Source organism: Triticum aestivum, chromosome 4D (assembly GCF_018294505.1).
Source record: "Triticum aestivum cultivar Chinese Spring chromosome 4D, IWGSC CS RefSeq v2.1, whole genome shotgun sequence".
Classification (NCBI taxonomy): Eukaryota; Viridiplantae; Streptophyta; class Magnoliopsida; order Poales; family Poaceae; genus Triticum; species Triticum aestivum.
This window is the reverse complement of record NC_057805.1, coordinates 391405973-391478061: the sequence shown is the minus strand read 5'-3', so window position 1 is coordinate 391478061 and position 72089 is coordinate 391405973. Positions and strand designations below refer to the sequence as shown.

The 72089-nt window shown below is 45.4% G+C and overlaps 1 protein-coding gene and 1 non-coding gene across 2 annotated transcripts; both read right to left on the bottom strand.

Moving 5' to 3' along the window:
- Positions 1-37786: 37786 nt before the first annotated feature.
- TRNAG-ACC (transfer RNA glycine (anticodon ACC)) lies at positions 37787-37860 on the bottom strand. The gene has a single exon. It is a non-coding gene; the product is annotated as a tRNA-Gly (tRNA).
- Positions 37861-60428: 22568 nt separating this feature from the next.
- On the bottom strand, positions 60429-61085 carry LOC123096992 (uncharacterized). The gene has a single exon (XM_044518771.1). It carries the CDS (start codon positions 61083-61085, stop codon positions 60429-60431), a length of 657 nt encoding a protein of 218 aa, XP_044374706.1.
- Between the last annotated feature and the right edge of the window lie 11004 nt (positions 61086-72089).

Sequence of the window (72089 nt, the reverse complement as noted above, 5' to 3'; positions counted from 1 at the left end):
GTTGAAGCTTTTTCACAGAAGCATCGCAGCCCCAAACTTTAAGAAACGACAACTTAGGTTTCTTGCCAAACCACAGTTCATATGGTGTCGTCTCAATGGATTTAGATGGTGCCCTATTTAACGTGAATGCAGCCCTCTCTAAATCATAACCCCAAAACGATAGCGGTAAATCAGTAAGAGACATCATAGATTGCACCATATCTAATAAAGTACGGTTACGATGTTCGGACACACCATTACGTTGTGGTGTTCAAGGTGGCGTTAGTTGCGAAACTATTCCGCATTGTTTCAAATGAAGACCAAACTCATAACTCAAATATTCACCTCCACGATCAGATCGTAGTAACTTTATTTACTTGTTACAATGATTTTCCACTTCACTCTGAAATTCTTTGAACTTTTCAAATGTTTCAGACTTATGTTTCATCAAGTAGATATACCCATATCTGCTCAAATCATCTGTGAAGGTCAGAAAATAACGATACCCGCCGCGAGCCTCAACACTCAATTGTCCGCATACATCAGTATGTATTATTTCCAATAAGTCAGTTGCTTGCTCCATTGTTCCGGAGAACGGAGTCTTAGTCATCTTGCCCATGAGGCATGGTTCGCAAGCATCAAGTGATTCATAATCAAGTGATTCCAAAAGCCCATCAGCATGGAGTTTCTTCATGCGCTTTACACCAATATGACCTAAACGGCAGTGCCACAAATAAGTTGCACTATCATTATTAACCTTATATCTTTTGGCTTCAGTATTATGAATATGTGTGTTACTACAATCGAGATTCAACAGAAATAGACCACTCATCAAGGGTGCATGACCATAAAATATATTACTCATATAAATAGAACAACCATTATTCTCCGATTTAAATGAATAACCGTCTCGCATTAAACAAGATCCAGATATAATGTTCATGCTCAACGCTGGCACCAAATAACAATTATTTATGTCTAAAACTAATCCGGACGGTAGATGTAGAGGTAGCGTGCCAACGGCGATCACATCGACTTTGGAACCATTTCCCACGCGCATCGTCACCTCGTCCTGAGCCAATCTTCGTTTAATCCGTAGCCCATGTTTCGAGTTGCAAATATGAGCAACATAACCAGTATCAAATACCCAGGCGCTACTACGAGCATTAGTAAGGTACACATCAATAACATGTATATCAAATATAACTTTCACTTTGCCATCCTTCTTATCCGCCAAATACTTGGGGCAGGTCCGCTTCCAGTGACCAGTCCCTTTGCAGTAGAAGCACTCAGTCTCAGGCTTAGGTCCAGACTTGGGCTTCTTCACTTGAGCAGCAACTTGCTTGTTGTTCTTCTTGAAGTTCCCCTTCTTCCCTTTGCCCTTTTTTCTTGAAACTAGTGGTCTTGTTAACCATCAACACTTGATGCTCCTTCTTGATTTCTACCTCTGCAGCCTTTAGCATCGCGAAGAGCTCAGGAATTGTCTTTTCCATCCCTTGCATATTATAGTTCATCACGAAGCCTTTATAGCTTGGTGGCAGTGATTGAAGAACTCTGTCAATGATACTATCATCAGGAAGATTAACTCCCAGCTGAGTCAAGTGGTTGTGGTACCCAGACATTCTGAGTATGTGTTCACTGAGAGAACTATTCTCCACCAATTTGCAGCTATAGAACTTGTTGGAGACTTCATATCTCTCAACTCGGGCATTTGCTTGAAATATTAACTTCAACTCTTGGAACATCTCATATGCTCCATGACGTTCAAAACGTCTTTGAAGTCCCGATTCTAAGCCATAAAGCATGGCACACTAAACTATCGAGTAGTCATCAGCTTTGCTCTGCCAGACGTTCATAACGTCTGGAGTTGCTCCTGCAGCGGGTCTTGCACCTAGCGGTGCTTCCAGGACGTAATTCTTCTATGCAGCAATGAGGATAATCCCCAAGTTACGGACCCAGTACATGTAATTGCTACCATCATCTTTCAACTTAGCTTTCTCTGGGAACGCATTAAAATTCAAGGGAACGGTAGCACGGGCCATTGATCTACAACAACATAGACATGCAAAAACTATCAGGTACTAAGTTCATGATAAATTTAAGTTCAATTAATCATATTACATAAGAACTCCTACTTAGATAGACATCCCTCTAGTCATCTAAATGATCACGTGATCCATATCAACTAAACCATGTACGATCATCACGTGACATGGAGTAGTTTTCAATGGTGAACATCTCTATGTTGATCATATCTACTATATGATTCACGTTCGACCTTTCGGTCTCGGTGTTCCGAGGCCATATCTGCATATGCTAGGCTCGTCAAGTTTAACCCGAGTATTCTGCACGTGCAAAACTGGCTTGCACACGCTGTATGTGAACGTAGAGCTTATCACACCCGATCATCACGTGGTGTCTCTGCATGACAAACTATAGCAACTGTGCATACTCAGGGAGAACACTTATACCTTGAAATTTAGTGAGGGGTCATCTTATAACACTGGTGCGCGTCGGTCCTAAACAAACGGTTTAAAACCCCTTTCCGCGACGGCATTTGGAACCGTCGCCAAGTGAGTGTGTGCGATAGGGTGTCCTTCCCACACGACCCAGAAATCGTCGGGGATAGGCCCTCCTGGGACCCAGGCTGGGGCCATGTGCAATCGGGCGAGGCATCGAAACCCAATCATTTCCGTAGGTATGTACATCCCACACGGTGAATCCCAGAAATCATTTCCGTAGGTATGTACATCCTACACGGTGAATCCCAGAAATCATTTCCGTAGGTATGTACATCCCACACGGTGAATCCCAGAAAAACATTTCCGTTCGTATGTATATCACACACGGTCAATCTAAGGAATACGTTTCCGTTCTTATGTACATCCCACACAGTCAATTCAGGGAAAACGTTTCCGTTCTGATGTACATCCCACACGATTTTATGTATACGCTCGTGTGTGAAAGGTGTAACTATCACACACGCTCTGCCTTGGTTAACTGTTTGCTTTCATTAACTACATCACACACGATTTGATGTAGAAAATTGTGTGGCATTGGGCTATCCATCGCAAGCGCTTTTACTGCTAGAACCGTTTGCAAAGGTCCATGACCATCTGTTCTATTTTTATTTTTGCCTGTAATTTATTATTCTAATTGGAAATTTTGAAATACGAAACGTGCAATTCAAATTCTCAGCACAATGGTTCAACAACGAATCCATAAATAAAATTGCCAGTACAATATGTTCAATAACTACAGGATTAGGCAGCAATTAACTATGATGAACCACAGTATTTAAAGGCGGTAAAGGTGAAGAGACAAGTGTAAATCATTTTGACTGCCGACGGTGTTGAAGAAGCGGAATGCCCATAATGTGACTTCCTGCATGCCATAGGCACGAACCACTTTTGTCCAACCCCTTGTGACGATCGCCCGCCCATCCTTCACCGCCTTTAGGAAGACTTCTAGAGCATTATCATGGTAGCATGAATTATATACTTTAACCTTAGTTGCCTCCACTCCGGTCATGTAGTTTGCAAGGTAATCATCAGTAAATAGCTTCGGAAACCACTGAAAAGAGAAAAATATCAGATACTGAGGTCTAATAGAGTAACTTGTTGTGGGCAGGGGGAAAAGGCAACACATTACTTACCATCCTAAAGTTCACTGTTGTCTTCGACAAAGTGTAAATAAAGAGCTTAATTCCAATCACCCGTTTCTTTCGCCTAACAATCTTTCTTAGTTTCCTCACTTGACGCTTGTTCATGAATATCTCATTGCCCCATACGCAAAAGGGATCGAAGCGTGGATCAGTACCCCTCATATATGTACCTACAAGCAACCAGTAAATGTTAGAAGCTAAACTGAGATTGCACAAATGATGTAAAATACAACTACCTATGTTCCTAAGTACAAGTATTTTTTTTGAGATTTCAATATGAACTACATACGGATGTATATAGAATTATAGATATAGTTTAGATTAGAATCTAGATTCACTCATTTTGCTCCTTATGTAGTCTATATTGGAATCTCTAAAAATACTTATATTTAGGAATAGATGGTGTATAAGACATGGGATGCAGCTAACCTCGACGGCAAACAACAGCATCGCCCATTGTAGCCCTGTGTAAGTACATGGAAAGCCAATGTTAACTACAACAGGGTTAACATCCACCAAAAATAGCAAATGGTAATAAAACGGCAGCATCTGTAGTGATATCTTCATTTCGAAAGAGTAGCACGGTAGCAAAGGGACGGATTAAAAAATGGATACAACTGTTAATTGCAACAGGCTTAACAACATCCTAATTCATGTTTTGTAAGTTTGTAGCCATTGAAATACAACTCTTTAAAAATGGATACAACTGTTAATTGCAACAGGCTTAATGGCCATTGAAACCGGTACTGATAAAAATGCAATTGGCAGAGTTAAACATCACAGGGCAGGTGCTGCCAGAGCAGATAATGGCCCAGTTGTCTATAAAAAGGTAGGGAAAATAGCTCAAACATGTTAGGCATGTTTACTACAACATGCTTAATACATCGACAGTACAAAACATAGCCATTAATTGCAACTGGTATTGGTAAGATTGAACTGGTGGGTACATACTTGGTAAGTCCTGAGAGGTAGTTGCTGGGGCACTTCATCTTGGCCAGAGCCCGCCCAAAGTCAGCGGCGGCGGAGGCGAGCTGTTCCTCCGGGTCGAAGCGTGGATCAGTGCCACTGACATGTGTACCTACAGGCAACCAGTAAATGATAGAAGTTAAACTGCAATTGCACAAATGATGTGAAATACTGGAAGACATGGGATGCGGCTAACCTTGATGGCAAACAATAGCATCGGCCGTTATGACCCTGCGTAAGTAGATGGACAAGCATGTTAAGTACAACAGGGTTAGCATCCACCAAAAATAGCAAATGGGGCAGCATCTCTAGTATATCTTCATTGCGGAGAGTAGCATGGTAGCAAATGGACAGATTAAAAAATGGATACAACTGTTAATTGCAACAGGCTTAACAACATCCTAAGTCATGTTTTGTAAGTTTGTAGCCATTGAAATGCAACTATTTAAAAATGGATTCAACTGTTAATTGCAACAGGCTTAATAGACATTGAAACCGGTACTGATAAAAATGCAATTGGCATAGTTAAACATCACAAGGCAGGTGCTGCCAGAGTAGAGAATGGCCCAAATGTCTATAAAAAGGTAGGGATAGTAGCAAAAATGTGTTAGGCATGTTTACTAGAACATGCTTAATTAATACATCGACCGTACAGAACATAGCCATTAATTGCAACTGGTATTGGTAAGATTGAACTAGTGAGTACATACTTGGTAAGTCCTGAGAGGTAGTTGCTGGGGCACTTCATCTTGGCCAGAGCTCGCCCAAAGTCAGCGACGGCGGAGGCGAGCTGTTCCTCCGGGTCGAAGCGTGGATCAGTGCCACTAACATGTGTACCTACAGGCAACCAGTAAATGGGTAGAAGTTAAACTGCAATTGCACAAATTATGTGAAATACTGTAAGACATGGGATGCAGCTCACCTCGACGGCAAAGAAAAGCATCGGTTGTTATGACCCTGCGTAAGTACATGGACATGCATGTTAAGTGCAACAGGGTTAGCATCCACTAAAAATAGCAAATGGGCAGGATCTCTAGTGATATCCTAAGTCATGTATTGTAAGTTTTTTGCTAGTATTGGTGAAATTGAGATGGACACGGTAATATTTGAACATAACACAGTGTGTAGTACTGAAATAAACAAGGCACGAACATGCTTAATACATCAACCGTACAAATCATAGCCGTTGCAAGTGGTATTGGTAAGATTTAGCTGGTCAGATCTTACCTGTTAAGTCCTGGGGGGGTAGTCGTTGGGGGACTTCATCTGGGCCAGAGCCTGCACCATGTCGGCGGCGGCGGCGGAGGCGAGGTGTTCCTCCGGGTCAACACGCACAGCGGCCATCGTGCCATGGACCGCCATCAGCTCCTGGCGGGGGGTATTTGGAGGCATGAGGATGTTTCGCAGGCACCATTTAAGCAATCAGGCTGGGGACGTGATAGAGATCGGTGGGTTACCTGACTGGATCCGAGCAGAAGGTAGATGTGGTTGAAGCTGTGGTTGCAGCGGCGGCAGTTTGAGATGCCGGTAGGGGGAGGCACGAGGGAGGGGGATACTGAGGGGAAGGGGATGTGGTTGGAGGAATAAATTCTGAAATCGCGCGCCTAATGAAAATTTCGGTGCAAAATTTGAAACTTGGGTGGGGGAAACACGCCGCAGACGAAGCGCGTAAAATACTCGTGTGCGAGAAAAAAGAAAGTTGGCAGATCTCGTCTCCAAAAAATGTACACGTGTACTTGATTTTTTCGATCAATGGTACGCCTGGTTTATTAGGAAATATTGCACAGGTAACTGACTTATGGGTCATTAACGCAAAAAAACACAGACATGTACGGCATAGAAACCGTGTGTTTTGTGATCTTCTAATGATTAATGCAAAAAAATGCACACGGGCACACATGCTAATCAACGCTCAAAGCCCTCAAAGGATGCTCTTACCGACATTGTACGTTAATACTACAAACTTAAAGTACTACTGGTAATTTGCTCTAATACTACAAACTTAAACTACTTCTCACATGCTGCCATCAGGGCATGCTGGCCAGACGTTGGCGTTCTCTTTCCCGGCCTTGTAGGCGGCAGCCCACCGTGCTTCGATCAACACCAAGCTCTCCTCACCACGGCGTGCGGCCTCTTTTTTCTTGCGGCGGCGGGACTCTCTTTTCTTGACTGCTTTCTGCCTTTTCCGCTCCTTCTGTGTGGCTTTGGCCGCCCCTAGATCCACCGCCCATTCGGCCATGGCAGCCTCAAAGTTCGCCCATGTAACTGTCTGGGCGCCGGCGGCGATGAACTCGGCGCGGCGAGATGCCATCGTTTCCTTACCATGTGCGCGGTCGCGGGTGGCGAGGAACGCAGCGCGGCGGGATGCCATCGCTTCCTTACTAATTACTGTGCGCCGCGGTGCCATGGACGACGCCTAGAGAGAGCTCTGGGACAGAGGGGCTGGGCAGCCGTACAGTGCGGTGGTATTCAAGAGCTCAACCACAAACGACAACAGAAATTTGGCTTCCCTTACAATTTTGCTCGTTCATTATCGCACACGGTTCATCTCCGTCGCTTCCGGAAACAGTGTGCGCTGAGCCTATTGTGTGTTGTGTTATGATTGGCCGGAACCCCAGCCACGCGGATCGCGCGTGTGCACCGTTGGATGCGCCGCGATCAAACGGCAATCCACGTCCCTCACATCACACCCGTGCACCTGTAGCTGGATTGGATTTATATGCGCTAAATGCCTAGAAAATGCACATAATCCCCTAAATATGGTAAATGAGCCCGGAAAAATGCCAAATTTGAACACGGTGATTTCCAGGGTGTATGTTCATCGTAGAAAAAAAGTCCAGGGCAAAGAACGAAGAAAATTTGGATTCCCCTTCAATCTTGAGGATTTCCCTTTTGAAAGCATGGAACTTCCTCGGTGATGGTTCGATTTATGAAGGGCGTGCATGAAAACATAAGCCAAACCTTCTCAAATTTTTACCAAGGCATGGTGAGGTCATACTATAGCACCATGCCAGGCGTCATGTTTTTTAAGCATTTATTTCATTTTTTATAGTTGAAAATCCAACAAACAGACATCTATGGTTGACTATTGCCACACATTTCATCGAAATATCTGTCCATTCCTTGTAAAAGGCATGAGAATTTACTAAATGGCACAAGCATGGTTTTCTAGGCCCGTTCTTGTGGATCCTTCCATGCATCGATTGTTTGAACTTGAATTATGCGCATTAATGCCTAGGAAATGCACATAATCCCCTAAATATGGCAAATGAACCCGGAAAAGTGCCAAATTTGAACACGGTTATTTGAAGGTTGTATGTTCATCGTAGAAAAAACTCATGGACAAAGAAGAAAGGAAATTTGGACCCCCCCCCCTTCAATCTTGGTGATTTCCCCCTTGAAACCATGAAACTTCCTCGATGATGGTTCGATTTATGAAAGGCGCGCATCACGACATAAGGAAAACATTCTCCAATTTTTACCAAGGCATGGTGAGGCCATACCATGGCACCAAGCCAAGCGTCATGTTTTCCAACCATGTGTTTCATTTTTTGTATAGTTGTTAACCGAGTAAACGACGCATTTATGGTTGACTATTGCCACACATTTCCTTGAAATATCTGCCCATTCCTTGTAAAAGGCATGAGAATGTGCTAAATAACACGTGCATGGTTTTCTAGACCATTCTTGTGCACCTTTTCATGCACCGATTGTTCGAATTCGAATTATGTCCATTAATGCCTAGAAAATGCAAATAATCCCCTAAATATGGTAAATGAGCCCGGAAAAATGCCAAATTTGAACACGGTGATTTGCAGGGTGTATGTTCGTCGTAGAAAAAAACTCCAGGGCAAAGAACGAAGAAAATTTGGATTCCCTTCAATCTTGAGGATTTCCCTTTCGAAAGCATGGAACTTCCTCGGTGATGGTTCGATTTATGAAGGGCGTGCATGACAACATAAGCCAAACCTTCTCAAATTTTTACCAAGGCATGGTGAGGTCACACCATGGCACCATGCTAGGCGTCATGTTTTTTAAGAATTTATTTCATTTTTTATAGTTGAAAACCCAACAAATAGACATTTGTGGTTGACTATTGCCACACATTTCATTGAAATATCTGTCCATTCCTTGTAAAAGGCTTGAGAATTTACTAAATGCACGAGCATGGTTTCCTAGGCTGTTCTTGTGGACCCTTTCATGCATCGATTGTTTGAACTTGAATTATGCGCATTAATGCCTAGGAAATGCACCTAATCCCCTAAATATGGCAAATGAACCCGGAAAAGTGCCAAATTTGAACTCGGTGATTTCAGGTTGTATGTTCATCGTAGAAAAAACTCGTGGACAAAGGACAAAGGAAATTTGGACCCCCCCCCCTTCAATCTTGGTGATTCCCCCCTTGAAACCATGAAACTTCCTCGGTGATGGTTCGATTTATGAAAGGCGCGCATCACGACATAAGGAAAACATTCTCCAATTTTTACCAAGGCATGGTGAGGCCATACCATGGCACCAAGCCAGGCGTCATGTTTTCCAACCATGTGTTTCATTTTTTGTATAGTTGTTAACCGAGTAAACGATGCGTTTATGGTTGACTATTGCCACACATTTCCTTGAAATATCTGCCCATTCCTTGTAAAAGGCATGAGAATGTGCTAAATAACACGAGCATGGTTTTCCAGACCGTTCTTGTGCACCTTTTCATGCACCGATTGTTCGAATTTGAATTAGGTCCATTAATGCCTAGAAAATGCACATAATCCCCTAAATATGGTAAATGAGCCCGGGAAAATGTCAAATTTGAACATGATGCATTTGAGGCGGTATGTTGATCGTTGGAAAAAACTGAATGACAAACTAGGACGGAAATTAGGATTCCCCTTCAATCTTGGGGATTTTCCCTCTCGAAAGCATGGAACTTCCTCGGTGATGGTTCAATTTATGAAGGGTGTGCATGACGACATAAGCCAAACCTTCTCAAATTTTTACCAGGGCATGGTGAGGTCATACCATGGCACCATGCCAAGCGTCATGTTTTTTAAGCATTTATTTCATTTTTTCTATAGTTGAAAACCCAACAAACAAACATTTGTGGTTGACTATTGCCACACATTTCATCGAAATATCTGTCCATTCCTTGTAAAAGGCATGAGAATTTACTAAATGGCACGAGCATGGTTTTCTAGGCCGTTCTTGTGGACCCTTTGATGCATCGATTGTTTGAACTTGAATTATGCGCATTAATGCCTAGGAAATGCACATAATCCCCTAAATATGGCAAATGAACCCAGAAAAGTGCCAAATTTGAACACGGTGATTGCAGGTTGTATGCTCATCGTAGAAAAAAAACTCGTGGACAAAGGACAAAGGAAATTTGGATCCCCCTTCAATCTTGGTGATTTCCCCCTCGAAACCATGAAACTTCCTCGGATGATGGTTCATTTTATGAAAGGCACGCATCACGACATAAGCATAACATGATACATAGCTGAGTGCATGACAAACGACCTATAGCACCTTACTCGTTGTCTGAAAAGTCTGCAACATGATACATTGCAGCCCGAAAACGGGTCAGCACATGGAATACGCTGGCAATATAACACAGTAGAGCAATGAATAGATAAAAGCTATCACTACATGCATATATGGTTGGTGGAGGCTCTATGGTTATATTGTTTTGCGAAAAGCCAATTTTTTCCTACAACAAAGGAATATATTTTATTTAACTATCGTGGTGGTTGAAACATTGAGAATGGTACCCCCATCTCAATCCCAATTAAAAGTAATTATCAACCCAACAAATTAATTTAGAGTGATGAGATCAAATCAAAAATTCAAGTACCAGATACTCAAGATGTCCACAAGCGGGGACACGGCTAACCATGATTAGTTTGCACACTCTGCAGAGGTTTGCGCACTTTTCCCCACAAGACTCGATCTCCTCCGTTTGATTTCTCGCACTACATGGTGTTTGAGAAACAGATGACCGAGACACGGTCTTTCAGAAGCATTAACTCTAACCCCGGGTAGACAGTACCAACCTACATCCCCTACATCTGCTAGCCTACCACTGGAAGAGGTCACGCAACATACTCAACTATGCCAAAGCCCATAATGGCTTGTGGCTGCACACGGAAGTTTCTAGCATGAATAATCTTATGATCCCTTTGAGCCTGGGTGGCGAACCATAGGAGGATCACATGGTATAATCCCGGGATCTCCTAGGACAACACTGGTATAACCCCAGGTGCCCAAAACCAACCATCCACCCAGATGTGTATTAAAGTTGCCACCTTAAATTGAACCATTAATTAACAACTCACATCTGTCATGGATACACTCAAACCCAATCCACGTCTACGAGCATAGCATGGCAATATAAGCATAACATAGAAGTAACTCCCAAGGGTTTGATAATAAAATAGGTAATAGGTTCTACTCATCATCTACTTCCCAATACCCACAAATTAATCACATCCTAATCATGTAGTGTTTGAGGATTGTAACTAATGCATAAAAACTGGGTATGAAAAGAGTATGATCAATGTGTTACTTGCCTTGCTGACGATCCGCAAAACCTAGTGACACGTAGTAGCACGCTTCGCACTCCGGGAATTCTATCGCAAACAAACAATATCATACATAAGCACTCAAGCAAAGATGCACGGTTAAAACTCAAATAAGAAGATCTAACCAGAAAGTTCAACTGAAGAACTCCGGTTTGCAAAAAGAATCAAATCAAACGGAGCAACGAAACTCAAACTGCGAAAGAAACAAGGTCCGATTACTAATCTGGACTAAAGTCAAATTTTACAGTACCAAAATCTTGTTCAAGTTGGTTTAACAGAAAGAGGGTTTCGAGACGAAGAACTAGGCGCTTGTTTCACCTGATTTGGATAAACGAGCGAAAAGTTATACTAGCTCGAAGATTAGGGCAGAAATCGCGATCGAAAATAATCGCGGAAAAACCCTGGAAAAAGAAAAACTGACGAACAGGCTAACGAACGAACGTTCGCTGTCTGTGACTAACGGACGAACAACGTTCGTTAAAAGGAATGTACGGATGAACGTCCGCTATTTAACCGAACCAAGAAAAACCGAAACAAAACCGATCAATTAAACAAAACCGATCAATTTAAAAAAACTAGATCTAGAATTTTTTTTTTAACCGAGCAGTTTTTCTAAGAAAACCGACGAACGGCGGCGGTGGCTACATCCGGCGAGGTTCCGGCGGCGGCGAGGGGCTCCGGCGGCGGGGCGGCGGCGCGAGCGGCGGGGCGGCGCTAGGGTTTCGCGGGCGGGGCTGGCGGCTCGATGGGCCTTGGGGTCACGGGGGCGCGGCTTATAAGGCCGGTCGGGTCAAGTGTCCAGATTGGACACGGCCCGGTAGGTCGGTGCGCACTTTTTTTAAACGGATTTCACCAGAAAAATTGTAGTAAAATAAATAAAAATCTAAAAATACCAAAACAAAATTTCACCTTCTAAATAAAATATTTAGAACAAGATGAACATTTTCTTGGTCCTAAAATGCAATTCTGAAAAATGCACATTTTTTCTAATTCAAATAAAATTGCAATAAAATCCAAATAAAAATTATTTATTTGATTTTAATATATGTCCTCCAATATTTTATTTATTTTGGAGAAGTCATATTATCTCCTCTCGTATATTTTAATTCAAAATATTTTCGGAGAGAAAATTTATTTAAAACCAAAATGATCCTTGTTTCAATATTTGATAAAATTCAAATATGAATAACGTGAAATCCCCAACTCTCTCCGTGGGTCCTTGAGTTGCTTAGAATTTCGAGGATCGTGAAACGAAAAATGCAATAAAATATGATATGCATGAATGGCCGATGTATAACATTCCAAATTGAAAATTTGGGATGTTACAAACCTACCCCCTTAAGATGAATCTCGTCCCCGAGATTCGGGTTGGCTAGAAAATAGGTGTGGGTGGTCCTTAAGTAGATCATCCTCTCGTTTCCAAGTGGCTTCATTCTCGGTATGGTGGCTCCACTGAACTTTGCAAAACTTGATAACCTTGCTGTGAGTAACTCGGCTGGCAAATTCAAGAATCTTGATAGGTTTCTCCTCATATGTCAAATCACTATCCAACTGAATTGCTTCTAGAGGCACTGTATCTCTCAAAGGAATATCAGCCATCTCTGCATGGCACTTCTTTAACTAGGAAACGTGAAACACATCATGAACTCCTGACAGTCCTTCGGGTAACTCCAACTTGTAGGCAACCTCTCCCATGCGTTCCAAAACTCGGTATGGTCCTACAAATCTCGAGGCTAACTTTCCCTTAACTCCAAAACGTTTAACACCTCGTAGTGGTGACACACGGAGGTATGCTCTGTCTCCGATTTCATAGACTACCTCCTTGCGTTTTGAATCTGCATAACTCTTCTGTCTGGACTGAGCTACCTTCAGTCTATCTCGAATCAACTTAACCTTCTCTTCGGACTCCTTAATCAAATCCGGTCCAAACAACTGGTGGTCTCCAACTTCATCCCACATCAACGGTGTTCGACATCTTCTTCCATACAGGGCTTCGAAAGGTGCCATCTTCAAACTGGCCTGGTAACTGTTGTTGTATGAGAACTCCGCGTAGGGCAAGTTGTCATCCCAACTAGATCCATAATCTAATGCACAAGCTCTTAACATGTCCTCCAGAATCTGATTGACTCTCTCGGTCTGTCCATCTGTCTGCGGGTGAAAAGTTGTACTGAACTCCAGCCTGGTACCCAATGTCTGGTGCAGCTGGTGCCAAAACTTTGAAGTAAACGGTGTTCCTCTATCTGATACGATGGTCCTTGGAACTCCGTGCAGACATACGATCCTGGTCATATATATCTTGGCCAACTTCGCACTGGTATAGGTGGTTTTCACTGGGATACAGTGAGCTACTTTGGTCAAACGATCCACTACTACCCATATAGAATCATATCCCGATCGGGTCCTGGGTAATCCGGTGATAAAATCCATGCCAAGCTTGTCCCACTTCCATTCGGGTATCGGCATAGGCTGCAGTAATCCTGCTGGCTTCTGATGTTCTGCCTTCACTCTCTGACATACATCACATACGGCTACATACTCGGCAATATCCTTCTTCATTCCAGTCCACCAGAAACGCTCCTTCAAATCCAAATACATCTTAGTGTTTCCGGGGTGTATCGAGTACGGTGAGTCATGAGCTTCCTGTAGTATCAACTTCCCGATCTCTGCATTATTGGGCACATATACACGGTCCTCAAACCACAAGATGTCGTGCTCATCCTCACGAAAACCTTTGGCTTTTCCTTCCCTCATCTTCTCCTTTATCTCGGCAATTTCTTTGTCATCCTTCTGAGCTTCTCGAATCTTTCCCAATAACGTTGATTGAACCTCCAGTGCTGCAACAAAACCGCTAGGGACTATCTCCAAATGTAGCTCCCTGAGATCTTCTGCTAACTCCTTTGGCATTCCTCCGTTTACGAGGGTATTGGCATAAATCTTCCGACTCAAAGCGTCTGCTATGACATTGGCCTTTCCTGGATGATAGTGCAACTTCATATCATAATCCTTTATGAGCTCCAACCATCTCCTCTGCCTGAGGTTCAGCTCCTTCTGGGTAAAAATGTACTTCAAACTCTTGTGATCCGTGTACACATCACAACGGTTTCCAATAAGATAATGTCTCCAGGTCTTGAGCGCATACACTACGGCTGCTAACTCTAAATCATGTGTGGCATAATTCAACTCATGCGGTCGAAGTTGTCTTGAGGCATAAGAAACAACTCTTCTGTCTTGCATAAGTATTCCTCCAAGTCCTAAGCGAGAGGCGTCGCAATACACTTGGAAATCCTTGCGTATATCCGGCAGAATCAGCACTGGGGCTGTAGTCAAACGTTTTTTCAACTCCTAGAAACTTGCTTCACATTCTTCAGTCCAATGGAACTTGGTGTCCTTCTTCAACAATGCCGTCATAGGCTTCGCAATCTTGGAGAAATTCTCAATGAATCTCCGATAGTATCCCGCGAGTCCAAGAAAACTGCGGATCTCTCCAACTGAGGTGGGTGCCAACCACTCAGTGACTGACTGGACCTTGGTGGGATCCACTGCTATACCTTCTCCTGATATAACATGTCCAAGAAATCCAACTTCCTTCAACCAAAACTCACATTTGCTGAACTTGGCATATAACTGATGTTCCCTAAGCTTCTCGAGAACTAAACGCAAATGCTCCTTGTGTTCCTCTTCATTCTTCGAGTACACCAAGATATCATCAATGAACACCACGACAAACTTATCCAAGAACTCCATGAACACCTTGTTTATCATACTCATGAAATAGGCAGGGGAGTTAGTTAGTCCAAAAGACATAACCGTATACTCATATAACCCATACCTCATGGTGAAAGCTGTTTTAGGTATATCCTTTTCTCGATTCTTCAGCTCGTGATATCCTGATCGCAGATCGATCTTCGAAAACACTTTAGCTCATTGCAGCTAGTCAAACAAATCATTGATCATTGGCAGTGGGTACTTGTTCTTGATCGTCGCTTCATTCAACGCACGATAATCAACAACCATTCTTAATGATCCATCCTTCTTCTCAACCAAAAGCACTGGGGCTCCCCATGGTGATGAACTTCGTCGAATGTAACCTTTCTCCAACAACTCCTTAATCTGCTTCTTAGTCTCCTCCAGATCATTTGCGGGCATCCGGTATGGTCTCTTCGATATCGGTCCAGTGCCTGGCAATAACTCTATCAAAAACTCGATGTCTCGATCCAGCGGCATTCCTGGTAGCTCATCTGGAAATACATCTGGGTAATCCTTCACTATAGGTACTTCCTCCTGAACAACTCCTGTGAGAGAATTTACTTGAGTCCTCCGAGGCGCATGCCTAGATACATACTTGATCCTTTTTCCCTCTAGGGTGGTGAGTAGAATAGACCTACTAGCACAGTCAATGTTTCCTCCATACTTCGATAACCAATCCATTCCCAGTATCACATCCAATCCTTTTGACTCCAGAATTACTATGTCGGAGGGGAAAAAATGACTACCAATGGGGTAACCGATCGCACCATCGGCTGGCCATATACTTTGCACCGGGTGAGCTTACTAGCAAGGGTGTCCTAAGGGCTAAGGTTGGTAACTTAAACTTGTCCACAAAACCCCTTGAAATGTATGAATGCGATGCTCCGGTATCAAAAAGAACGAGAGCGGTAAATGACTTAACCAAAAACTTACCGATAACTGCATCTGGCTGCTCTTCAACCTCCTCCACGCTCACGTGGTTCACTTGTCCCCTATTGAAAGGGTTGGGCTTCTTCCCAGCGCTTCCATTTCCATTTCCGTTCTTCAATTCCGGAGAATCGTTGGCATAGTGCCCAGTCTTCCCGCACTTGAAACAGGTAATGTGACTTTGATCCTTCTTGGCGGGTGTGGCTGGTTTAGAGCGGTTTTGCTGCCTGCTCCATTCCCGTTTCCATTCTTGGGGCCACTGTGGTTATGCGAACTTCCTCCATTGTGAGTGTGGCCTCCATGGTTATGGGTCAATCCTCCCGAGTTCGGGGTGAAACGAGGCTTCTGCTGAGCTCCTGAATTGTACTTCCCTTGTCCATACTTCCTTTTGCGGCTCTCAATCTGCTGCTGCTTCCCTTCCATCATAAGAGCCTTATCTACCAGCTCCTGGTAGTTGTTAAATGTTGCCACCATCAACTGCATGCTCATCTCATCATTCAGCCCTTCCATAAATTTCTCCTGCTTCGCGGCATCTGTGGCCACATCATCAGGGGCATAACGAGATAGCTTACTAAACTCATCTACATACTGAGCCACAGTACGATTTCCCTGGCGCAAGTTGTAAAACTCACGCTTCTTCATGCTCATAGCTCCAGTTGAGACATGGGTTGTGCGGAATGCTTGCTGAAACTGATCCCAAGTGACATTGGCTATAGGGAAAGTGGCTGTGTAATTCTCCCACCAGGAAGTTGCTGGTCCATCAATTGGTGCACGGCAAAACACACCTTCTCAGCATCTGTGCAACCTGCGGTGGTCAACTCCCTTCCAATCTTGCGTAGCCAGTCATCCGCAACTACTGGCTCGGTGCTACTAGAAAACACCGGCGGCTGCAACCTCAGAAAACGGGCTAAGTTGTCAACTGAAGGTGGTGGTGGCGGGTTGTTATTGTTGTTGTTGTTGTTGCCTTGGTTCTGGACTAATATCTGCATCAAGGCATTCTGCTGCTGGATCAACTGGGTGATCTCCGGTGGGAAGACAAATCCGATGTCACATCTCGGAGGCATTTGATGGGTTTAGAGGGGAGAGATTAGAATAGAAATGAGGTCTAGTGAGAAAACACTACCCATATGCACATGAGACAAACACAATCATATCATATCACTCAATCAAGCAAGCAAGGGCATACAATCGGTCTAGAACTAACGTTACAAAAGTGCTCGGACTACTACTATATACATGGGAAAAGACTACTAATCATATGGTGGTCATTCTAGAAATTTTGATCGGTGGAAGACTCCATGATATCCGCTCCAGCTTCGTCTTCATAATCATCATCACTACCATCATGGTCGGAGTCGGCGTCGTTGATGATGATGTAGTCTTCAGAACGTATTTCCTTGGGTTCTTCGTCTTCTCCTCCTGGCGGGGGTCTCCCAGGAATAATCCTATCTTTCTTATCAAGTCATCATTCTTCTCCACGAGTATCGTCATTTCCTCCTCATATCCATCGCGTGTAGACTTGAGTTCCTCTTCTAGCTCGGTGATCCTAGTCATCGCCTTCTTTAAATCTGTCATGCTTGCGCACATCTGGTTCTCCTGGCGTCGAATGTGCTGGTTTAACTCCTGGATGAAAGCTGCAATGGACCTGTCCTTCCTGGCGCTGATCATCTCCCATTGCTCGTCTCGGCACTCACATATTTGGTAGATAGTATCCTTGAGATCCTTGTTGTAGACTTCGCCGATGCGTCCCATGGTGATGTGGGCTGCCATGCTCTTTCCTAGACTCCAGGTGGGTGCATCAAAGGAAAACTCTATAGGCTCCGTAACTGGCGTGAATGTTCTTCCTGGAACTTGAACTCGAATCATCCATCGCTCCTCTTCTGGTAAAGTGGCGGTGTAGGTCCCGGTGAAGCTTGGTATTCCGATGTTCAGGTACCTAGTGACTTCCTTCAAGTGCCGTCCAAAGGGTGTGTCTTCATCTGGTTGTGCAAACTTGTTCCTCGAGTCCGCCATCCTAAAGAGTAGAAAATGGAGAGGAGTAAGAAATGAGTAGAGAAGAGTGACCTATGGTTTTTCTTAGTGGTCGTGTCCTACATTCAGCATGTGCTCTGATACCATCTTTTAGCGATCCGACATCGGACGGTCAAATCTCTGTGTTCAGTGCCATCCCTGGATCGGTAATGCTGACACACACAGTACTCGAAGGATTTATAATAGAGTAGCAATCACACACTTATTACATCAAATTCTCAAAAGAGAACTTATTACAATAAATATGGCTTAAGGCCATCTAAATAAGATAACAGCGGAAGGCTTGGAAGATAAAGTGAGTCCATCAACTCCAACAGCATAGCTGAGTGCATGATAAACAACCTATGGCACCTTACTCGTCGTCTGAAAAGTCTGCAACATGATACGTTGCAGCCCGAAAACGGGTCAGCACATGGAATATGCTGGCAATATAACACAGTAGAGCAATGAACAGATAAAAGCTATCACTACATGCATATATGGTTGGTGGAGGCTCTATGGTTATATTGTTTTGCGAAAAGCCAATTTTTCCCTACAACAAAGGAATATATTTTATTTAACAATCATGGTGGTTGAAACATTGAGAACGGTACCCCCATCTCAATCCCAATTAAAAGTAATTATCAACCCAACAAATTAATTTAGAGTGATGAGATCAAATAAAAAATTCAAGTACCAGATACTCAAGATGTCCATAAGCGGGGACACGGCTAACCATGATTAGTTTGCACACTCTGCAGAGGTTTGCGCACTTTTCCCCACAAGACTCGATCTCCTCCGTTTGATTTCTCGCACTACATGGTGTTTGAGAAACAAATGACTGAGACACAGTCTTTCAGAAGCATTAACTCTAACCCCGGGTAGACAGTACCAACCTACATCCCCTACATCTGCTAGCCTACCACTGGAAGAGGTCACACAACATACTCAACTATGCCAGAGCCCATAATGGCTTGTGGCTGCACACGGAAGTTTCTAGCATGAATAATCTTATGATCCCTTTGAGCCTGGGTGGAGGACCATAGGAGGATCACACGGTATAACCCCGGGATCTCCTAGGACAACACTGGCATAACCCCAGGTGCCCAAAACCAACCATCCACCCAGATATGTATTAAAGTTGCCACCTTAAATTGAACCATTAATTAACAACTCACATCTGTCATGGATACACTCAAACCCAATCCACGTCTACGAGCATAGCATGGCAATATAAGCATAACGTAGAAGTAACTCCCAAGGGTTTGATAATAAAATAGGTAATAGGTTCTACCTCATCATCTACTTCCCAATACCCACAAGTTAATCACATCCTAATCATGCAGTGTTTGAGGATTGTAACTAATTCATAAAAACTGGGCATGTAAAGAGTATGATCAATGTGTTACTTGCCTTGCTGACGATCCGCAAAACCTAGTGACTTGTAGTAGCACGCTTCGCATTTCAGGAATTCTATCGCAAACAAACAATAGCATACATAAGCACTCAAGAAAAGATGCACGGGTAAAACTCAAATAAGAAGATCTAACCAGAAAGTTCAACTGAAGAACTCTGGTTTGCCAAAAGAATCAAATCAAACGGAGCAACGAAACTCAAACTGCGAAAGAAACAAGGTCGGATTACTAATCTGGACTAAAGTCAAATTTCACAGTACCAAAATCTTGTTCAAGTTGGTTTAACAGAAAGAGGGTTTCGAGACAAAGATCTAGGCCTTGTTTCACCTGATTTGGATAAACGAGCGAAAAGTTATACTAGATCGAAGATTAGGGCAGAATCGCGATCGAAAATAATCGCGAAAAAACCCTTGAAAAAGAAAAACTGACGAACAGGCTAATGAACGAACGTTCGCTGTGTGTGACTCACGGACGAACAACGTTCGTTAAAACGACCGTACGCCGTACGGACGAACGTCCGCTATTTAACCGAACCGAGAAAAACCGAAACAAAACCGATCTATTTTTAAAAAAACTAGATCTAGGATTTTTTTTTAAACGAACGGTTTTTCTGAGAAAACCGACGAACGGCGGCGGCGGCTACCTCCGGCGAGGTTCCGGAGGCGGCGAGGGGCGACGGCGCTGGCTCCGGCGTCGGGCGGCGGGGCGGCGCTAGGGTTTCATGGGCGGGGCTGGCGGCTCGATGGGCCTTGGGGTCGCGAGGGCGCGGCTTATAAGGCCGGCCGGGTCAAGTGTCCAGGTCGGACACGGCCCGGTAGGTCGGTGCACACTTTTTTTAAACGGATTTCGCCGGAAAAATCCTAGAAAAATAAATAAAAATCTAAAACTATGAAAACAAATTTTCACCGTCTAAATAAAATATTTAGAACAAGATGAACATTTTCTTGGTCCTAGAATGCAATTTTGAAAAATGCACATTTTTTTCTAATTCAAATAAAATTGCAATAAAATCCAAATAAAATTTATTTATTTGATTTGAATATTTTTCCTCCAATATTTCATTTATTTTGGAGAAGTCATATTATCTCCTCTCATATATTTTAATTCGAAATATTTTCGGAGAGAAAAATTATTTAAAACCAAAATGATCCTTGTTTAAATATTTGATAAAATTCAAATATGAAAAACGTGAAATCCCCAACTCTCTCAGTGGGTCCTTGAGTTGCTTAGAATTTCGAGGATCACGAAACGAAAAATGCAATAAAATATGATATGCATGAATGACCTATGTATAACATTCCAAATTGAAAATTTGGGATGTTACAGTTTCATTTGAGGCGGTATGTTGATCGTTGGAAAAAAACTGAATACAAACTAGGACGGAAATTTGGATTCTCCTTCAATCTTGGTGATTTCCCACTCGAAAGCATTAAACTTTCTCGGTGATGGTTCGATTTATGAAGGGTGTGCATGACAACATAAATCAAACCTTCTCAGCTTTTAACCAGGGCACGGTGAGGCCATACCATGGCACCATGCCAGCCGTCATGTTTTTCAATCACATATTTCATTGTTCTATAGTTGATAACCCAGTAAATGACGCGTTTGTGGTTGACTCCATTGAAATCTCTGCCCATTCCCTGTAAAAGGCTTGAGAAATTACTAAATACCACGAGTATGGTTTTTCCAGACCGTTCTTGTGCACCCTTTCATGCACCAATTGTTTGAATTTGAATTACGTGCATTAATGCCTACAAAATGCACATAATACCCTAAATATTTTAAATGAACCCGGAAAAGTGTCAAATTTGAACACGGTGATTAGCAGGGTTTATGTTCATCGTAGAAAAAACTCATGGATGAAAGACAAAGGAAATTTGGATTCCCATTCAATCTCGGTGATTTACTATCGCACACAGTTCATCTCCGTCGCCTCTGCGAACCGTGTGTGTTCACTCACACATGCAAAAGGAAAAGAAAACCCTCGCCCACTTCGTCCCCACTCACTCGCCGCGGACTCCTCCGCAACTCTGCACCCTAAGCTCGACGGCTGTTGGCGGCGGCCGTAGGTCGCGCTCCAAACGACACCGGATTTCGCCTCCACCGCTTTCCGCCGTCTATCTGCACCAACATTCTAGACTCTGATCGACTGGGGTTTTCTGCGGGATTGGGCAGGGGATTTTTCTCATGGAGAAGGTAATCAACTTAATTAGCGAAATATTCACTCATCTCTTATCGCAGTCCGTCCGTCGCTGTTAATCAACCGGCAGAAATCGCCGTGGAATCATTTTTGTTCTAGCTGATTCGTGGGTGTTCATTCATGTGTGCACAGTGCGAGCACAAATCGGGCAACTGTGGTCATGGCTAGTCGAAAACGAAGTTCTATCTCACCATTCCGGATGACTTCAGGGAGCGCTCGGTATGTTCAATCTCAACCTACCATGGTCGGCATTGCCTAAATTTGTGAATATATACCGTCCGTTGCTACATTATCTATATATTTGCATCAAATCTTTGTTACGTTATCTATTTTTAATTCTATATTTTTGTACTTTGCTTGCATCTATATATGGATATGGTCTACCAGTTACTCCCATATTTGCATCTTGCTTGGTTATTTCAATATATCTAATTTACGATCTTAATTTTCATTTCAAGCAGTACATCCCTTGCTTTGCAAGAACAGGAGTAGAAGGAAATCTTGGGCTTTACTTTGCTGATGACTCCCAGGATGTCATATTGACAACACCACATGGGTTTACAATGACGGTTAGCGTAAAACTTGATAAAGATGGTCACTCCTATTTTAATGCGGACCTTTGGAGAAAAATTTCTAAGTGTTATGAACTGAAAGCTGGCAATAAAATTCTAGTGCGTGCACCACAGCCTGGTCTAATTAACATGGATGCTTACTTCCCCAACGTCATGAGCCGATCAAAGTCTGATCGAGGTTAGTGTCCTTTCAACTTTCTCCATGCTGTCATATTACTATTTAAGCAACCAATTGATCACTATTTAAGCAACCAATTGTGATATCATATTCTGACTCCGTTCCTAGGCAGTAACAAATTATGTTTACCAATTTATGCGCACTATATATTCTTCTGCCATGTTCTGAATAAATAATACCTTTCCACCTTTTAAGCAGGATATGTTGGATGCATAGTGAACGATCTGTACGTTACTAAGCGTACCAAATTTCACTGGAAGGACTTGAAGCATGTCATAAACTTTGTTGACAATCTGACAGAGATAGCACAACGTATGAATGCTGGATTTTGGATGGGATTAATTAGACCTATGGTGCACACACTGAAGAAGACCAATTGTGTGCACAAAGCGCTGCTAAAAAGTCTTATTTTAATGTTGATGCTCATAAACTATATATATCTTCAACGATATGTTACAATTGTTTTTTATTCTACATGTCAACAGAAATTGCCCCTGTAGCCGTTCCTGGATCGATTTCCCGGCGTGGTCATACACTTGTGCCTGCTAAACGCCAAAGTGATTGCAAGGTACTGCATTTCCAGCAAAAATGGAACCATTAAAATTAACAAGTTCTCGCTTCTTGTGGCAATGCATCCATATTGGAAAATTGGAGACATTGTTCTACTCCTGCTCTACCAAGGCACAGGAGGGCTCTTCCTTTTCATTGACGAGATGTCGAGTCGCCGTGATCAAGCTGCTTCCAGTGGATAGTTGTGGTTGTTGGCCCTCGGCCTCTTAAAATGTGCTAGTTGTTACTATATATGTTAAGTATGTAGATATGGACCATATGGTTGTTGGCCCTTAGCCTCTTAAAATGTGATAGTTGTTACTATGTTAAGTATGTAGATATGGACCATATGGTTGTCAAAACCGTGTTACGAAGATCCTCCTTTTGTCGAATAGTGTAACCACTATATATGTGTTACTCAAATGTTGTTACCCAAGTTCATAAATTTTCATGGAAAGTATTAGTATCGTACACAGTTCATTGAGTTTAAGCGTGTGCCCGATGTCCAGAAGGCATTTGCATATTAACCGTCCATATTGCAAATTCACACACATGTTCACATAAGAAAACGTATGTGTAACATACTAATCATCGCACACGAGTACTCGCAGACGCATCGTGTGCGATACTCCTAGCCACCGCAAGCAACTAGTTTGCATTTTTCAAAGTTTTTTGTACACACAGAATCACACATGAAGTAACTGTATTGACCGTCTGTGTTGTAATTTCTCATCACAAACAGTTCATCCGAGTCGGCTGTTTGCCACATATCACACACATCTTGTTTACACGACTCGTTTGTGTTCTTTTGGCTCATCGCAAACAGTTCATCCATGTGAACTGTATGCTGCATATCACACACATCTTGTTAAGTTGAACCGTTTCTGTCGTGTTCCCTAATCGAAAACAGTTCGTCCGAGTTAACCGTATGCCATATATCGCACACACATTGATATGGCTGCCCGTTTCTGTTGTTCTACCTCATCGCGAACAGTTCGAATGGATTAACCGTGTGTCCTGCATCGCACACACATTGTTATGGCTGCCCGTTTCTGTTGTTCTGCCTCATCGCAGACAGTTTGAATGGATTAACCGTATGCCCTTCATCGCACACGCAACTAAAACCTGAACCGTGTTTGATGCATACATCATCGCAAATGTTTTGCACCTTTTTTGACGGGTTTATTACACCACCATTTGCGATTATTGCATCGCACACAGTTTCGGCAAAGGGTCTCTGATCGTAGTGTCGCGTTAACAGTCTCCTGCAGTAGTGTAATGCTACCGCTGTACTAAGCAAAATAAGATGCATAAAAGATAAACATCACATGCAATCAAAATATGTGACATGATATGGCCATCATCATCTTGTGCCTTTGATCTCCATCTCCAAAGCACCGTCATGATCTCCATCGTCGCCGGCTTGACACCTTGATCTCCATCGTAGCATCATTGTCGTCTCGCCAACTATTGCTTCTACGACTATCGCTACCGCTTAGTGATAAAGTAAATCAATTACATGGCGATTGCATTTCATACAATAAAGCAACAACCATAAGGCTCCCGCCAGTTGCCGATAACTTTTACAAAACATGATCATCTCATACAACAATTTATATCTCATCACATCTTGACCATATCACATCACAACATGCCCTGCAAAAACAAGTTAGACGTCCTCTACTTTGTAGTTGCAAGTTTTACGTGGCTGCTACGGGCTTCTAGCAAGAATCGTTCTTACCTACGCATCAAAACCACAACGATTTTTCGTCAAGTGTGCTGTTTTAACCTTCAACAAGGACCGGCCATAGTCAAACTCGATTCAACTAAAGTTGGAGAAACAAACACCCGCTAGCCACATGTGTGCGAAGCACGTTGGTAGAACCAGTCTCATGAACGCGGTCATGTAATGTCGGTCCGGGCCGCTTCATCCAACAATACCGCCGAATCAAAGTAAGACATTGGTGGTAAGAAGTATGACTATTATCGCCCACAACTCTTTTTGTTCTACTCGTGCATATAACATCTACGCATAGACCTGGCTCGGATGCCACTGTTGGGAACGCAGTATTTCAAAAAAATCCTACGATCACGCAAGATCTATCTAGGAGATGCATAGCAATGAGACGGGAGAGTGTGTCCACGTACCCTCGTAGACCGAAAGCGGAAGCGTTTAGTAACACGGTTGATGTAGTCAAACGTCTTCATGATCCAACCGATCCAAGTACCGAACGTATGGCACCTCCGTGTTCAGCACATGTTCGCACGATGACGTCCCTCGAGCTCTTGATCCACTTGAGGATGAGGGAGAGTTTCGTCGGCACGACGGCGTGGCGACGGTGATGATGAAGTTACCGACGCAGGGCTTCGCCTAAGCACTACGATGATATGACCGAGGTGTTAAACTGTGGAGGGGGGCACCGCACACGGCTAAGAGATTGTCTGTTGTGCTTTGGGGTACCCCCCTGCCCACGTATATAAAGGAGGGGGTAAGAGGCAGCCGGCCAAGGGGGAGGCGCACCATGGGTGTGGGAGTCCTACTAGGACTCCAAACCTAGTAGGATTCGGCCCCCCTCCTTCCATCTTACGGAGAGGGGAAAGGGGAAAGGAGGGAGAGGGAGAAGGAAAGGGGGGCCGCGACCCCACCCATTGTCCAATTCGGTTTGGGCAAGGGGGAGGCACGCACCACCTCGTGGCCCTTCTTCCCTCTCTCCACTAAAGCCCAATAAGGCCCATCAAATTCCCGGGGGTTTCCGATAGCCTCCGGGTACTCCGATAAATCCCCAAACCTTATCGGAACCATTCCGATGTCCGTATATAACCTTACAATATATGAATCTTCACCTCTCAACCATTTCGAGACTCTTCGTCATGTCTGTGATCTCATCCGGGACTCCGAACAAACTTCGGTCATCAAATCACATAACTCATAATACAAATCGTCATCGAACGTTAAGCGTGCGGACCCTACGGGTTCGAGAACTATGTAGACATGACCGAGACACATCTTCGGTCAATAACCAATAGCGGAACCTGGATGCTCATATTGGCTCCTGCATATTCTACGAAGATCTTTATTGGTTAAACCGCATAACAACATACGTTGTTCCCTTTGTCATCGGTATGTTACTTGCCCGAGATTCGATCGTCGGTATCATCATACCTAGTTCAATCTCGTTACCGGCAAGCCTCTTTACTTGTTCCGTAATGCATCATCCCGCAACTAACTCATTAGTCACATTGCTTGCAAGGCTTATTATGATGTGCATTACCGAGAGGGACCAGAGATACCTCTCCGATACACAGAGTGACAAATCCTAATCTTGATCTATGCCAACTCAACAAACACCTTCGGAGACACCTGTAGAGCATCTTTATAATCACCCAGTTACGTTGTGACGTTTGATAGCACACAAGGTGTTCCTCCGGTATATGGGAGTTGCATAATCTCATAGTCAGAGGAACATGTATAAGTCATGAAGAAAGCAATAGCAATAAAACTAAACGATCATTATGCTAAGCTAACGGATGGGTCTTGTCCATCACATCATTCTCTAATGATGTGATCCCGTTCATCAAATGACAACACATGTCTATGGTTAGGAAACATAACCATCTTTGACTAACGAACTAGTCAAGTAGAGGGATACTAGGGACACTCTGTTTGTCTATGTATTCACATGTACTAAGTTTCGGTTAATACAATTCTAGCATGAATAATAAACATTTATTATCATATAAGGAAATATAAATAACAACTTTCTTATTGCCTCTAGGGCATATTTCCTTCAGGTTCCACCCTCATCGCCACGCGCGGGCGACCACTTGAGAGGTTCCCTGTCGGCGCGGAGAAGCCACCACATGACTGTGTCCCCAACCACGGCCACGGCCCACCCGTCATGGACCCTCAAGGCAAGCTACCGCTTTCTAGGCAGACCGGACAACACAGTGAGCCCCAAGGTAGTGCCCGCAGCACGCCACCGCGTAATGGACGGCGGAGGCCCTCCTATGCGGGTATGTTAGGGAACGTAGCATGCAATTTCAAAAACTTTGGGGTATGTTAGGGAACGTAGCATCAACTTTGGGGTGCCCCCTGCCCCCGTATATAAAGGAGGGGAGGAGGAGGCCGGCCACCAAGGGGGCGCGCCAAGGGGGGGAGTCCTACTTGGACTCCACTCCTAGTAGGATTCGCCCGCCATTTTCCTTTCTCATCGAAGGAGGAAAAAGAAGGAGAGGGAGAGGGAAAGGGAAAGGGGGCCGCGCCCCCTCTTCCTTGTCCTATTCGGACTCCCTTGGAGGGGGGCGCGCACCACCCCTTGCGGGCTCCCCTCTCTCTCCACTAAGGCCCATGTAGGCCCAATACTTCCCCGGGGGGTTTCGGTAATCCCTCGGTACTCCGAAATATATCCGAACCTTTCCGAAACCATTCCGGTGTCCGAATCATCATCCAATATATCAATCTTTACCTCTCGACCATTTCGAGACTCCTCATCATGTCCGTGATCTCATCCGGGACTCCGAACAAACTTCGGTCACCAAAACACATAACTCATAATACAAATCGTCATCGGACGTTAAGCGTGCTGACCCTACGGATTCGAGAACTATGTAGACATGACCGAGACACCTCTCCGGCCAATAACCAATAGCGGAACCTGCATGCTCATATTGTCTCCCACATATTCTACGAAGATCTTTATCGGTCGAACCATTATGACAACATACGTTATTCCCTTTGTCATCGGCATGTTACTTGCCCGAGATTCGATCGTCTGTATCCTCATACCTAGTTCAATCTCATTACCGACAAGTCTCTTTAATCGTTCCGTAATGCATCATCCCGTAACTAACTCATTAGTCACATTGCTTGCAAGGCTTATTATGATGTGCATTACCGAGAGGGCCCAGAGATACCTCTCCGTTACTCGGAGTGACAAATCTAATCTCGATCTATGCCAACCCAATAAAACACCTTCGGAGGTACCTGTAGAGCATCTTTATAATCACCCTTTTACGTTGTGACGTTTGATAGCACACAAGTTATTCCTCCAGTATTCAGGAGTTGCATAATCTCATAGTCAAAGGAACATGTATAAGTCATGAAGAAAGCAATAGCAATAAAACTTAAAGATCATTATGCTAAGCTAACGGATGGGTCTTGTCCATCACATCATTCTCCTAATGATGTGATCCCATTAATCAAATGAAAACACATGTCTATGGTTAGGAAACTTAACCATCTTTGATTAACGAGCTAGTCTAGTAGAGGCATACTAGGGACACTTTGTTTTGTCTATGTATTCACACATGTATCAAGTTTTTGGTTAATACAATTCTAGCATGAATAATGGATATTTATCATGACATAAGGAAATATAAATAACAACTTTATTATTGCCTCTAGGGCATATTTCCGTCAGTCTCCCACTTGCACTAGAGTCAATAATCTAGTTCGCATCGCCATGTGGTTTACTACCTCTTGAGCATGCATTGGTTTTCCCTTGAAGAGGAAAGGGTGATGCAGCAAAGCAGCGTAAGTATTTCCCTCAGTTTTTGAGAACCAAGGTATCAATCCAGAAGGAGACTACACGCAAATCGCCTAGTACCTGCACAAACAATCAAGAACCTTGCAACCAACGCGATAAAGGGGTTGTCAATCCCTTCACGGCCACTTGCAAAAGTGAGATCTGATAAAGATAATAAGATAAATAATTTTTGTATTTTTTTGTATAGATTGAAAAGTAAAGATTGCAAAATAAATAGTAAACTAGAATTATAGATCAGAAACTTACATGATGTAAAGTAAACCCGGGGGCCATAGGTTTCACTAGTGGCTTCTCTCATGATAGCATATATTACGGTGGGTGAACAAATTACTGTCGAGCAATTCATAGAAAAGCGCATAGTTATGAGAATATCTAGGCATGATCATGAACATAGGCATCACGTCCGTGTCAAGTAGACCGAAACGATTCTGCATCTACTACTATTACTCCACACATCGACCGCTATCCAGAATTCATAGAAGAATCAAATATTGTTCATAGATAATCTTGATCATAAACCCACAATTCATCGGATCTCGGCAAACACACCGCAAAGAGTATTACATCGAATAGATCTCCAAGAACATCGAGGAGAACTTTGTATTGAGAACCAAAGAGAGAGAAGAAGCCATCTAGCTAATGAATATGGACCCGAAGGTCTGTGGTAAACTACTCACACGTCATCAGAGAGGCTATGGTGTTGATGTAGAAGCCCTCCGTGATTGAATCCCCCTCCGGCAGATCGCCGGAAAAGGCCCCAAGATGGGATCTCACGGGTACAGAAGGTTGCGGTGGTGGAAAAGTGGTTTCGTGGCTCCCCTAGATGTTTTCAAGGTATAAGAGTATATATAGGCAAAATAAGTAGGTCGGTGGAGCTACGAGGGGCCCACGAGGGTGGGGGGCGCACCTACCCCCTGGGCGCGCCCTCCTGCCTCGTGGCCGACTCGTTGCGTCTCTGACTTCCACTCCAAGTCTCCTAGATTGCGTTTGTTCCAAGAAAGATCCTCGCGAAGGTTTCGTTCTGTTTGGATCCCGTTTGATATTCCTTTTCTGCGAAACACTGAAATAGGCAAGAAACACAAACTGGCACTGGGCCTCTGGTTAATAGGTTAGTCCCAAAAATAATATAAAAGAGCATATTATAGCCCATTAAACATCCAAAACAGATAATATAATAGCATGGAACAATCAAAAATTATAGATACGTTGGACACGTATCATGATTTAACACCAATAGTTCACATCTTTATGTGATTAACACCCATAGTTCACATCGCCATGTGACCAACACCCAAAGGGTTTACTAGAGTCAATAATCTAGTTCACATCGCTTATGTGATTAACACCGAAAGAGTACTAAGGTGTGATCATGTTTTGCTTGTGAGAGAAGTTTAGTCAACGGGTCTGCCACATTCAGATCTGTATGTATTCTGCAAATTTCTATGTCTTCAATGCTCTGCATGGAGCTACTCTAGCTAATTGCTCCCACGTTTAATACGTATCTACATTGAGGCTTAGAGTCATCTAGATCAGTGTCAAAGCTTGCATCGACGTAACTCTTTACGACGAACTCTTTATCACCTCCATAACCGAGAAATATTTCCTTAGTCCTCTAAGGATAATTTTGACCGCTGTCTAGTGATCTACTCCTGGATCACTATTGTACCCCCTTGCCAAATCCATGGCAAGGTACACAACGGGTTTGTTACACAGCATGACATACTTTGTAGAAGCTATGGTTAAGGCATAGGGAATGACTTTCATTCTCTCTCTATCTTCTGCCGTGGTCGGGTTTTGAGTCTTACTCAACTTCATACCTTACAACTCAGGCAAGAACTCCTTCTTTGACTGATCCATTTTAAACTCCTTCAAAATCTTATCAAGGTATGTACTTATAGAAAGTCTTATCAAGCGTCTTAATCTATCTCTATAGATCTTGATGCCCAATATGTAAGTAGCTTCACCCAGGTCTTTCTTTGAAAAACTCCTTTCAAACACTCCTTTATGCTTTCCAGAAAATTCTACATCATTTCTGATCAACAATATGTCATTCACATATACTTATCAGAAAGGTTGTAGTGCTCCCACTCACTTTCTTGTAAGTACAGGCTTCACCGCAAGTCTGTATAAAACTATATGCTTTGATCAATTCATCAAAGCATATATTCCAACTCTGAGATGCTTGCACCAGTCCATAGATGGATCGCTGGAGCTTGCACATTTTGTTAGCACCTTTAGGATTGACAAAAACTTCTTGTTGCATCATATACAACTCTTATTTAATAAATCCATTAAGGAATGTAGTTTTGATATCCATTTGCCAGATTTCATAAAATGCAGCAATTGCTAACATGATTCAGACAGACTTAAGCATCGATAGGAGTGAGAAAATCTCATCGTAGTCAACACCTTGAACTTGTCGAAAACCTTTTGCAACAATTCGAGCTTTGTAGATAGTAACACTACTATCAGCATCCGTCTTCCTCTCGAAAATCCATTTATTCTCAATGGATTGCCGATCATTGGGCAAGTCAACCAAAGTCCACACTTTGTTCTCATACATGGATCCTATCTTAGATTTCATGGCCTCAAGCCATTTATCAGAATCTGGACTCATCTTCACTTCCTCATAGTTCGTAGGTTCGTCATGGTCTAGTAACATGACTTCCAGAACAAGATTACCGTACCACTCTGGTGCGGAACATGCTCTGGTTGACCTACGAAGTTCGCTAGTAACTTGATCTGAAGTTTCATGATCATCATCATTAGCTTCCTCACTAATTGGTGCAGGCATCACTGGAACTGATTTCTGTGATGAACTACTTTCCAATTCAAGAGTAGGTACAATTACCTCATCAAGTTCTACTTTCCTCCCACTCACTTCTTTTGAGAGAAACTCCTTCTCTAGAAAGGATCCATTCTTAGCAACAAAGATCATGCCTTCGGATCTGTGATAGAAGGTGTACCGAACAGTCTCTTTCGGGTACCCTATGAAGACGCACTTCTCCAATTTGGGTTCGAGCTTATCAGGTTGAAGCTTTTTCACATAAGCATCGCAACCCCAAACTTTAAGAAACGACAGCTTAGGTTTCTTGCCAAACCATAGTTCATACGGTGTCGTCTCAATGGATTTAGATGGTGCCCTATTTAAAGTGAATGCAGCTGTCTCTAATGCATAACCCCAAAACGATAGTGGTAAATCGGTAAGAGACATCATAGATCACACCATATCTAATAAAGTACAATTACGACATTCAGACACACCATTATGCTGTGGGGTTCCAGGTGGCGTGAGTTGTGAAACTATTCCACATTGTTTTAAATGAAGGCCAAACTCGTAACTCAAATATTCGCCTCCGCGATGATATCATAGAAACTTTATTTTCTTGCCACTTCACTCTGAAATTCTTTGTACTTTTCAAATGTTTCAGACTTGTGTTTCATTAAGTAGATATACCCATATCTGCTCAAATCATCTGTGAAGGTCAGAAAATAACGATACCCGCTGCGAGCCTCAATACTCATCGGACCACATACATCGGTATGTATTATTTCCAATAAGTCATTGGCTCGCTCCTATTGTTCCGGAGAACGCAGTTTTAGTCATCTTGCCCATGAGGCATGGTTCGCAAGTATCAAATGATTCATAATCTCAAGTGATCCCAAAAATCCATCCATATGGAGTTTCTTCATGCGCTTTATACCAATATGACCTAAACGGCAGTGCCACAAATATGTTGCACTATCATTATCAACTTTGCATTTTTTGGCATCAATATTATGAATATGTGTATCACTATGATCGAGATTCAATAAACCATTCACATTGGGTGTATGACCATTGAAGGTTTTATTCATGTAAATAGAATAACAATTATTCTCTCACTTAAATAAATAACCGTATTGCAATAAACATGATCCAATCATATTCATGCTCAACGCAAACACCAAATAACATTTATTTAGGTTCAACACTAATCCCGAAGGTAGAGGGAGTGTGCGATGGTGATCTTAGCAACCTTGGAATCACTTCCAACACACATCGTCACCTCGCCCTTAACTAGTCTTTGTTCATTCTGTAACTCCTGTTTCGAGTTACTAATCTTAGCAACTGAGCTAGTATCAAATACCCAGGGGCTACTACGAACACTAGTAAGGTACACAATAATTTGTATATCAAATATACCTTTGTTGACTTTGCCATCCTTCTTATCCGCCAAATGTTTGGGGCAGTTCCACTGCCAGTGAGCATTTCCTTTGCAGTATAAGCACTCAGTCTCAGGCTTGGGTCCAGCTTTGGGCTTCTTCACGGGAGTGGCAACTTGCTTGCCATTCTTCTTGAAGTCCCCTTTTCTTTCCCTTTCCCTTTTACTTGAAACTAGTGGTCTTGTCAACCATCAACACTTGATGCTCTTTCTTGATTTCTACCTTCGCCGATTTCAGCATCGCGAAGAGCTCGGGAATCGTTTTTGTCATCCCCTTGCATATTATAGTTCATCATGAAGTTCTAGTAGCTTGGTGATAGTGACTAGAGAACTCTGTCAATAACTATATTATCTGGAAGATTAACTCCCACTTGATTCAAGTGATTGTACTACCCAGACATTCTGAGTATATGCTCACTGGCTGAGCCATTCTCCTCCATCTTGTAGGCAAAGTACTTGTCGGAGGTCTCATACCTCTTGACATGGGCATGGGTCTGAAATACCAATTTCAACTCTTGGAACATCTCATATGCTCCGTGGCGTTCAAGACGTTTTTGAAGTCCCGGTTCTAAGCCGTAAAGTATGGTGCACTAAACTATCAAGTAGTCATCATACCGAGCTTGTCAAACGTTCATAACGTCTGCATCAGCTCCTGCAACAGGTCTGTCACCTAGTGGTGCATCAAGGACATAATTCTTCTATGCAGCAACGAGGATAATCCTCAGATCACAGACCCAGTCTACATCATTGCTACTATCATCTTTCAACTTTTCTCTAGGAACAAATCAAAAAAAATATAGGAGCTATATCACGATCTATTGATCTACAACATAGATATGCAAATACTATCATGACTAAGTTCATGATAAATTAACTTCAATTAATCATATTACTTAAGAACTCCCACTTAGATAGACATCCCTTGAGTCATCTAAATGATCACGTGATCCAAATCAACTAAACCATTTCCGATCATCACGTGAGATGGAGTAGTTTTCAATGGTGAACATCTCTATGTTGATCATATCTACTATACAATTCACGCTCGACCTTTCGGTCTCTAGTGTTCCGAGGCCATGTCTATACATGCTAGGCTCGTCAAGTTTAACCTGAGTATTCCGCATGTGCAAGACTGTCTTGCACCCGTTGTATGTGAACGTAGAGCTTATCACACCCGATCATCATGTGGTGTCTCGGCACGACGAACTGTCACAACGGTGCATACTCAGGGAAAACACTTATACCTTGAAATTTTAGTAAGGGATCATCTTATAATGCTACCGCCGTACTAAGAAAAATAAGATGCATAAAAGATAAACATCACATGCAATGAAAATATGTGACATGATATGGCCATCATCATCTTGTGCCTTTGATCTCCATCTCCAAAGCACCATCATGATCTCCATCGTCACCGGCTTGACACCTTGATCTCCATCGTAGCGTCGTGGTCGTCTCGTCAACTATTGCTTCTACAACTATCTCTAACGCATAGTGATAAAGTAAAGCAATTACATGGCGTGTGCATCTCATACAATAAAGAGACAACCATAAGGCTCCTGCCAGTTGCCGATAACTTTTACAAAACATGATCATCTCATACAACAACGTATATCACATCATGTCTTGACCATATCACATCACAACATGCCCTGCAAAAACAAGTTAGACATCCTCTACTTTGTTGTTGCAAGTTTTACGTGGCTGCTACGGGCTTCTAGTAAGAACCGTTCTTACCTACGCATCAAAACCACAACGATGTATCGTCAAGTGTGCTGTTTTAACCTTCAACAAGGACCGGCCGTAGTCAAATTCGATTCAACTAAAGTTGGAGAAACAGACACCCGCCAGCCACCTGTGTGCAAAAGCACGTCGGTAGAACCGGTCTCATGAACGCGGTCATGTAAGGTTGGTCGGGCCGCTTCATCCAACAATACCGCCGAATCAAAATAAGATGTTGGTGGTAAGTAGTATGACTATCATCGCCCACAACTCTTTGTGTTCTACTCGTGCATATCATCTACGCATAGACCTGGCTCTGATGCCACTGTTAGGTAACATAGCATGCAATTTCAAAAAAATTCCTACGATCATGCAAGATCTATCTAGGAGATGCATAGCAACGAGAGGGGGAGAGTGTGTCCATGTACCCTCGTAGACCGAAAGCGGAAGCGTTAGTTTAACGCGGTTGATGTAGTCAAACGTCTTCGCGATCCAACCGATCAAGTACCGAACGTACGGCACCTCCGAGTTCAGCACACGTTCAGCTCGATGACGTCCCCGAACTCTTGATCCAGTAGAGGGTCGAGGGAGAGTTTCGTCAGCACGACGGCGTGGTGACGGTGATGGTGATGTGATCCGCGCAGGGCTTCGCCTAAGCACTACGACGCTATAACCGGAGGAGTAAACTGTGGAGGGGGCACCGCACACGGTTAAGAGAACAACTGTTGTGCTTTGGGGTGCCCCCTGCCCCCGTATATAAAGGAGGGGAGGAGGAGGCCGGCCACCAAGGGGGCGCGCCAAGGGGGGAGTCCTACTAGGACTCCACTCCTAGTAGGATTCGCCCCCCTCCCTTTCCTTTCTCATCGGAGGAGGAAAAAGAAGGAGAGGGAGAGGGAGAAGGAAAGAGGGCCGCGCCCCATCCTCCTTGTCCTATTAGGACTCCCTTGGAGGGGGCGCGCGCCACCCCTTGCGGGCTCCCCTCTCTCTCCACTAAGGCCCATGTAGGCCTAATACTTCCCCGGGGGGTTTCGGTAACCCCTCGGTACTCCGAAATATATCTGAACCTTTTCGAAACCATTCTGGTGTCCGAATATCATCATCCAATATATCAATCTTTACCTCTCGACCATTTCGAGACTCCTCGTCATGTACGTGATCTCATCCGGGACTCCGAACAAACTTCGGTCACCAAAACACATAACTCATAATACAAATCGTCAGCGAACGTTAAGCGTGCGGACCCTACGGGTTCGAGAACTATGTAGACATGACCGAGACACCTCTCCGGTCAATAACCAATAGCGGAACCTGGATGCTCATATTGGATCCCACATATTCTACGAAGATCTTTATCGGTCAAACCATTATGACAACATACGTTATTCCCTTTGTCATCGGCATGTTACTTGCCCGAGATTCGATCGTCGGTATCCTCATACCTAGTTCAATCTCGTTATCGTCAAGTCTCTTTACTCGTTTCATAATGCATCATCCTGTAACTAACTCATTCGTCACATTGCTTGCAAGGCTTATTATGATGTGCATTACCGAGAGGGCCTAGAGATACCTCTCCGTTACTTAGAGTGACAAATCCTAATCTCGATCTATGCCAACCCAACAAAATACCTTCGGAGATACCTGTAGAGCATCTTTATAATCACCCTTTTATGTTGTGATGTTTGATAGCACACAAGGTATTCCTTCGGTATTCGGGAGTTGCATAATCTCATAGTCAAAGGAACATGTATAAGTCATGAAGAAAGCAGTAGCTATAAAACTTAACGACCATTATGCTAAGCTAACGGATGGGTCTTGTCCATCACATCATTCTCCTAATGATGTGATCCCGTTAATCAAATGACAACACATGTCTATGGTTAGGAAACTTAACCATCTTTGATTAACGAGCTAGTCTAGTAGAGGCATACCAGGGACACTTTGTTTTGTCTATGTATTCACACATGTATCAAGTTTCCGGTTAATACAATTCTAGCATGAATAATAGATATTTATCATGACATAAGGAAATATAAATGAAAACTTCATTATTGCCTCTAGGGCATATTTCCGTCAGGGTACTCTAGCATTTTTATATGAAGAATATTATATCACGTTAATTGACGTGATTTTATCACCATATCTTGGAGTTCTTTCCTTATACCCCCAAAGCAATTCCATAGGTGGCATCCTGATGAAAACATGCCAATAGAGGTGCCTGAACTCAGTAAAACCGATAAAGCCTACTACTAAAGAACAAAACAAAAAGTAAAAACAACATATATTTTGGACTCATCATACAAAAGTGAAGATGAGGATGGTGATGGCTAGGAAAGGGAAAGGGTGCCCAGTCCCACTCCCGCGTGTAGCATGGGTCGACCCGACGAGAGGAAGAGAGGAAAGGAGAAGTTCAAGAGAGAAGTTGAGGTGGAGGTGATGTAAAAAAGGTTGATGAGTTGATAAGGACAAGGAACTAGTTTGCGGAGAAGAGTAAGCAAGAAAATATAGAGATGGAGGAGAAGAAGATACAATAGAAGAGGGTGGTGAGATGGGATGCTATGCAAGAGAGTTGATGGCATCATGAAGAGATGGAGGTGACTACGCCAAAAATTCACATGTATCAGGCGAGACTAAACAGATAGGTCAGGATAATCGGTTCATCATATTGGATCTGGACTCCTTAGATCTAGTGATGGGCATTTTATGGATGAAGGATGTCGATCGAATGCTACAAGGACCTCAGAGAGGGAATAATGGATACGCAGGAGAAGAAGGGGACGCTGCACTCGTCGACAACATGTAATTTGTACATGTCACGAGTTAAATGCTTTTTTTGCGGGGTACCAGTTACATGCTTTTATTCATGCAACTTATCAAAAACTACGTGTATGTTTACTTAATTTGCTAAACTTTTAAATTTACAATCGACGTGTTTGAATGAGGAAAAAAATTAAGGCTAGCATTTGACTACTATGAGCATGCACATTATCTGATTAGCCTCCAAATGCATATGGAGCGCCGTTCATGTACATTATAATAACTACAGATATGACACTCTAGAGTTGCTTTAAGAGAAGCACGAAAAGAGCGACAAGTCAACGGAAGAGGAAAAAGCGGTAAATGAACTAAGAGCTATCCCCCCCCCCCCCCCTCTAAGTAAAATGCTTTTTTTGCGCATCTAGATAACTAATTTCATCATCAACAACAAATGGAACTCAGACTGTAAATAAAATTACAATATACCATGAAAAACATGCTCTTTCAATTATATTAAATAATTAACACCATCATTTTTTGTTAAAAATTAACACCATCATTAATAGCTCAGTTGGCAAAATATAGAGAAAAAACAAAGAGTAAATAAATTTGGAAAAAAATACCAGGTAAACACACACACACCCTTTCAATTATTTTGGGTAATTAACAACTCAGTTGGCAATAAGAGAAAGAGAGGCAAATCAAATAATAGAAGATTCATTTCAAAAAAAGAAGAAGAAGATTCCCCCGAAAAAGAGGAAAATACCATGTAAAAAACTTTGGCGTCGCCCGGATTTGAACCGGGGATCCTCAGCGTGGTTAACTGATGTGCTAACCAACTACACCACGACACCTTATATATTTCTATTGCTACCTTAATATTTTTATTACGAAAACATTTAGTTGGCTGATTATGACGTCATCTAGAGATCCCCCGGCTGGCTGATCATGCAACGAGGCAGGCATACACACACAGGGGGCGATGCGCATAACCCCCTGGGCCCTGGCCGTGATCGAAAACCACAAACCGTAATACTCATCTTCTGTAGTACCCCGTACCAAAAAACGTAGGGTCAATGACATTTTCCTTTATTTAGTGGAGGTGCTAAAACAAGGCTAGTCAATTCTGAGATCAACTTCACTTTACTAAGTCTACCTTCCAAGCTAACATGAGCTTATTCTGTCTATCATTAGGCATATAAAAGCATGTCAAATCCTAAGGCTAGGCTACTAACTAGGTCGATCACGATGGTTTACTCTTCCCTCAAAACAAAGCGCACACTACAGTTTATTTTAGTAATAAAAAGAAAATGCTGTTTACATCAGACAAACATCACTGCACAGAACCAAACCCTGCTGTTTGACTGGTAGCTGGGCTAATTCGGCATGGAGATCAAGTGCCCAAGGCACGTTATTGGCAGGGCAGCAGTAGTATAAGAAAAGCACGCACGTGTGGCCCGTCACGGCGAACCGCCGGCAGCCGGCGGGTTCCCATTTCTCGAGGTGACACATCGCGGTCTCACGGCAGGAATCATCATCGGTTCAGAGGCCCCTTTTCTGTCCCGTCGAAGCGTCTCCGGCGAAGTGCTCCGGTTGGTGATGATCTCATCCCAGTTTTAGGCAAAACGGCAAAAAATGCGGTTCGATTTGATGTAGTAATAGTTGTGAGGCCAACCAACGACCGACGAAAAGGTTCCGGAAGAGACATGTAACCAACGGACTAGCATTATTTTGTAGCGGCAATTTTAAATTTTGCCTTGGTTTCTGTTTGTTCTTGGATAGTAGTGCTGCATACATGCAATTCATGCATGGAGCAGGCTGCAAAGATTGGTGCCGACGCATTAAACAACCGCAGTTGCATAGCAAGTTGCACGCTTGGACACTGACTACGCAACAGATGTTCAGAGTAATGTACGTGTTTATTGATTTGATACGGTACGGAGAGACAGAAGACATGATTGGAATTGTTTGATGCCTGATATGATGATCAATAAAGCTCAAGCCGAGGGCATGTCGGCTTCCTTTTTTTTTCCTTTCAGCTTGAGAATATTGACTTCTGTCCATTCAATTCAATTCAATGGCTTGCGGAAGCGGTTGCAAGTAGCAACACTCCTACCCCTACCGAGCACCTACTCCTGGGCCCCCATAAATATGATCTTTCATTCTATATACTTACGTACTTTCTTTGTTTTAGTTATGGAAAAGGGAATATCTTCAGCTCTTTTTCCCTTTCAATTATGGAACAAGAAGTATCTTCAATATGAGAATATCCCATCAACTCTTTATCAACTCCCATGAAGAGTTGAGAGGTCATGCTCGTCATGATATGCTGAATAAGTCGTTTCGTGTCATATTTTGCAATTGCACCAAGACAAAAGCCATCAAACGTAAAGAAAGTTGATGGCTTGTGGAGGCGGTTGCAAGTAGCAACACTCCCACCCCTGCAGAGTACCTACTCCTGGGACGCCATATATACTGTTTTTCATTCTTCTATTATATGAAGTTTCTTTCAATTATGGGAAAATGACTTTCAATAATAGAAAAAAAGAACGTCTTCAAATCATTCTCCTTTCAATTATGGAACAAGGAGTATCTTCAATATGAGAATATCACATCAAAACTCATGAAGAGTTGACGGGTCATGCTCGCCATGATACGCTGAATAAAATCGTTTCATGTCATGTTATACAATTGCAGGAAGACAAAAGCAGAATCCAAGAGTCTGATGCCACCAGAACCATCAAATGAAAAGGAAATTGGTGAGTGCCACATGGACGCGAGGGAACATCATTCCGTTGATAAACTCAAGGAGAGATGTAGCATCACTGCATTAGTGATTTAGTCATCTCGGCTGAATTGTCATGTACTCATGTGGCAACAATACATTCAGCAACCTTTCTTTTAGAGATTTAATTAGCGCCCACGGTTCATCAGTCAATTTTGGAAATCTTAATCCCACATTGTGGATGCAAACAAGCTGCACTATCTTCTACGCAGTTACTTGGTTGGACGGTGTTAGTACTTACCACTGGTAAAATTTGGACACAACTACTTTTGTTCTACACATCAGCAGTTTGCGTAAGCCTCATATACTGAACTCTCTCTTGTTCTTCTCTTTGATTTCATCCGGTTTGAGTACATGCATGAGAATTGTCATAACAATCTTCATGATCTCTTCTTCAGCATATGACGTGGTAAACCGGACTGCAAAGTGCAGATATTGTTAGAAAGTGTGTATTGATTGCCAGAATAACCTTACTGATTTAGCAAATCAGTGCACTAGACGCACCACAATTCTTACATATGTAGGCCTAATCTATCTAAAGGCATGCTGTTCATACATTAGTATATGACCACAGGGAAGAGCAAGTCTTAACTGAACAAAGTAGAAACATTTCAGTGCTCACGGTTCCACTAGAGATAAAGCATCACATAGACTAAACCAAAGAAAGTTAAGGAAGTTCTTTGTTGGACCATGCAAAAATAAAGTGAAGCACGCTGCTAATGGCTTACCCCAAGGAAGGATTGGAAACTCCCATGTCTGCTTAGGAACTGACATAACATATGCAGTAACCTTAAGAGAATAGAGAGAGACAATATTAGACACAACATTGTCACACCTCTATCTAGAATGTTTTCAATGTCAGTGGGAATGCTACATTCAAGGAGCATACAAGAGTTGAAGCAGCAAGTGGACAGGGAAAGTCGAAAAGCCATGAGGTATCTTCGGTCTCATAAAGAACATCCAAAACTTCCATGCACACATCCATACTTAAAAGATCACCCAACTTTGATATTTCCCTGTCAGTGAAGAAGAAAATAAGCAGCACATTATTTTAAATTCTATACTTACGTTTCACATGTATTGAGAAATCCAGAACCATAAGAACATATGAGCAGCATATGTTCATGGTCTAATACTTTCTACACATCAGCAAAATTATTGTAGTGCTAAGCACTAGCAGTGTAACTTCGTGGGATTGGTAAAACAGATGGTGGTGTGATACTGTGTCTGTGCACCAAGTAAAAACTTACAAAGAGTCAAGTGGACTGCTCAGGGGGGAGTGAGAAACTGAATGCAACAGATTCTAATTCTAGTGACTAATTACTGCACCTGCCTGGTGTGTGGTAGGAGTACTGTTGTTTCTCATATAATGCATAGGCAGCATAGCCCAATATAAATGGATGTGTAGAACTTCAGAGTTACAAGATGATACATGTTCACCAATCACCACTAACTAGTATAATTCAGTAGGTATATAGCGGTTCTAAAGGCTATAACAATTGCTCCTAACGAAAGTATTAACAAGTGGAGTATTGGTAGTATTGGTCGGTAATTAGCGAATGAATTAAGCAATTTGATGAACCTGAACTGAATGAGAAGCTCCTCCAGGTATATGAAAGCAATGTTGGAACACCCAACATTATAATCCACTACCTACAGACCACTCAAAAAACAACAATTTCATAGTGTGGGAAGACGAAAGCAATACAAAGCAAACATTCCAGCGCTAGCCCAGAGGCTTTACCTCCATGAACACCAGCTCCTGTGGCATTACAACAAACACCTTGAGTCCGCATAATCAGGAACCGAAATGAAAGAGAACAATGCACCATGAACTCACAGCATCGGCGAAATCACGGCATGTGAAATGCTGGTCGGCGATGATGCGGTCGCTGAGCGCCTTGAGGCTCTTCACCGACAGTGGCCTCATCTCATGGATCTGAACAGAAAACGGCACGAAAAGGAAGGTAATGATGCTCCCCCCATGCCATGGCATGCACACAGAGTTTGCTGAGATGCTCATGGTATCACCTTGCTGGCGATCCACACCGCGACAAGCGCGAAGAGCTCCAGGTTGCTGTCCCTCAGGGGCTCGATCAGCCACGACCTGACGGCCCGCCCACTTCGTGCGCCGCAGAACCCCATCTTCCTGCCACGAACATGTCAGGAAGAAAAAAATCGCCCCAGCCAAAAACAGAAATTGGGTCTGGGAGTGGGAGATCGACCGCCATCACCTCGGAAGCGCGGGGAGGAAGCGCCCATCGAAGAACGAGAGCACGGAGTACTTGACGATAGGCCGGAGGTCGAGCCGCTACAAGGAAATCACGGACGGCGGCAGGTGAGACTGAGTTCGGTCGGGGTCTCGGGCAACGGAGGGAGATGAATGCTTACGTTGGAGGCATGGAGGAGGAACTGGAGGAGGTGGCTGCGGCGGGAGGAACCAGGCCACCCGCTTGCCGCCGCCGCGTCCTCCACCATTTCCATGGTGGCGCGAGTCGGGGAGGGCGGTGACAAACCCCTTTCTTTTCGGGTTTCCTTTTCGGTTTGCTTTCTGTTCATTCCCACTTTTCTTCTTTTTTTTACTTCTCCCTCTTCCACTTCTGTTTTTCAGGAGAAGAAAATATGTAAGAACTTCTAAAAAATCACATGAAGATATGAATATGGATTTTGTACTACTTGTACACATGGTTACATTGACTATGATCTCGAGATGTGTGCACATCTTTTTGAGTTCTTCTATTCTTTTCATTTCACTTACGGCTGTAGTGTTGGGAACTCTTTCAACACCAAATTGCGATCACAAGTTCGCATGGTTTCATCCAGGTAGTATCACATACGTGACGTGTTGAGGAGGAAGAATAAAGAGGAATATACACACGAAGCCATTGTTGCCTTGTTTCATCCTAGCCGAGATGCCCAATGGCATTTTAAGTGGTTGATGTTGTATGGCTCTCTTTCTTGAGTTGAAACATGTAGGTGGCCCACTAGGGTCTATGAATTGATGGCTACACTTCTTAGCTCGAGTGGGGCGCAGCTAAGAGAGAATCAAGGGGAGGGTGGGAGGTGGGAGGCAGAGAGAAAATATGCATCATTGGTGGGGCCAAATGACTGCACTCTTGAAGCCTCTACTTTTTCTTTCTTTCACTAAATATCCGCGGGTGCGTGGCGGGGGGGGGAGGAAGGGACAACGCCCCCTTGGCAATGCTTGTAGCTCTACCACTAGCTTTCGAGGCCCATTGTCTTCCTTGTCCCTTCGTGCATCGACATGTGAGACTGGTCGATAACACCCTCTTCGTTCGAGGCGTGTTGTCCCTAAAATGTTGTCATCGGGAATCGACGTCGAAAATCTTTTAGATTCTTCCAGGTTTCTCGAGTTGCTTGAGAATCACCTTCAATGAATAAGGCATTGTTCTTTCTTCTTGAGTGCACCTCACTGCCAATGCCTATCCACAGCCTTGAGAGGAGTAATGGTGGCATTAATTACGAAAGAAAGACCAGAAGAACTCGAACCTGGTGTGAGTATTTGTCGCGGCTAGGACACATGAAAGACTGGGTGGCTGGCAACTACAATTCATAGGACACCGCAGCTACAATTAAAAAACAAAGCGTATGGTAGTCCAACTTTTTTAGACAACTGTATAATTTTTGTACAAAGTATATAGAATTTGCATTTTTTTCCGAAAAACTTCCAATCTATTTATCTTTAATCATGACAGTACAAAGAATAACAAAGGTAATAAAAATTACAACCATGTCCGTCGACCACCTAGCGACGAGCACTGGAGTGAGCTGAAGGCGCGCCGCCATCATCACCCCTCCCTCACCAGAGCCGGGTAGACCTTGCTGTAGCAGACAGTTGGGAAGTCGTCGTGCTAAGGCCCTATAGGAACAATGCACTAGAGCAACAACCATCGCTGGTGAAGAAAGCCGTAGATCAGAAGGATCAAACCTGTAAACACTCAAACGAAGACGAACGAAGACCGGATCCAAACAATTCACCGAAGACCAGCACCGATTGAATCCCGCGAGATCCGACGAAGACACACCTCCGCACACCCTCCGACGATGCTAGACGCACCATCGGGACGGGGATAAAACGTGGGAGACATTATTCCTACGGCTTGGGACAACACCCCCTTGGCAGTGCTTGTAGCTCCGCCGCTGGCCTTTGAGGCCCATTGTCTTCCTTGTCTCCATCATGCATTAACATGTGAGACTGGTCGATAACACCCTTTTCGCCAGAGGCGTCCTGTCCCTAAGGTGTTGTCATCGGGAATCGACGTCGAAAATCTTCTAGATTCTTCCAGGTTTATGGAGTTGCTTGAGAATCCTCCAATGGACAAGGCATTGTTCTTTCATCTTGAGTGCACCTCACTGCCAATGCCTATCCACGACCTCGACAGGAGTAATGGTGGCATTAATTACGAAAGAAAGACCAGAAGAACTCAAACATGGTGTGAGTATTTGTCGCGGCTAGGACACATGAAAGACTGGGTGGCCGGCAACTACAATTCATAGGACACCGCAACTACAATTGAAAAACAATGTGTATGGTAGTCCAACTTTTTTAGACAACCGTATAATTTTCGTACAAATTATATAGAATTTGCATGTTTTTTATTTAAAAAAACTTCCAATCTATTTATCTTTAATCATGACAGTATAAAGAACAACAAAGGTAATAAAAATTACCTAGCGACGACTACGAGCACTAAAGCGAGCCGGCCGCCGTCGTCGCCCCTCCCTTACCGAAGCCTAGTAGACCTTGTTGTAGTAGACAATCGGAAAGTCGACATGCTAAGGCCTCATAGGACCAGCGGACCAGAGCAACAACCAACGCCGGTGAAGAAAGCCATAGATCAGAAGGATCAAACCTATAAACACTCAAATGAAGACGAACGAAGACCGGGTCCAAACATATCCACCGAAGACCAGCACTGACTGAATCCCGCGAGATCCGACGGAGACACACCACCACACGCCCTTCGACGATGCTAGACGAACCATCGGGACGGGGATAAAACGTGGGAGACAACATTCCTACTAAGGGACATCGCCGCCGTCATGCAGCCCAAACCAAGACGCTGAATTTGCATGTGTTTGTTCATGTTATACTCAGCGTTCAATCAGGAAAACTCTAATGTCTGTTGACATGTAAAAGAAAAATTATCTCATGTCGATGGTTTGGTCTTCCTTCTCATATGCACACTTTTACGCACATGCACACCCCATCGCCACTACACGCACACAAACACACCTAAAGAAAATGGAAAGAACGACCAAGCTGAAGAGAGCTCCTGCTCGACGCTCGTGCGCGTCAAAATGAAGACCTTCCGATGAAGGATTCGCGGGAACGGGCCGGCCCATTACCAGGCGACAAGCGAACGCAGTTAAAAATGTCACGAAAAATTGCAGCGATAGATAGATTCAAACCCGCAACCTAACCCTAGATAGTCGCGTCGCCAACCGCTGCAGCTAGTAGCCTCTGAGTTTCTCTTAAATTACAACGCTAAACTAAAAGTACTATGTTCAACAGCAGACCCTTTTTTAATCATCCTTAAAAAAAATGAATAATGTTTTCTTGAACAAATTTGAAACTCGAACAAACTTTTGAAACCTGATTTTTTTAAACATGAAGAATTATTGAAAATGTGAACAAATTTTGAAAACCCAGACATTTATTGAATTTTTATACATACGATGAACAAAGTTTCAAATATACATTGAACATTTTGTAATATACGCTGAACAATTTTGAACTACACAGTGAACATTTTTGTGATATATGCTGAACAATATTTAAAACCCATTGAAAATTTTGGTGATATACAATGAACAAAATTTAAATATACATTGATTTTTTTGTAATATATGATGAACTATTTTTATCTACACATTGAACAATTTTGTAATATATGCTGAACAAACATTTAAACACACATTGAATATTTTGTGATATACGCTGAACAATTTAAATTGCGATCAAATTTTAAAAAGAGAACAAAATTTGGGATTTCAAAACAATTTCTTGATACAAAGTATAAAAATAAAAACGAAAAATGATAAAGTGAAAGAAAAGAAACTGGGAAAAACATAAACAAAAAAGGAAAAAGAAACTAGGAAAAAAGAAAAACCGGCAAAAGAAAAAAAACCTTCCAGGGAACCTACTAGAAGGTTCCCAAAACAGGGTGCTCGCTCGAAGTGGGCCGGCCCGCGTCGCCTCAATCGCTCGCTTCGCTTGAGTGAAACAACAACGATTGGACGCCCACGGGCGTCATATAGGATCTACCTAAGCTGAAATCGGTCATGTAGACTATGCCACAGAGAACATACTAGGTGAGGTGACCAAACCTGCAAGGCTCATAATAATGGAAAACATCAGGCACAAAAAGCATAATTGACTTAAAACGAAGAAGTCAACTGAAATAACAAAATCACTAATTAAGGGGTGTCCACTACAAAGCTCAATCCCACCCCCTTGGACATGGATCCTCTGATGTACTACAGTGTGCAGTTAGGCCACTGACATGTGGGTCCATATGTCAGTGACCCAACTGCACACTACAGTATGTCAGGGGAGTTGTATCGCACCTCCTCCAGTGGTGATCAGATTAGTGATTTTTGGTGAGATTTATTCCCATGAGAGGTGGGTGGATTTGTTTGTGCTTTTTCAATAGGTTTGATTTTCCAAAACAATTTATCTCTCGAACCATGCATCTTAATCATGAATTGTTTTCACCGTTACGTTTCTCGCGTGAGATCTTCAAAACTAGAGCTCATGTTGATAGGTTTTGATGATTTTTTTGTTGTTGAGAAATCTGTGCTTCAAAACTATTTTGAAACTGTACTAATCCCTACTTGAAAATTGTGCTAACTCTGCTTTACTTTTGTGGAAACGTATTTTATGCTTTAACGTGAGAAGCACACACACGTGTGAAAGCACAAACTCAGCTTCCTCAAAAAGTGAAGTACAAGTTTGCTTTCGTGTAAAGCACGATGCATTTACACAAAAGCACACATGTGCTTCAATTTTTCAGGAAGTATGGTGCTTAATTTCATGCAAGAGGTACAAGTGTGCTTCACACAGAAGTACATCTGTGCATCATGTTTTGGGAAAATAAAATTATGCTTTCCCACGAGAAATACAACTATACTTCACTCATTGTGCCCTTGCACTCCTAATAAACAAGAACCTAGAAAACCAAGAAAAAACCCGAAAAACTCCATAAAAAAGTTGATGGGCTAAGTGCCCAACGCTTGCGCGCCACATGGTGCGCTAGGGCACTCCCGCGCTAGCAACTCCTATCCCTTCCTTCAATGTCTACTCGGATCTGGCTGCTGGTGCCCTTGGCGGCGCGGCGTGGCGAAGGCTCGGTGATGTCCCCGCTCAGCGCCGGTGGTGGTGGGCCGCCTGTGGCCGGGGATGCTGCCTGGACGGTCGGTGCAGCCTGTGGCTCAGGGTCCCCTGGCTGGATCTGGGTGCCGAGATTCGGGTTGTGGCCGCTGTTAGGCGTGGTGGGGAGTTGTCTTGGCCCTGCTGCCGCTGGGTGCTGGCGGATGCGGTGTCCCCGGTGAGGTGGTGCACATGGCAGGAGGCGTGTTGTAGAGGCGGTCCTGGCGAAGGCGACTAGCAGTGTGTGTCACGCCCTACTCTCCACCCGATCAGGCAGGAGAGCATGCGGACAGCAAGGCACCAGAGGTGCAGCCGCGTGAGGAGGAAGATCAGGGCCCACGGGCAGAGAGCATGGAAAAGTCCTTGGTAGGTTAGTGTCTATGTCAGGTGGGGCCTGTTCCAGAGAGTGCTATAAGTGTGGGCGACAACAGAGACTGGGTCATGTCTTGTAATTGAATATTCAGATTTCTCCATCTATCTATTTTCTCCGGTTCCTCCCCCTTTCTTCTTCCTCAAGCTCATCCCCTCTCTGATTTCCTCTCCTCCCCTCTGTTCGATCCGTGAGGGTCGTTACAACTTGGTATCAGAGACTGGTTCCGATCCGCCACTGCGCCTCAATCCCTCGATCCGGCCGTAAAATCCACCGCAAAAGGTGTTGGGTTGCTCCGGCGATCCGACGCAAAATCCTGAGCGGGGTAGGCTTGATTTGGGGCGGCAGCGACGGCACCGTCTTCGACTCCGTCTGCGCAGACCAAGTTCGTGCTCCAAGCCATGGAGGGCGTGCAGAAAACTCTGGAGGAATTACTGACGAAATTTTCATCGCTGTCGACCGAAGTCCAGCAGCTGAGTACTCAGGTGGCCGATTTTGGCGAGGGGTTGGATGCGGTCAAGCGTACCCAGGCCATGGAGGCGGCGGTGCGGACGGCTCCTTCGTCCTCCACCACACACCCCGCGGCAGTGTTGGTCAACAAGGGACCCCCACTCCTCCACGTTCCACCACGGCCACCACCGCCGCCTGTTCGTCGCGACGCACACCCGGACCGCCAGGCCTCACCACCACGGTCCCCGCGCGACACCTACCGTCACAAGCCGCCGAAGCACGATTTTCCCCGGTTCAGCGACGACGCCCCGCGCCTCTGGTTTGACCTCTGCCACACCTATTTTCAGCTCTATCAAACGCCACCAGAGCACTGGGTTTCTACAGCTGTGTTGTATATGGACGGCCATGCCGCGCTATGGTGTCAGGCATACAAGCGTCTGCATGGTCTGGGTGATTGGTTTTCATTCATGGAGGCAGTGCAGACTGAATTTGGGCAGGATGAGTTTGACGGCTTGCTGCATCGTTTACATCACCTCAAGCAGACTTCTACTGTCGCTGAGTACATGCTCTCGTTTGAGGCTATTATGTATCATCTCATTGCGCTGGATCCGTCCTTGAATCAGAAATTTTTTGTCTCTCAGTTTATCATCGGTCTCCGGGATGAGGTCCGCACAGGAGTGCGCCAGCACGCGCCGACGAGAGTTTCCAGAGCAGCGGCACTTGCCCGGATTCAGGAGGAAGAATCTGAACACAGCAAGCCGCGGGGTCGCCCACCGGTGTATACTCGCGCCATCCCTCCGCCGCCGGTGCCTGCAATGGCTCCTGGACCAGTACAGCCACGCATCGATGGTGCTAAGCGCGGCCCGGATGATTTTGGCCGCGAACGGCAACTGCGTGAATTCAGACGCGCCAATGGATTGTGTTTCAAGTGCGGTGACAAGTATTCCAGAGAACATAAATGCAACAGGGTTGGTCAGCTCCTAACCATTGAAGTGGGCGATCATGGTGAACTTTTGTCTGATGATGCCATCCGTGCGCTTGAGTTGCTTGATGACAATCCAGAAGAAGCTGCAGCTTGCTATCAAATTTCAGTCCATGCGGTAGCAGGAACAGAATCGTCAGGTACCATGAGGCTACGAGCATTGGTTGGCAACCAGGTAATGCTATTGTTGGTAGATTCTGGCAGCACGCATACATTCGTGAATTCCACGTTTGCGTCGCGAGCCGGTTGCACGGTGCAGGAAGCAGAACCGGTGACAGTGCGTGTGGCTAATGGCGAAACACTGAAATCCACACAGCAGGTCTCTCAATTGAAATGGTGGTGTCAGGGACATACTTTCAGCACTGATATGAGATTGTTGGATTTAGGGGCATATGATGCTGTCCTTGGAGTTGATTGGCTGGCCCAATTCAGCCCCATGAATTGCCATTGGGGACTGAAGACCATGGAGTTCCGCTATGGCCTGACAAATATTCAGTTGCAAGGGGTACGGGCACCTGGGGAGCCAACACTGACTGAAATACGAGCAGAGCAACTGTCGAAGTGGATTCAGGGCAATGAGGTTTGGGCTTTGGCAGTTGTCCAGCCTGCAGATTCTGTTACAAACAACACCAAGCCACTGCCACTATCTTTGCAAGCTCTACTAGAGGAGTTTGCTGATGTATTTCAGGAACCTACCACACTACCACCACATAGATCGTTTGATCATGCTATACACTTGGAACCCGGCGCCACTCCTCCCAATGTTCGGCCGTATCGATATTCTCCTCTTCAGAAGGACGAGATTGAGCGTCAGGTGACTGAAATGTTAAAAGCTGGGTTGATCACCAATAGTATTAGTCCATTTGCTGCTCCTGTCCTGCTAGTCAAGAAGAAGGATGACACATGGCGTTTCTGTGTCGATTATCGCCGACTGAATGATATCACAATTAAGAATAAGTTTCCCTTACCAGTGATTGATGAACTGCTAGACGAGTTGGCGGGAGCTCGCTTCTTTTCTAAATTGGACTTACGATCGGGTTATCATCAAATCAGGATGCGCCCAGAGGATGAAGCCAAGACAGCATTTAAAACCCATCACGGCCATTTTCAGTTCCGAGTAATGCCGTTTGGTGTCACAAATGGGCCACCTACATTTCAGTGTTTGATGAATTCTGTCTTGGCACCTGGTACCAGGAAGTATGTCATAGCATTTTTGGATGACATCTTGACATACAGTGAGTCGTTTGATGAGCACCTGCAACATTTGAGACTGGTTCTTACCACACTTCGGCAGCATCAGTTATATGCCAAATTTTCAAAGTGCACTTTTGCCCAGTCTTCCATCAATTACTTGGGCCATGTGATTTCAGCAGAAGGGGTTGCAACAGAATCTGACAAAACAGAGGCGATCCAAAACTGGCCACAACCTTCTTCACAAACAGAACTGCGAGCATTTTTGGGCCTGACGGGATACTATCGCAAGTTTGTCAGGAATTACAGTATAATCACAAAACCCCTGACAACTCTTTTGAGCAAGAAAGGTTTTGTTTGGTCTGTTGAAGCCACTGAGGCCTTCCTGAAACTGAAACAAGTGATGACTACTACACCAGTGCTCGCTTTACCAAATTTCTCACTCCCATTCACTGTAGAGACGGATGCTTGTGACACTGGGATCGGGGCTGTTCTCTCGCAGCAAGGTCACCCAATTGCGTTTCTCAGTCGCGCGCTCGGGGTCAATAACAAGAAGTTGTCGGTGTATGAAAAAGAGTTTCTCGCAGTGATGATGGCGATCGACCGTTAGCGACCATATCTTCAGCGAGGTCAATTCACCATATTAACGGATCACAAAAGTCTCTGTACACTAGGGGAACAACATCTGGGCTCGGAGCTTCAACGGAAAGCAATGGCAAAACTGGGAGGTCTTCAGTTTAAGTTCAAATATCGCAAGGGCATCGATAACACGGCCGCAGATTCTTTGTCACGTGTTGGGCATTTGTTCACTGTCACAGCCACATCAACGTGTCAGCCTTCATGGATTCAGGAAGTGTGCAATTCTTACCGCACTGATGCCAAGGCAACGGAGCTTTTGCAGGCATTGACGATTTGCAGCCCAGACACTCATGGCCATGAACTAGACAGAGGCATGATTAAGTACAAAGGACGCCTCTGGATTGGGAATAATGCAGCATTACAAACTAAACTGATCAGTGAGCTACATACAGCTGCGGTGGGAGGTCATTCAGGTATCCGTCCAACTTATTTGCGACTGAAGAATTTGTTCTTTTGGCCTGGCATGAAACTACAAGTTGAGGAGTTTGTCAAGCAGTGCAGTGTCTGTCAGCAAGCGAAACACGAACATGCACATCCGTCGGGCACATTACAACCCTTGCCGATACCTGTTCGAGCCTGGGGCGAAGTAACGATGGATTTTATTGAAGGGTTGCCGCGTTCAGAAGGGGCTGATGTGATTCTGGTGGTAGTGGATCGATTAACTAAATATTCACACTTCATTCCACTCCATCACCCATTCACAGCTCTTCAGGTTGCTCGTGCATTCCTCGACAACATTGTCAAATTGCATGGTGTTCCAGAATCAATCGTTTCTGACCGGGATAAGATCTTCACGAGTGCATTTTGGAGGGAACTATTTGCGCTCGTCGGCACCAAGCTTCTTTACACTACCGCCTACCATCCACAGACGGATGGCCAGAGCGAAAGGGTGAATCAATGTCTTGAGCATTATCTACGTTGTGCTGTTCACGACACACCGTGTCGGTGGAAAAGATGGTTACCAATGGCAGAATTCTGGTACAACTCGAGTCATCACAGTGCGATCGGGTGCTCGCCGTTCAAAGCCTTATATGGAGTGGATCCGAACTTTGGTGCCCTGCCTAATCTATTCAACACAACGACTCCGGCATCACTGCATGAGCTGGCCGTAGAGCACCAACAGTTCACTGAAATGCTAAAAGAACACCTACTGCATGCACAACACAGAATGAAACATCAGGCTGATCGCAAACGCACAGAGAGGGAGTTCAGTGTTGGTGATCAAGTGCTACTCAAACTTCAACCGTATGTGCAATCCTCGGTGGTCAACCGGCCTTGTCCCAAACTGGCATACAAATTCTATGGCCCGTACAAAGTCACCAGCCGCATTGGCACTGTTGCGTACAAGTTGGAGCTGCCCCAGGAGAGTAAAATTCACCCAGTTTTTCATGTTTCGCAGCTTAAACCCTTCACGGCGGACTACTCGCCAGTCTTCAATCAACTGCCCGCTCCACCGGACCTCACTGTCGGCGATCTGGTTCCTCAGGCAATTCTGGAGCGCCGCCTCGTCAAGCAAGGGAACGCGGCAATTCCTCAAGTCCTGGTGCACTGGCGCACGCTTTCGCCGGCCAGTGCAACCTGGGAGAACTACCATGTGCTTCAACAGCGATTTCCGGGCGTCGACCTCGGCAATGGCGCTTCGACTCAAGGAGGGGACAATGTCACGCCCTACTCTCCACCCGATCAGGCAGGAGAGCATGCGGACAGCAAGGCACCAGAGGTGCAGCCGCGTGAGGAGGAAGATCAGGGCCCACGGGCAGAGAGCATGGAAAAGTCCTTGGTAGGTTAGTGTCTATGTCAGGTGGGGCCTGTTCCAGAGAGTGCTATAAGTGTGGGCGACAACAGAGACTGGGTCATGTCTTGTAATTGAATATTCAGATTTCTCCATCTATCTATTTTCTCCGGTTCCTCCCCCTTTCTTCTTCCTCAAGCTCATCCCCTCTCTGATTTCCTCTCCTCCCCTCTGTTCGATCTGTGAGGGTCGTTACAGTGTGGTGGTGGTGGACAGGTGCGATGGCATGCTGGAGGCGATGGCGCGAGCTACTGGCCAGGTTTGGTGGCGGCATTGTGATGGCTCGGCTAGGAGGGCGTTCTTGGCGAGCAGCGAGGGCCGGTCACCTGCGGTCTGTGTGGCGAGCGACGGCCGTCGCGGGCGGTCCTGGCCCTCGCGCTGGACGGCCGTTCCGGACCCTTGGTGTTGGGGACGTCCCAAGGCTGTCCCTTGGAGCGGGCGACGGCCGTCGCAGGCGGTCCTGGCCCTTGCGGTGGACGGCCGTTCCGGACCCTTGGTGCTGGGGACGTCGCAAGGCCGCCCCTTGGAGCGGGCGACGGCCATCGCAGGCGGTCCTGGCCCTCGCTCGATGTGCGGAGTGGCTATTGTTCTTCTGCTATGTTGAAGGTGTTGGTTGGGCCGCGATTCTCTCTGTCATGTGATCTTAGGCTTTGCAGCTACGACGGCGAGGTGCTGCGGTGGCGGCGATGCGAGGCTATTTGGACAGTGCTGCCCAATTCCTTCGCTGTGTGGTGAGGTGCAACAATCGGATGAAAATCTGCACGGCATTTGCCGGGCCGGCGGCAATGGCGCCCGTGGGTGTCGTCCCCCTCCTTGGAGGCATCGTCGAGGTGTGTTTGCATTCTCCCTCGCCCGTTCCGAGTTGGTGTTGTCTCCGGGCGAAACCCTCGATTCGGTGTTGGATCGGCATGATGGCGGCATCCTCGATGTCGCTCCTCTGTTGGGAGCATCGTGTTTGGAGACATGGCTTGGCTCCTTCTAGTTCTCCTCCGGTGTCCGCCGTGGTCCTATTTTGAGCTCCGGCGACGCTATGTACACCCTTCGACGGTGTCTTCAAGATGGTGTCTTCCTCGGTTCTGATCAAGTTCTGCCATTCACGTGCCACCTCTTCTTAGGCATCAAGGGTGATGGTGCGTCGACGAGCAAAGTCCAGGGGGTGTCGGTGGTTTTCAGTGGTGCTTGGTGTTAGTTGTGACGCGGTGTTGTTCTCACTTAGGACATGCTCTTTTGCTTGTAGTTGTGTTTGATGTAGGTGGTTGTATTTGGTCTTACCGGGATGTGGTGTTCTTGCTGCGCTCGTTGTAGCTCTCTTGTAATTGTTTTTCTGCCTTCTATAAAGCTAAGGTACGACTAGACGTATTTTTGAAGAAAAAATGTAAATTTCATCCGGAATTTCAGATGATGTTAATATGAGGTTGATCATGATTGTCGAGATGTAGATACATATGTGTATTTCTTGTACAACAAACCCTCCTCCTTCCATGTATAGTTGAGGACGTGGCTACCCTTTGTACTTATATATACGTGCATATTGCACCCGATCAATATATCGTGAGTTGCATAACCTTCTACATGGTATCAGCCTTCCTCCGATCCTCTACCCTAGCCACGTCGCTGTCGCTTCCCAGCCGCCGCCGCTAGTTCCCTCGCACGCCCGCGCCGCCGACTACTCGCCGCCGCCGTGCCACCTTCCCCACTGCTTCCGCTCCCACCCCCGCGATCACCTCGCGCCCCTCCCACCCGCTTCTCTCCCACCGCTAGCTGCCGAACCTCTAAACCCTAGCCACTACAAACCCTAACCCGCCCCGGCCGCACCTAACCCTAGCTCCTGCCATGTCGGGATCCAACCTCTCCGACCGGTCCGCCGCCTCTACTCCTCCGGTCGTGAAGCCGCCAAATCCCTTTGACTCTTCCGCCGGCTCCACTGCCGCCACTCTTCCCGATCCTACCTACATCCGTGATGTTCCCATCGAACGTCGCGTTCCGGTCATCCTCTCCCACAAAGAGGCGAATTTTTATGCTTGGAAGACATACTTCAATCTCCTCTTTCATGAGTATAACCTGCAGGACCACATCAACGGCACAGCCAACCTCTTCGTCCTGAACCGTGACGCCGACTGGCTAGCGATCGACGCCACCATCATCAGGTGGCTCTTCCTCACCGTGTCCAAGGACATCTTCCACACCGTCGTTCGCGACAAGGATGATGCATGCACGGTGTGGAACAAGATCGTCGGCCTCTTCACCGACAACAAGCTCCAATGGATCGTCTTCCTGCAGCAGGAGTTCTTCGGGTGCCATCAAAACGACTCCTCCGTCGACGCCTTCTGCATGCGTCTCAAGACCCTCTCCGACGAGCTCAATGACATTGGCTTCAAGGTGGGCGACGAGTTGCTCCTCTCCACCCTCACCCCCGGCCTCAATGAGGATCTCGGCAACGCCCCCTCCAACCTCACCCTCATGGCGAACCCTACCTACGAGCGGGCGGTGGCTTATCTTCGTCTCGAGGAACGCCGGTTGAAGCATCTTCGCTCCCGTGCCGTTCATACCGCCTTCGCCGCTGGCTACTCGCGCGGTGGCCCCGCGCCCTCAGGCGCGCCTCCCGGCTTCCCAGCGCCGTACCAGGCGCCCCGGCCACCGGCGCCTTTCGCGCCGCAAGGCGCCTACGGCGCCCCCTACCAGCAGCGGCCACCGGCTCCTCCTGCGGCTCTTCCTCAACAACCGCCGCAGCAGCAGCGCCAGAGGCGCCGCGGCCGCGGCAAAGGCCAGACGCAGCAGCAACAGCCGCGCCCCGGGCCTGTCCAGCAGCAGCCGACGCCGCCTTGGGGGGTGGCCACAACCCCTGGACAGGGTTTGTGCACGCCTACACCATGCCCGTGCCCCGCCCACCCGCTCGGAGCCTCCTTGGGCCCGGTCCCTCCAGCCATCAGGCATTCTTCGCCGATCCGCAACCCGGTCCGGTCGCTCCAGCGGCCTACTACTCTCCTGCTCCGGTTGGCTATGGCGGGCCAACCACCAACACAGGCGTGACCGGCTCCTCAGGCTATCCCGCGCCGGTCTCTTATGATCTGGCCCTACTTGCTGCTCTTCATCAGCAGCCTCCGGTCGGGGCTTATTCCGGCGGTGGCGATTGGTTTATGGACACCGGTGCATCTTCGCACATGGCCGCTTACCCGGGTAACCTCTCTTCCGCGTCTCCTATTCACACTTCTTCTCGTATCATTGTCGGTAATGGTGCTGGTCTCCCTATCACGCATATTGGTTCTACCAGTTTTCCTTCGAACTCTAGACCACTTTATCTTAATAATGTTCTTGTGTCTCTTGAACTCATTCAGAATTTAGTCTGTGTTCGTAAACTTTCTCGAGATAACTCTGTAACTGTGGAATTTGACGAAGTTGGTTTTTCTGTTAAGGACGCCCTCACCCGGATGGTTCTTCACCGCTGTGACAGTCCCGGCGATACATACTCCGTCCAGCCTCCATCATCTTCACATGCTGGACCAGTTGCATTCTCCGCCGGCGTTGATCTTTGGCACGCCCGTCTCGGTCATCCTAGCTCCACCGCTCTTCGTTAAATTATTAGGGATTTTTCTTTTACATGCAATAAAAAGGATGCGCACTCTTGTCACGCATGCCGTCTGGGCAAACATGTTCGCCTTCCCTTTAGTGCTTCATCCACGGTTGCGTCGTTACCTTTTGAGTTAATCCATAGTGATGTCTGGACCTCTCCTGTTGCTAGTAATACTGGATTCTCATATTATCTTGTTATTTTGGATGACTACTCTCACTTTGTGTGGACCTTTCCATTACGTAAGAAGTCCGAAGTTGCTGCCACCCTTACGGCCTTCTACTCTTACGTGTCTACGCAATTTGGTCGTCCCATTCTAGCTTTGCAAACTGACAACGGAAAAGAATTCGACAACACCACCATCCGCAATCTTCTCTCCACACATGGCACTGTTTTTTGTCTTACCTATCCATATACTTCACAGCAGAATGGTCGAGCGGAACGCATTCTTCGCACTCTTAACGATTGCATCCGTACCCTCCTCTTCCACGCATACATGCCACCTCGCTTCTGGCCCGACGCTCTCGCTACTGCCACCCTACTCATTAACCTTCGTCCCTGTCGCACCCGGTGGAACTTTACACCTCACCACCTCCTCTTCGGGTCTCCTCCTTCATACGACGGTCTTCGTATTTTCGGTTGTCTTTGTTATCCTAGTATTGCCGCCACCTCTCCTCATAAACTTGCCCCTCGTTCCCTTCCGTGTGTCTTCCTCGGTTACCCGGCTAACACCAAGGGCTATAGATGCTATGATCCGGTTTCCCACCGTGTCATCACATCCCGACATGTTTATTTCGATGAGTTGTGTTTTCCTTTTAAACAGGAACAGCAGGCGGCTTCTTCATCGGCGCCCGGTCCCTCTTTGGCCGACCCTGTCCGCCCTGGCTGTCGGAGTAATTGGCCACGGGTAGCCTAACCGACTACCCCTGGCTCTTCAGAAAATTTATCAGGCCTTTGGGCCTTCAAACACTCCAAGCATTTGGGCCGCCTTCCCCGGCCGGCTACCACTAAAGCCGACTCCCGGAAGGCGACCCAGCCTCACCGACTCCAAGAAGCCGGCCAAGAAGAACGCCGACTCCTAGAAGCCGGCCGAGACCACAACCGCCCCTACATAATGACGACCTGACGGGGCATGGCCACAGTGCGGCCCACGACCCCCGAAGCCCGAGGCAGGCATGGTTACAGGAGGCCGTACGGGAGGGATGTCTCCCGTGCGGCCGGGCACTGTAGCCACGCCAGCTACGACGTCATCCATGACCCACTCCTGCACGGCCCAAGGACTGCGGGCCCCTTCAGCCAGAGGGAGGCGTGAAGGCGGCCCGGCCTTTCCTAGTCGGCCAGGAGCATAGCCGGCCTCCAGAAGCCGGCGACTCCCTTCCTCGAAGCAGGAGCCCATTTAAGGAGACAAGACGAGGTGAGGCTACAGTGATAGCCCCCGACGCGGATCACTGTAGCCACTCTTACGTCGACAAAGCCCTCATCATCAGAGGCGCGGCTACAGTAAGCAGCCGCCGACAAGACCCTAGGCGGTGGGGCCGGCCTGCCGACCGAGTAGCCGGCAGCCGGCGGGACCCAGCAGCCGGCGGAGGAGCCGGCAGGCGTAGACACTGATGGCTGGGGCCAGTTCCCAGTCGGATTACCATTGTACCCCCGGGGGGTAGGCCTATATAAACCCCCCGGAGCACCCATGCAAAGGGTTGGCACCTCTGCATGTTTGGCTTTCAAGCATAGCACACGCACGCACACCATAGATAGAGAGAAGCAAGAGCTAGCCTGGTTCTTCTTCTCCCTTGATCCCATCAGCTCTAGGAGCGATTGTAACTACTCTTTATCGAGCTAGTGATCATGCGGAGACCCCGCAGAGCAGGACTAGGGGTGTTATCTCCTCGGAGAGCCCCGAACCTGGGTAAGATTCGCCGGCGTGCATGTCTTCGCCTCATCCCGTTTCCAGGCACCGGCGACGTTTTATTGGCTCCCACAATGATAAGCCATCCTTTGGCATATGTCGCACCAACCACCCGACACTGGCTTTGCCCCACGGCGTAGGGCGCCCCCTGGACGCACGGCACTCCGGCTCCTGCCCGCTGCTTCGCCAGGCTCACCGGCATCCGAGCCGGCCTCCACGTCGGCCTCCACGCCGGCCTCCCCGGCTGCTTCATCGCCGGGCCCCGCGCCGGCCTCTGCGCCGGCCTCTCCAGCTGCTTCATCGCCGGGCGCCGCGCCGGCTTCTTAGCCGGCCTCTCCGGCCTCTTCTTCGCGGGCTTCAGCGCCAGCCTCGCCGGTCTTGCCGGCTGCTGTGCCAGCTCGCCCGCCGGGATCGCCCGCTTCTCCCCCGGCTTCTTCGCAGACAGGCGTGTCGCCGGCCTCTTTGCAGCCGGGCGTGTCGCCGGCTTCTTCACCGCCGGGTTTGGCGCCGGCCCCGGTGTCTGCTGTTGTGCCACCACCCGCTGGCCCTGTCACTCGGTCGCGCCTGGGTGTCCATCGGCCGAGCACTCGCTACCCTCCGGATGAGTACACCTGCGTGGCTTCGACGTTTTCCTCGTCACCGTCACCCCTGCCGACCTCCGCCCGTTCCGCGCTTCGTGATCCCATGTGGTTCGCCGCGATGAAGGAGGAATTTGACGCATTGCAACGCAATCACACTTGGCAGCTCGTTCCCCGTCCCCCTCGGGCCAACATCATCACCGGGAAGTGGGTGTTCAAGCACAAGTTTCATCCGGATGGTACTCTTGACCGACACAAGGCCCGTTGGGTCGTTCGGGGTTTTCGTCAACAAGCAGGCGTTGACTTCACAGACACTTTCGCCCCGGTTGTCAAACCTGGGACGATTCGGACTGTCCTTCAGCTAGCGGTCTCTCGCTCCTGGCCTGTGCACCAGATGGATGTTTCGAATGCTTTTCTTCATGGGCATCTTGAGGAACAGGTGTTCTGTCAGCAGCCGACTGGGTTCGTGGATGAGTCTTCTCTGGATCATGTGTGCTTGCTCTCTCGATCTCTGTACGGGCTCAAGCAAGCTCCTCGCGCGTGGTACCAGCGCATCGCAGCATTTCTTACTCAGCTTGGCTTCCGCTCCACTCGCTCCGATGCTTCACTATTTGTCTACCACCAGGGTGATGCTACTGCTTTTCTGCTGCTTTATGTCGACGACATCATTTTGACAGCATGCTCGACTGCCCTTCTTCGACAGCTCACGGATCGTCTTCGTGCTGAGTTTGTCATTAAGGACTTAGGTCCTCTGCACTATTTCCTCGGGATCGAGGTTATTCGTCGAGCAGATGGCTTCTTTCTTCATCAGCGGAAGTATGCTCATGAGCTTCTGGACCGTGCCGGGATGCTTAATTGCAAACCGGCTGCCACACCTATCGATACGAAGGCCAAGCTCTCTGCCACAGATGGTTCTCCTGCTTCAGATGCTCCGTTCTACAGGTCGATTGTTGGTGCTCTTCAGTACCTCATTCTTACTCGTCCGGAGCTCCAGTACGCTGTTCAGCAGGTGTGCCTTCATATGCATGCTCCCCGTGATGCTCACTGGACCGCAGTCAAGCGCATTCTGCGCTATATCCGTGGCACCTTGGATCTTGGGCTGTCACTTCAGGCTTCATCATCTATGGATCTGACGGCTTATTCTGACGCCGATTGGGCCGGCTGCCCTGACACGCGCCGCTCGACCTCTGGTTATTGCGTCTATCTTGGACCATCACTTATCTCCTGGTCGTCCAAGCGGCAGCCCGCTGTCTCCCGCTCCAGTGCTGAAGCGGAGTACCGCGCCGTTGCCAACGTCGTCGCCGAGTGTTCCTGGCTTCGTCAGCTTCTGCATGAGCTCTTGTCTCCGGTTGACAAGGCCACGATTGTCTACTGTGACAATGTTTCTGCGGTCTACCTCTCTGCCAACCCGGTTCATCATCGATGCGCCAAGCACATTGAGATTGATATCCATTTTGTTCGCGAACAGGTAGCTCTTGGTCATGTACGCGTGCTGCATGTCCCTACGTCCCAACAATTTGCTGACATCATGACAAAGGGCTTGTCTACCGCATCTTTCGAGGAGTTCCGATCCAGTCTTTGCGTCGACCATGGTGCCGCTTCGACTGCGGGGGTGTTGAGATGTAGATACATATGTGTATTTCTTGTACAACAAGCCCTCCTCCTTCCATGTATAGTTGAGGACGTGGCTATCCTTTGTACTTATATATACATGCATATTGCACCCGATCAATATATCGTGAGTTGCATAACCTTCTACAATGATCCTCTAATTCGGAAGGGAAAGAGATCGCTCGAACTCGGCGTCCATGAGGACCCCCGCCATGACATGCACCACGGTCTCGTCCCTGACGATATCGACGCACTCCGACCGCACGCCGTTGACGACGAGAGCCCCGTCCACGTCCCTCCACGCGTGCACCTTCAGCCCGGACACGGAGTCCAGGTCCAGCAGCCGCGCCGTCCCGCGCAGAGCCACGTCCCCGGAGCGCAGGCGCAGAGGGACGGCGGAGAAGCCGAGCACGCGAGAGACGACGGCGTAGGTGTCGTCGCTGGCCTTCAGCCCCGCGGCGCTGTCGTTGTGCCGCAGCCCGAGGACGCGGCGGAACGACTCCGGCGAGGGCATGAAGGCGGTGAATGCGAGGTCCCTCGGGAGCATGGACACCATCATTTCGCCGAACTCCCCCAGGCTCGCGCTCATCGCGCCGCAGTGAGCGGGTGGACTAAGCGCGGTCGTGGATGTCGTGTCGACGCCGTGGCGCCGGCGGGATGGCGGCGAGGAGGAGGCGGGAAGGGAGGAGAGCAGGAGGACGATGGAGAGTAGGGTCACCGCGAAGGCGGCGGCGAGGCCGGCAAGGAGAGTGCGTTGCCGCGAGAGCAGCCGCGGCCTGAGAGGGATGAGCATCCTCCTGCTCCCTGCCGCCATCATACTACTCATCTGCTGTGCTGTCTGATGAGTGGGGGGCTTGCATTGGGGGGCTGCACGCTGACATTGCGTTGCGTCGTGTAATTAGCCAGTGGTGCAGTGCAAGGTGAAGGGGGTGGAGGACGTACAAGGGCCGGCGTTGGGGTGGGCGCGGCGCCGCCGTACATGACGGATCTGGCCAGCCCCCGACGCGACGCTGGGAACTGAGCGCGGTAACGTAAACCTTGCTGCAAACTTTAGACGAGAAGAAGAAACGTGAAATGTTGGGCAGGTCAGCGCAGGATGGAAATGGGCTCGGTCGGCCCGCCGGGTCGCTGATCCGACCTAAAAATTCAAGGCCAGTGGGTCATGTGCGTTGGTCTCAAACAAGATTTGGGTCAACATAGCCGGCACTAGATGACTCACTCGGTCAGTCAGGTCGGCCTACCTTATAGTTTTATATCTCACAACAACTTCAATCTTCATCGCCCTCGCGCCGTCGTTGTTGTAGGACCCAATTTTGCGACGCGGTGTGTCGCATAATTTCCGACAAATGCTCGCATATATGAACAACAAAATTATCATGATATGTTTCGGCAAGAGGCGGAGCTACAGACCCACAAGCAGACGACTTGATTTTTTCTATTAACCAGATTTTTTTTTCTATTAACCCTTGGCCTCACAAATTAGCCTTGGGCCATAGTGGCTGAGTCCAAGGCTAGCTCCGGGCCGGCTCATTCTCATCCCGATGGTCAGGCGCGAGACAACCCGCGCTTTGGGCGGGTGAGGTTTTTCACGAGAGTTTGCGCGAACGAGATGTGTGTCGATTTCCATGTCCCATACGGCGTTTGATAACCGTTTTTTTCCGCCGCAAGCCAAGGCAGATCCCTTTTTTTTTTTTTTGAAATTGCCAAGGCAGATCCCTAGTTGGTGCGTAGATAGCCAAATAGGACAGATCCTATTTGGCGCATAGGTGGCAGAATAGTGACCTAGTGCGTAGGCCCTGCTCCCCCTCTGCATACACTTGAGTCGGCCCAGCTAGCTCCTTTCCTATCTTGAGAAGGTTCTTGAACCTTTCCTAACCTATTCTGTGTGTTCTTTCGGTTTTTCGGCCTTTTTCATTTTCATTCTTTCCTTTCTTTTTCCATTTTAGTTTTTTCTTTCTATTTTCTATTTTTATCCTTTTCTATTTTTAAATATTTTTCGTGTTTGTTTTCCTCATTTATCTTTTCCTTTTTTTCCTGTATCATCTACATTTTGCGGTCTCTCTCAAATTTCAGAATTATTTTTTGAAATCATGACAATTTTATGAAATCATGAAATGTTTTCCAAACCAGGAACATTTCTCAAATTCACAAATATTTTTTTCAAATCATGAACATTTTTATACTTTGCAAACAATTTCTAAATTGTGAACTTTTTCTGAATTTGCGAACATTTTTCACAAATTCACGTGTTCTTTTTGAAATTCTGAACGTTTCTTTTGGAACTCGTGAACATTTGTTTTTGAGACTGCAAACTTTTTCTGAAATTTGTGGATAATTTTTGAAATTCACAAAGATTGTTTTGTTTTCATGATTTTTTTTTCAAATGCAAGCACATTTTCCAATTCATGAATTTTTTGAATCAGCAATATTTTTCGAAGCAATGAACCCTTTTGAAATTCCTGAAGATTTTTTTAATTATGTGAAATTTCTTTAAAATTCATGAACATTTTTTGATATCACAAACATTTGTTGGAATTCACTAACACTTTTGAATGCGCTACATGTTTTTTCAAAAACATGCACTTTTTTATTTCTTGGATACATTTTTCAAATCTTGAACATTTTTTGATATGCAAAAATCTTTTAGAAATCACAAACATTTGTTGAATCTGTGAACGTTTATGATTTCCCAAAATATCAAAATCAGGAATACCTTTCGAATTCACGACCATTTTATGATTTTTTATAAAATATTCCAAAATTCACAACTTTTTTTCTTGAATTTCGGAATTTTTTCAGATCACGGATTATTTTAAAGGAAAAAGCAGAAATTAAAAATATAAGCAAAAAAATGAAACAAAATAGCTGCCCTCCCGGCCCTATGTGGGCCCGCCCAAAAGGAAAAGCGGGAGGGGGGGTCCACGTTTCGCATCTTTGCGGCGCGCACTGAATGGACGAACTCCTATTTACCGCGTTTGGTCGCCCGATAGTGACCGCGTGTGTACCCTCCGTCTCCCCGCTGCCTACATCGAACTGGGTTTTCTTTTTTTTTCTTTTTTCCTGCATTTATTTTTCGTTCTTTCCGTAATTTTTAATTTTCATTTTTAATTTTTATATTTTTTATTCCAAATTCACGAATGATTTTGGAAATTCGATTTTTCGAAATGGGGAGCGCTAGGCATCGGCCGGTGGATAATAAGAAAAGATCCACCGCCTCTCCAGCCATTGGATGTACACGCTAATGGTCATCCGATCTATACACGTGAACAACCACCGTTTGCAACAAGAGTGGTGTTGCAGAAGGCCCTCTGCAAAAAGGGTGGTGTTGTGATTTTTTTTGCAACAAATGCCTTCTTGCAATTTTTTTTCCTCGGTCACCTTTTTGCAATAGAGATCGTGTTGCAATTTTTTTTGTAACAAAGGTCATGTTGCAGTTTTTTTGGTAATAGAGGTCTTGTTGCAATTTTATTCCTTTTCACCTTTTTACAATGGGGATCGTGTTGCAGATTTTTTTGCAACAAAGGGCCAGTTGCAGAAATATTTTGTTAGACGCGGCACTCATCGATGATGCACACACTTGCAAAAAATAGAGAAGAAAACGAGTGGATGGGAGAGATCGTGAAGGGATAAGGTTGGGAAGGGATAGATTGATGGATCTCACGTGGGACACGTGTTGTTCACAGGAGACAGATGATGCGTTTGAGTTTTCCGCCAGCTGAACCTAAACTTTTCCCTTTTGAAATGGGGGTTGAACATTTTTTGAAATTCAAAATTTATTCATAAAATTTGAAAGATGTTTATTGAATTCAACAAATATTCTTGAATACAGACAAAAGATACTCATCAAATTCAAACAAAGTTGAATTTTAATTTTGTTCACGAAAAATTCTATTTTTTGTCCGACAAAATTCCAAAATCTTCATCCAAATAAAAAAACATTCATGTTTTGGTATTTGTATTTTTTTTTAATTGTGAACATTGTTTTCTGTTAGTGAACATTTTTTACATTATAATATTTCGGGTTCAACGCTGGGGTGGGAGCCTGGGGGGTGCGCGCTGCACCTTTTCCCGAGCGCCCCTATATGTGAGATGGGCCGGCCATGGAGCATGGAGGCCACAGCCTCCTTTTTCGTCTTTATTTAAGTTTTCATTTTTGATTTTATTTAATTTTGGTTACACTCTAAAATATTCTGTTATATATTAGAAAAAATACTCTATGAAAAATATTTGAAAAATGTTGACCAAAAAGTTTGAAAAATGTTAAATGTGATAGATAAAATGTTTATCTCGTATATGACAAATGTATAAAAATGTGTATAAAAACTTGATCATGTATTGGAAAAATATTAATCAGAATTTGTAGTTTCGTTGAATAATTATTTGTAAAATGTTGATCAAGCATTTGAAAAATGTTAAATGTGTATATAAAAAATATTGACTATGTGTTATAAAAGTGATGAATTTTTTATCGTTTAAATAGTACATTGAATAAGAATTTTAAAAATGGTGAATGTGTATAGAAAAAATATTGAGTATGTATTGTAAAATGATAATTTTTTTATCACGTATACAAAATGTTAATCAAGCATTTGAAATTTTTTGAACAAATATTTGAAAATGTTGATTAAGTATTTGGAAATATTAAAGGTTTATAGAAAAAATGTTGACCATGTATTAAAAAAGTGATGAAATTTATTGATCATTTATATAAAAATGTTAATCGAACATTTGAAAATAGATTGAACAAGTATTTGAAAATGTTAAGGTGGAATTTAGGAAATGTTAAATGTGTATAGAAAAAACTTTAACCATTTATTAAAAAATGATGAATTTTTTTATCATGTATATTAAAATGTTAATCAAGCATCTGAGAAAATGTTGACAGCAATTTGAAAAAAATTAATCAAGCATTTGGAAAACAAATAATGTGTATAGAAAAAAATGTTGTCCATGTTTCAAAACATGTTAAACTTGTATTTGAAAAAACAAGGAAGGAAGAAAGAAAATCAAAGAAAAAACATGAACAAAATAAAATAACACCTGAATCCGAGAAAGAAACAAAGAAAAACAACGATAAAAGAAAGAAAAAACATTGAAAACAGGGAAAAACTGAGAAAACCCGGTGAAAAACAAAAACACCAAAAACCGGGAAACACAGTGAAAAACCAGCTCGTTACGCCTAAAGTAGGATGCATCCAACTATCTTCTTACAAAATAGACGCGAACCGAGTGGCTACCAGCTCTCTTGCTCATCCCAGAGACTAGTGTTCGACCCCTACCCCCTTTTCTTCCCGATTTTTTAACTCTGCGCGCGCTAAATGGGCCGGCCCAATACTGTTTTCGCTCGGCGCGAGACAACCTACGGTCTCACTTAAAGCGAGATATAGTCGCAGCGCCTTTCTCCAGCGCAGAGCGCACGTAATAGGAGCTCCCTGCGCGGAATAGGATCTCCCGCAAGCAAACCCACCTACTAGGAAGGCTGATAAATATTGCTCTAGCGTGATATTGTGGCTAGCTAGCCCATGGGCCAGGTGAGAGGCTTGATGTCCCTAACAAAAAGTTAGTACATAAACGAGAGACTGACTGTGCATCATCACTTAGTCACGATTTTTTAACTCTGCGCGCGCTAAATGGGCCGGCCCAATACTGTTTTCGCTTGACGCGAGACAACCTACGGTCTCACTTAAAGTGAGATATAGTCTTGGCGCCTTTTCCCTGCGCGGAGCGCACGTAATAGGAGCTCCCTGCGCGGGAAAATATCAGGTGCTACGGGAGCACATAAGTTTAGGTGCTCTAGGAGCTTCTCAGTCGTTTGATCTGAAATCCAAAGGTTAAGGAGAGAGCTCGTGCATTTATTCAAAAAACACCCCCTAGGAGTCTGTTATTACAACTAGATCCAGCGCATCCATAGATAACCATTGAATTTTAGATCCAACGGCTGAGAAACTCCTGGAGCACCTATACTTAGGTGCTCCGTAGCACCTGATATTTTCCCCTCCCTGTGCGGAATAGGATCTCCCGCAAGCTAACCCGCCTGCTAGACAGGCTGATAAAAATCGCTCTAGCGTGATATTGTGGCTGCCTAGCCCATGGGCCAGTTGAGAGGCTTGACGCCCCTAACAAAAAGTTAGTACAGTAAGGCCTTGTACAATGCTAGGTGCTTAAGGAGGTGCTTAGAGAAATAAACTGGATTTTTCTGAAGCACCAGTGCCTATTTCTACAGGAGAGACGCCTAATTAAGCGTTTACCCTGTATAAATAAACACCGATGCTTAAGAAAAGTCTGGTTTATTTCTTCAAGCACCTCTCTTAAACACCTTGCATTGTACAAGGCCTAACGAGAGACTGGGTGTGCATCATCGCTTAGTTTCTCTATCTATCTGTGGATCGTGTGGTGCGGTGCGCCGACGCAAGTGGTAACTTCGATGATCTTACCCTAAAAAACTCCAATGACCTGACACGGCAGAAGATCCGGCGTTACGTGGAGTGCGACAAGAGACGGAATCAGAAACCAATCGATATCTATACAAAAAAATTCAGGAAATTTGAAGGGTAGCACACGGCGGTGGAAGCGACTCTCTGAGCGACGGAACATCATTGTAGGCTTACAGCTACTCGGGATCATTGCCTGAGCCATTATCAACATAATCCATTTCGGTTGCAACATAGCGTATCATCTAGCCAGTAACTTAAAATGACACGTGTAACTTTATGCAAAGTACTCCACTAGTATTGGTCATGTCCCCGCCTTATCCACCTACTCTACACACTACCAGAACGGCCGTAAAGGATCAACAAACTTTTTTGCTTGGATATGAGGGCAGTACTGTGACGGCCACAGTACATTATTGACGATATATGACCATGCTGATCGTTCAGAATGGGGAAAAAAAGTCGAGGCTGCCATGGGCCCAAAGTGACACTTGTACATGCCATTTGCCTTCAAAGTTACATATCGTTCAGTCTTATGGTAAACTACACAAAGTTACATATCGTTCTGATCAAATTTAGAAGGTCCACCACTTAGCTTTGAGTTTGTTTTTGTCCCTAAAGCTTAGCATATATTGATGCTGCAACTAGCAGGATATTCTCCCGGAATGGAAGAGAAGAATATGGATTTCTCTAGACTACTTCCTTCTTTGCCTAACACTGTTCCTTTGCTTGCTCATGCATTGCTAAAAGTGGTTGCGAGGCAGTTGACCTAAGAGCCACAATGGCACCATGAACATATGCAGGGGGCCTACTTTCATCATCTGACAGGAGTATTATTTCCAGTAAACTTTTTTTTTTTGCATTTGACCGTGCGTTTGTGCAATTGGATGAAAGATGGCATTTGTCTTCTACATGCTCTTCCATGCGATAGAGGTTAAAACAAGGAAAATGAATGTAACTTTCAGAAAAACTAAAATAAAGAATGCAAGTTGTTCATGAGCTGCTCATCTGATATGTTGATGTGATTGTTGTTGAGAATATGTGCATTTTTATGAATTTTAATCCAGAAATACAGTAGGTAAAATATGATGAACATAGTAGACATAATATTTGGATCACCAAAAGTACTAGACGAACTAGACAAGTAATCAAGTATGTAAGACAAATATAACATGTCCATATCGATTGCTAGTACCAAAGTTCTGAAAATGATCCCTCATAGAAGGGATAAGAGCACATAAAATTTGGTGGATGAATATACGTTTGCAGTGACAACATTGTCGGAGGTTGACATGTTGTGATGGTAGTATTCGTCACCAAGGAGGTAGTCTTCGCTGGGTAAAGTAGTCCCACAACAACGGTTCGCGGCAATGGTTCAACTTCTTTCACGAGCAAAAAAAGACGAGATACATGATGCATAGGTCGTGGCCCATCTTGCCTCGGTCACGAACCACTGATGCGCGGGCAGACACGAGGCTTGGAAAGTTAGGTGTCAGAGAAGTGCGTGTGTATGTGTTCTCTTCTCATGTTCCTAGTGTGTATAGAACATCCAACCATATATGTTTGTCTAACTCACACTTCAACCACTAGCAAAGTGAGAGTAAACTTTAACACCCCTTGTGGTGCATGAAGGAGCTAGGTGGGCCTAGGAATAATTTGACATTAATAATGTGCTAAGCCCAAATAATTCCAACAATTGTAGCGAAGGGAATGCGATCTCCTAGGTGTTGTAACCATGGAGCTGCATAGATTCACCCCGCGACCACTCGATGAACTCAAGAACTGGTAGCCGAGGTTCAGTTCTGATGTTTCAGGTGCTTGTACGTAGGATATCAACACTTTGGTGTGCTGCACTCTGAGGATGATTTGGCTAGAGAGGAATAGCCGCGTTTTCAACAGAGTGGCATCCTTGCCCTCGGTTGTTACCTTGCGAATTCACAATGAGTTTTTCCCTGCGGATGTTGGCCAGGGTGAGTGGATCGCTGGACGATAGTACGAGTAATGTGTCGTAGAGGTTCTGTGGGTTGGTGCTAGCCAAAGTGTGATGCACCATTTGTATCATCCCGTCAATGAGATCCAGACGGTGCTTTGGGGTGTTTTTTTTTTCAAGTTTGGGCAAGTGCATGCTTACACTTTATGTATTGGCCGGTGTTCATACCTTCATGCCTCCCTGGTAGAAGAGCCAAGTCTGCCCCAACAGTAAACAAACTTGCATGCCAGGGATGGAACTTGGCAAAGTGTGACCTGTTAGCCTATAAGTCGGTACAGTGACGAAGCAAGTGTTGCTCACCAGATAAGGTCGTATGAGGTCACAATTTACCCAACAGGATCATATCTGAGGTGAACAAGTACTATTGGGGATTTGAACATGTACTAGTCAATTTTGGATCCGCTGCAACGCAAGCCCACTTTTCTAGTTTTAATTAATGGATAAAGTAGTCTTTGTACTGAATGGTCGCCTTTCCCTGAACAAACTGGCACTCGAAAGTTTGATCATGAATGTAATTTGGAAACATTATCTTGCTACTAATTCTTATATCATCATCAGCGGCGCTCTGTTGTTATGGATGTAATGATTTCACGATCTTCCCCAAATAAAACTGGACCCATATGGTTTAGCAGGTGTTAGATGGTGATATAAGATGATTGGTTATCATAAAGGACAAGGGTTTCATGTGGGTTATCAAGTGAGACATCATCTATGGTCCAGTCCAATGCTATCGTAAACTAGCACTTTCTTGTTTTATAAGGAATCCATGGTTGATTTAATTTTGGGGGGTGCCGGAAAGAATCTTCAGGGCTGCCCTTGTTTAGGACTAACCATACATTAATCAGACTGCATTGCAGTGACGAAATTTCTTTAGGAGTAGACGACAACACGTACTATTCACGAGGACGGTCAAGTGTTCACACATGCATTCCGATCAACCCCGAGTTCGGGCTTCTTCGCACCAAGACCAATTTTCATATGTTGTCACACTGTGAGCCTTGAATAATCATTTGCATATCTTAACGAATTTATTTCACCTGACCCGACCGGCCACCAAAAATAAACCGCAACCACAAATACATTGGTCACACCACACCATACAATCATACAGAATAAAAAAAAACACATGTGGCCCGATGCCGATGACAGGCACGCGCAAGATGATCGACCGTTGCCTCGCAGCTATGCAAGAGCATCGCAACTTGCATGGCAAATTGGGCAAATTGGCGACAGCAACCTTATCCTTGGGCGCACTTCATCCGCTCTGCGCAATGCTGACAAGCAGAAGGAACAAGCAGCAGAGAACAACAAGGAGGGCAGACAATCTTAACAGAGCCCTTGAATTTAGGCTGCTGGAATGCGACCGCCGCTAGTGTGCAGTGACCAAGTGCCATGGCCCATGACAGTGCCACCGCGGCACTTTTTCTAATGGAGGACACTGTGCATGTACACCACGGACGCACGCTTAGAGGGATGAAACGAAACCAAGGCCGAGATATTGTGATTAGAGGTTGACAATGCTTGGTGACAAGCCTTTTGGATTTTAATCTACTCCCACATGCCCAATAGAAAAGCGCCGTTCCTGGCCTATCTGCACTTGTTTATGGCCACCGGTCGAATCGGATCCCGTCCGCGCACTACTTACAGCGACAGCTCGTTGCTGGACAAGTTTGAGACAGCTCATTGGATCAAGAAGAGTACAAATGCAGGTGCGTAAAGTCAGGAACGGGGTGGAAAAACGAGTAAATAGCATAAAACTACTAGTTTACAGGCTTTGGTTCCAAAAAACTACCACTTTTTAATTTTTCTCAAAAAGCTACCGAACGCGCGGTCCGCTGTTTCAAAAAACCCAAACCCGCGGTGACTAGCGATTTAACCCGTTTTCTGACGGACCGGGCCCATCTGTCAGCCCACGTGGCCACGCGCGCTCACGGCGCGGCCGTTAACGGCCGTTAGCCGACCCGGGTCCGGTCGGAACCAAAGTGGGCGGTCGGCCACACACTCTCTCACTCCCCCTCCTCTCCCCCGCGGTGACCTAGGTGGGCAATGGCGGCGGCGCAGCCAAATGTCGTCGGCGGCGAGCTATTGAGGCAAGGCGGCACCGGCCAGGAGGGCGGTGGACACTCAGAGGTGGACAAATGGCTAGGCAGCTCGAGCTTCCCGGCGCAGCGGTCGCAGCAGCCATCACCGCCCGCAGCTCATGTGGATCCGGCGAGCTCAGATCCGGAAGTCCGCGCGGCTAGGGCAGTGGCGAAGCGCATCCACACTGATCCAGCAGGCGGCCACCATTGGGCGTCGTCCTTTGGTGGAGTGAGGTAAGCACTGGTTAATGTTTCTGGTTAGTTCAAATTAGTTCTGGTAACTATATGCCAAGCTTTAGTTAAAATTTCCGCGTGCTTTAGTTCAAATTAGAACTAGGGTTAGTAATTGTTTGTTCTTGGCATGCTACTGTAGAAGAAAGTGCATTTGGTTAGTTCATTTGGTCAGTGCATAGATGTTCTTGATATCTGAAGAAAGTTCAGTAATGTTCAGTGACTTAAAAAATAATTGTTTGTCAATTTAATCCTACAGCTTAGATGATGAGATTTGAGACTTGAGGCTACATTTTCAAGGAATAGATAATATGGAGAAAAAGTATTCAGTTTCCTCAGATATCAGTTATCTGACCATATTAGCATTGGTTGAGTTGGAGGGCTATGGCATGGATGCATTTCTGACTTATGTAAAGGAAGAGGGAAAGGGGCTGGAGGGTGTGGAGGCCCTGGATAGTGAGGAGGCATTAGAGGAAATGCTTGACTTATTTGTTGATAAGAAGGTACTGAACATCAGTGTCAGAAAAGCTACTGATCCAAGCCCAGCTGATGAGGAACAGATCCCCATTGATCATGTTGGTGAACCTGTTGTTTACAGAGTTTCACAAGAAGGTGTTATGTACCCTGCCTCTAATGCTAGCTTGCCATCTTTAACCCCTGATGAGCCCTACATGAACACACAGCAAAGCAGCAATTTGAACAAGGGGAAAACAGTTGTGGAAGAAGAAGATGTAGAAGAAGAAGCAGATGAAGAAGAAGAAGATGTACCAGAGGAAGAAGATGTACCAGAGGAAGAAGATGAAGTTGAAGATGACAAATCATCTTCAGATTTTGAGTTCTTTAGGGGTGATTACAGAGGGCAGAAAATTTCTTACAAAGCTTGGTGTAGGGGTGAAGATGAGGCTGGCACTGATACTGCAGAGCACTATTGTGCAGCTAACTCAGAACCTTCTGAGTTTTGGGAGGAAGAACCAATAGTTTCTGAAGATGAAGAAGTAGTGGATCCTGCTGCTGTAACTACAAAAGCAGCCAAAAAGCTTAAGCCAGTTAGAAAACCTGGCCCAACTAGCAAGTCTCACAGTGAG

Bases quoted from the DNA above. Each gene is read 5' to 3' on its own strand.
- LOC123096992 (XM_044518771.1), bottom strand. From the start codon at position 61,085: ATGGCGGCAGGGAGCAGGAGGATGCTCATCCCTCTCAGGCCGCGGCTG.